The 72,089-nt window shown below is 35.8% G+C and overlaps 1 pseudogene; it reads left to right on the forward strand.

Moving 5' to 3' along the window:
* Positions 1-25,279: 25,279 nt before the first annotated feature.
* On the forward strand, positions 25,280-45,332 carry LOC149203250 (stearoyl-[acyl-carrier-protein] 9-desaturase, chloroplastic-like; annotated as a pseudogene).
* Positions 45,333-72,089: the final 26,757 nt, after the last annotated feature.

Here is a 72,089-nt window from a genome sequence, read left to right on the forward strand (position 1 = left end):
ACTTCCCAGGAGGTCACCCATCCCAGATCTCCTCTGGCTCAAGCGCGCTTAACTGTGGAGTTTTTCTCCACAGTCAAGCCCACTTAGCTTGCTACCCCATTTGCAAAACCTTAGCAAGTATTGTGCCTCATGAACCATTCAAGTAGAGATCCCTTCACTCTTTTTGAATTTAAGTATGGGGGTTTATGCAGTGCATTATATTAGATATCATTTTTGGGATTCAACTGCGTTAAGTAAGTCATTCATGTATGACCATTTCCATGAGAGGTAGTCGTAACTGACTAATTTCTCATGATTTTTGAATAGTTCACTTAGCACTCATTACATCGGGTGATGCTCACAGGGGTGAAGAAGTGGGATTGAAACTAGTGAAATGAATCACATAGCATCAATCATCACTTCCGGGGCTTGCACCCGGTAACCAGGACTTCCCAGGAGGTCACCCATCCCAGATCTCCTCTGGCTCAATCTAAATTCACAGGATTCCATATATCTAGATGATGATCCTCTAGAATTGTTTTTTTGCTCCACATGTCACTAGCATAAATGATGATGTTCCCACTTTTTATGTAAGTCTGAGCATACATGATATGATTCTTCATAATGCTATGTTAGACTCTGGAGCTTCCGACAACCTGATGCTAAAATTAGTCATGTACCATTTGGGACTCTAGATTACCAGACCTTACAAAGGCATGTTCCCATTTGATTCCAGAAAAGTAAAATGTTTAGGCCTCATAAACGACCTATTTGTAACCCTGGAACATATGCTTGCTAAGAGTGTAATGATGGACATAGTGGTAGGAGACATTCCAGCTAACTTTTGCATGCTATTGTCTCTACCGTGGGTAGCAAGATTAGGAGGAACATTGTAGATGGACATGACTTATGCATCAATCCCCTTGTTTGGTGAGTTGAAAATATTACATCAGGAAATCCAAATGGCCTACATGGTAAGCAATAAAACTCGGCTTATTAATCATCGCATTTATGCAGTAGACATAGAAGTAGGATTACAAATTTCTTTAATAATGTCTGTATTAATGGAGAATTGTCAAAACATGTTGAGGTTGGTGTTAAGAAAAAACAAGATAAAGAATTGTCAGATGAAGTTTGAAATTTATATTTTGATGGATCCACTTCTGAGAAGGGATTTGGGGAAAGAATTTGGATTTTTCCTCCAAAATGTACTAGTCAGTTTCATTCATACAAACTGTATTTGGACTGTACAAACAACGTGGTAGAGTATGAAGCTCTAATTATCGGGCTGAACATGTTGAGAGATCATAAAGTGAAGAGAATTCGTATCTTTGGAGATTCAGAGCTAATTGTGAACCAAGTCAAAGGTAGTTATCAAACTAGGAATCTGAGGACGAGGGCCTACTAGAATGAGGTATGGGATTTATTTTTAAATATTTTATCTAAGCATGAAATTTCTCTCATTCCCAGATAAGACAATGGAATTGAAAACTCTATAGCAATAACAACCAGTGCATTTGGAATTCCTATTTATCCTAATGAAAAATAAGAAAGAAATGTTAAGAATAGGCAATCTATTCTAAATAACAGTATGCACTAGTAGTTGTTTGAAGACGAACAAAAAATTAAAAGGTTTCTTGAAAGAATAGAAGAATTTCTCAACAATCCAATTGACAAAGATGAAGGTGAGAACATAGAAAAATATGTTGAAACATCATGCTTTTTGAACAACTGTTGTTGGGTAGGATATAATTCAGTTAAGTAATAACATAATCCCTAGAGGCTTAGTTCCTTTAAAGAGTTTGTTTGATTCAAATGATGTGGAAATAAAACTCATAATCTTGCTAGAAGATGGCGAGATGGAAGATTATAATTTCAGAACTAAAGATAATCCAAAAATGGTCAAAGTTTCTAACACTTTGAAAACGGAGAAAATTTTGAAGTATGCATAATTGTTAAAGGAATTTGGAGATGCATTCGCCTGGAGATATGAATACTTGAAGGTCTATGACAAAACTATCATCCAAAATACTATACCACTCAAAGAGAATGAGAAGCCCTTTAATCATAATTTGAGGAGAATTAACCCAAAGCTACTTCCACTGATTGAAAAAGAGGTGAAGAGACTGTTAGATGCAAAAATCATCATCCCACTTAGATTTTCAAATTGGGTAGAAAACTTGGTAGCAGTCAGAAAAAGGAGCGGGGAAATTCACCTATGCATGGATTTTAGAAATTTAAATAAAGCCTCATTTAAGGATAATTATCCTTTACCGAAAATGGATCACATTCTACAAAAGGTGGTTTGCTCAGAAATGATTTCCATGTTGCATGTGTTTTCTAGGTATAATCAAATCCTAGTTAATCCAAAAGATCATGACAAGACTACTTTCACCACACCCTGGGGCTCATTTATGTATTAAAAAATTCCTTTCAGACTCATGAATTTCAATGCCACCTTGCAAAGAGTGATGGATATCATTTTCAATAATGAAAGAGATAAGTTTGTTGTAATTTATCTAGATGATATAACTATCTTTTCAAAATCTGAATCTACTGACTTAAAGCATTTGAGGAGAGTCTTCACTAAGTGCAGAAAATTCAAAGTATCTTTGAATACAAAAAAATCCCATTTTTCTATGAAAGAAGGGAAGTTGTTGGGACACAATATCAAAGGAGGGCATTCAAATATATCCCAACAAAGTGACAGTAATACAAAATATTGAACAACCAAGAAACAAGAAATAAGTGCAATCATTTCTAGGTAAAGTAAATTTTTGTGACGTTTTATCCCAAATTTTGCAGAAATTTTGAAAGTAATGTCAAACATGGTTAAGAAAGGAAGTGAGAATAAGTGGACTGAATAAGTAACGAATTCTTTTAATGATATAAAAAAAAATTTAGGTCAATCACCTTTACTTGGAAATCAAGCCTACCAAATTGATTAAAGGAAAAGGTTTGGCTAGCCTAATGACTGAAACAAATCTTGATACTTTTGGTATAAATTCAATTTTTTAATTATCAAATCTTCCAGATGAAGAATCAATGGTTAGAGCATAAGATTGTTTCAAAAAATGTTCATGGTATGTTGATGTTGTTTACATTTTGTCGAATATACAAGTTCCATCAGGAATAGAAAATACTCAGGCTAGAATTTTTAGACTGAAATATGTCAAGTATTGTCTTTTAAATGGTTATTTATATTGGAAACACCATCAAATTATCTTATAGCACTTCCTATTAGAAGATGAAGCCAAGAAAATGAGTAAAGACTTTCATGAAGGAGCCTATAGGGGACATCATTACTAGAAGGGCACAACAGATAAAATCTTGAGAGATGGATTTTACCGGCTTACTTTATTTTATGATGTTAGAAAATAAGTAGTAGCATGTCATAAATGTCATTTGTTTGAGGGTAAGTCAAAATTAATGTCTCTTCCTTTGAAACCTATCTTTGTGGAGGCACCTTTTCAGCAATGTGGCCTTGACTTCATAGGTGACATTCATCTGACATCATCAGCACAACACAAATGGATCTCAACAGAGACAAATTACTTCACAAAATGGATTGAAGCACTCCCAACCAGGCAACCTATTGATCTCATGGTTATTCAATTCATAGAATACATTATTTCTAGGTTTGTTTGTCCAAAGCGTTATTAGTAGTAATGCACAATGTTTCAAATCCAAGAAACTAATAAAATTCTGTGAAGACTACCATATCAAGCTTAGCCATTCCACAAACTATTACCCTCAAGGTAATGGGATCGTAGAGTCCTCAAATAAAAGTTTAATCAAAATTGTTAAAAAGATGTTAGAAGACAATAAGAAGGCTTAGCATACAAAACTAAATTTTTCCTTATGGGCAGATAGAGTTAGTACTAAGAGATAAATCAACACTACTCCTTTCCGGTTATTATATGGTGTCGATGCAACATTTCCTATTTCAATTGGAATTCTTGTTATGAAATATTTACAGGAATTAGGAGAAGAACCAAATCATCTACAGAGGAGGATAAATCAATTAATAGAGGTACAAGAAAATAGAGAGAACGTCTATGGAAAATCTCAAGAAGCTTAAGATTAGATCAAAAAATCTTTTGACAAAAGGATAAAAGAATATGACTTTAAATGGCAAGATTTAGTTTTGAAATGGGATGCTTGAATTGAGGATAAGGGTAAGCATGGGAAGTTTGACAACATTTCGAAAGGAAAATATAGAATTGCATATTTCCGTGGTAGCAACAGTTTCATCCTAGAAGATCTGTAAGGAGTATTACTGCCTGGAGGTCCAATCAATGGACATTTCCTGAAACATTACATCTCCTAAACAAATAATGGTTTTCAAATTTCATTGGACATATCCATATATTTTTGAAAAAACTTGCAAGTATGGATGAGCATTTTGAGGGACTTGAAGCCTGAACAAAAGGCTTTGAGGTTTTGATAATGTTTATCAAAGAATAAAGTTGTTTTATAAGCAATTATGTTTCTAAAGTTGAAAGTCTATAAAAGAGCATCTTTTGAAATGTGAGTTCTTTATTTTTGAGTCAGTAAAGTTTTGTTTTGAACTAACCTTTTTGTAATAAGTAGGCTACTGGTGTATGGGGTTCTTGCTTCCATTGGTGATCGAAAACATCCCCATGGAGCCAATTGTTATCACATTTTGATTTATAAATGTTTTTAAGAAATTGTTGACAATTTTTGTGTCAGCATTTTTTCGTTTGTAATAAATATGGAAATCATTGTCAGTGAGATCATCAACCTATTGATGGTTTCACCTTTTTTCTTTAGAACAATGTATTGACAATAGGATTATCAAAATTTTGGGTTTGGTTGATAGGCTGACTATCAGCGCCAAAATAATTCTCAAAATTTGATTTTTCAAATTGCGTCAAGACCACATCAACAACAAAAATGATGGCTTTTAGAAATGTGTCATGTCCATATCGAAGGGGTAAGTACTTGTTAAATCAATGTTTTCAGAGGCCATAGGATATGGTTAATTCAATAATCATCCCAAGTTTAAAGAAAAGATTCCCGACTACAATTATTAACCCAGACTTGTAATGATTTACCTCACATTGTAATTATTTCACCCCATTGTCAAGTCATTTCACCGTTAGTAATTTCTATTATTAGCTTTGAATTTGGTTACGCCCAGCAAGATTTTCATATGAGATTTCCTCAAAAATCTAGGGTCAAATCCCAATAAGTTTCCTCCATTTAAGAACATAACAAAATGGGAAAAAGCAGTAAGACTAACTGAACTGAGCCTAATATGTCTGACCTTTTAATGGTCTAACCCAACATCAAGTAGCAATTTCAGTAGGAAGAGTGGGAAAAATTCTTCCACCGATACACAGATTATCACGATGTCGTAGCTGGTGTGTTTTCTCAGGGCTTTGATAGCAACCAGGCGGAAATTTGCGTACACTTTTTTCGAGTTACGGATGACCTAATTGCAGAGGCTACGATCCTACCTGCAGATGGAGAGCGGGTTTTCAGAAGCCATGTATTAGCTGGGATCGATGTCCAATTTTTCTTGAAAACAGAGTCCAAAGACAAAAATTGGAAGCTAGGCATGGAAAGATCATGGATGGAGGATAAATGGACTTGTTTGCAAGCGAAAGAGTTGTTCTATCAATAAGGGACCTATTTCTATCATCAAAGGAGATATTATGAAGATACCTTTTCTCAGCCTAGATATTAGCATATTTTCTAGAAAATATTTTTATTTTAAAAAAACTTTATGAATTTCAATATATATTTCAAAGACATGAACTAAGAAGACTTTACTATTTTTTTATTACTGTAATTAAGTTTGAAGCTATAATATTGTGAATAGTTGTTGTAAAGTCTATAAAGACAATTTCTAAAGAATGAAATGAGGTTGGCTTTTACTTGATAATATAGCATTTTGGTGTATTATTTGAGCAGATCTTAAATATATACAGTGTTTGATGACCATTTGTAGAAAATTCTTGTGTTGTATTTCCATGTCTGTTTTATCTCTATTTTAAAAACCTTCTTCATGTCTGGAAAATTTAGTATCTGAATTTGGGATTCATTATGCTCTCGTTTGGTTATTTCTCAGGCATTAGTACTTGTTGTTAAATTAGATAAAATATTGTGTTCTTCAGTTCCCTTCTTCCAAATTTCTCAAACTGTCAAAGGAGTTATTGCTACTATGCTTTCTTCGTCTTGCTTATTAAATCTAGAGCATCATCTGATAAGTCTACGCTCCATGCCCAATGGTTTATTTTATATACATTCCAACCAAATTTCATCATTCCATAGACAAATTTGGCCATAGAACTTAAAGTAAAACCTACTACTACATTGACTTAGAGTGGTTGTGTTTTAGGGAGAGATTCCTCTCCAGGTTGAAGGGCTAGCGTTCAACCTCAAAGAGGTTAGAGGTTATCTACAAGGTTTTCCCACAACTATATTTCCTCTAAGAGATAACATTTTGGCGTTGTTTCCAGGGAATGAAAGGCGTATTTTTCCCCAAAAGATTTTGTTGAAGTTCAGATTTTTGAGGGAAAACTGAGATTTTCGTATCAGTTTGGCTGTAAGATGTTTTCTCTAGAGACTCCACATTATAGTCTGAAGTGTTCTTATTAATGAAGTTCTAGCTCATATAGGCATTTATACTGAGAGGAACCCTGATCCAAATCCACCGCAGGTTTTTTCAAGCCCAAAAAAGTTGTTTAGGAAAAATGCTCCTAAGGAATCAGGTACGATCAATTTAGAAAGGTCTTATTCTCTACCTGCAAAGATTGAAGTTTTTGAATATTTGGTGTTAGATATTAAATTTGAAAGTAATTTACTCATATCTAAGTCCGAAAGTAGTCTATCAGATATTTTTCTTGATCCAATAGATCTAAAGACCTTTACCCCTGGGCCCTCTATCCCAAAATTAGAGCTATTACTACAAGATTTCAAGATTTGGTCTCATTTTCAGAAATTAGAACATAAAATCTAGGAACTCCAGGAAGTTGCAGCTAGATCTCCAAATTTTCCTTATTTCATCCCATCTTTATTTGCCTCAACTACTCATCTATCCTTTGTGGGTGTCCAAAAGCCTATTCCATCAACTGTTATCACAATAATCCTAATACCTCTCACATTCATTGTCCTAACTCCTGTTGTTAGTGTATTTTCATATACTACCCCCATGGTTGCCTAATATACACCTTTGGATCTTGGAGGTCAGATACATTACCTCTGTTTAAATTATGGACATTTTTTGATTTAGTTTGATGGTACTGGGTATTATACAGCTTACCAACATGTAGACAATCTTAATGACTTTATAGATCTAGAGGAGGTTGACCATGAGGACATCGAATGGATACATTTTACACAAAGTCTATCAGGAGAGGTAAAGAAATGGTTCAGATATTTACCTGCAACAAGTATCAATAATGTCCAGCAGTTTTAGCAATTGTTTCTTGCCATATGGGAGGTGAAGAAAAATCCACTACATATTTTAGTCGAGTATGACGCTCTTAAAAGGATTCTAGGGTAATTTATCCAAGGATTCACAGCTAGATTTAAAAAGATTTACAATTCAATTCCAGCTAAGATAAAACCTCCCTCAGGATTAGCCTTGTTACATTATCCTGATGGTTTTGATGTTGAAATAGCCTATAAACTCTGGGAAAGAAATCTTGTCACTTTGGAAGCAATGTAGAGTAATGCAATCAGAGTAAAAGCCAATTTGTTGGCTAAGAAGGTGAAAATGAAAACTGAGAAAAGAGTGGTGTTCAATGAAGACTTGCATTCTTCACCTAATATCAAATTTGATGTGATGTTGAAAATGATGGAAAATATGCTTGATAGGATAACTCCTTCTAGGGCCTAGAATCAACCTTAGGTGAAAAATATGAACTTCAAGAGGCCTCAAGGGTCTCAGAACCATCCAAGAGAGTAGAAGGTTGTTGATGATCAACAAGCTGTTGTTCGACCTCCTTCTCCGGAGGGATTTGTTGATGAGGAGGTCACTGAAGAAGAAGAGCATCAAATTGGATGTTTTGATGATAAAGATACACAAGTGTTTTCTACTAAGGAGGAGCATGACCTTTCTGCTAGATGCTCAGGCGAGAAGGACAACATTAACATTTGTGATTCAATAGTTTATCAAGAGGGCTATAATAATGTAGTAACTGATTTTTAAAGGCAGTACAATCTCATGAGCGAGAATGTTCCCATAAAGACTCCACCACAAAAGACAACAATTGAGTAGCAAGCTAATTCAAGGAAAGAAATATTGAAAAAACCAGAGGAGCCTGAGAATGATAGCTCGAAAAAGGTAGAAAAAGCCAAAAAGGAGATTGAAGAATTGGAAAAAACACAGTCATTTTTCAATCTGGAAAATGAAATCAGTAAGTTAAAAGTTTCCATTCCTTTTGCTACACTTTTAAGAAATGAAAAGTACAAAAAATATTCTTCACAATCGTTAAGAGTTTGGAGAGTGATCATATTAATATAAGTTCACGGGATTCCCTAAATCTAGATGATGATGCTCCTAAATTTGTTTATGACCCACATGTCACTAGCATAAATGATGATGTTCCCACTTTTTATGTAAGTTTGAACATACATGATATGATTCTTCATAACGCTATGGCAGAATCTGGAGCTTCCCACAACCTGATGCTAAAATTAGTCATGGACCATTTAGGACTCCAAATTGCTAGACCTTACAAAGACGTGTTCTCATTTGATTCCAGAAAAGTAAAATTTTTAGCCTCATAAAGGACCTAGTTGTAACATTGGAAAAGATGCTTTCTAAGAGTGTAATGATGGACATAGTAGTAGAAGACATTCTAGCTAGGTTCAACATGCTATTGTCTCAGTCTTGGGCAATAATATTAGTAGGAACATTGTAGATAGACATGACTGATGCGTCAATCCCCTTGTTTGGTGAGTTGAAAAGATTGCATCGGGAAGTCCAAATGGCCTACATGGTAAGCAGTAAAACTCAACCAGATAATCATCCCATTTATGCAGTAGACATAGAGGTAGGATCACAAATTTTCTTTAATGATATTTGTATTAATAGAGAATCGTCATAACAGGTTGAGGTTGGTGTTCAACAAAAATAGGCTAAAGAATTGTCAGATGAAATTTGCAATTTATATTTTGATCGCTCCACTTGTGAGACAGGGTCTGGGGTAGGAATTTAGATTATTTCACCAGACTCTACTAGTCAGTTTCATTCATACAAACTATATTTCAACTGTACAAACAACGTCGTAGAGTATGAAGCTCTGATTATTGGGCTGAACCTATTGAGAGATCAGAAAGAGAAGAGGATTTGTATCTTTGGAGATTCAGAGCTAATTGTGAACCAAGTAAAAGGTACTTATCAAACCAAGCATCTGAGAATGAAGGCCTACTACAATGAGGTACGGGATTTATTTTCAATTTTTTTCTTTGAGGATGAAATTTCTCTCGTTCCTAGAGAAGATAATGGAATTGTAAACTATGTAGCAACAACAACTAGTGAATTCATAATTCTTATTTAACCTAATGAAAATTATGAAATCAATGTTAAACATAGGCCGTTTATTCTAGATAACACTAGGCACTCGCAAGTGTTTGAAGACGATTAGCAAATTAAAAGGTTTCTTGAAAGAACAAATGATTTTCTTAGCACATTAATTAACAAAGATGAACGTGAGAACACAAAAAAAGATGTTGAAACAACAAGCTTTTTGAACACTGTTGTTGGGCAGGATATAATTCAGTTAAGTAATAACATAATCCCTAGAGGCTTAGTTCCTTTAGAGCATTTTTTTGATTCAAATGATTTGGCAATAAAACCCAGAATCCTTCCAGCTAATGGGGAGATGGAAGATTCTAATTTGGGAACTAAAGATAATCTAAAAATGGTCAAAGTTTCTAACGCTTTGAAAACAGAGCAGAAGTTGAAGTATGCAGAATTGTTAAAGGAATTTGTAGATTTATTCACCTAGAGATATGAAGATTTGAAGATCTATGACAAAAGTTTCATCCAACATAATATACCACTCAAAGAGAATGAGAATCCCTTTAAACAAAAGTTGAGGAGAGTCAACCCAAAGCTATTGCCATTGATTGAAAAATAGGTGAAGAGATTGTTGGATGCAAAAATCATCATCCCACTGATATTTTCAAATTGGGTATAAAAATTGGTACCAGTCAAAAAAAGGAGCGTGGAAATTCGCTTGTGCATGGATTTCAGAAATTTAAATAAAGCCTCATTAAAGGATAATTATCATTTACTCAAAATGGATCACATTCTGGAAAAGGTGGTTGGCTCAGAAAGGATTTCCTTGCTTGATGGGGCTTTTAGGTATAATCAGATCCTGTTTAATCCAAAAGATCAGGACACGACTACTTTTACCACAACTTGGAGCACATTTATGTATTCAAAAATGCCTTTCAGAATCATGAATGTCGGTGCCACCTTCTAGAGAGCGATGGATATCAATTTTGATGATGAAAGAGATAAGTTTGTTGTAATTTATCTAGAGGATATAACTATATTTTCAAAAATTGAATCTGCGCACTTAAAGCATTTGAGGACAACCTTCACTAAGTTAAGGAGATTCAGAGTTTCTTTGAATTCGAAAAAATCCCATTTTGTTATGAAAGAAGGCAAGTTGTTGGGATACATAGTATCAAAGAAGGGAATTCAAATAGATCCCATCAAAGTGTTGGAAATACAAAATATTGAACAACCATGAGACAAGAAAGAAGTGCAGTCATTTCTAGGTAAAGTAAATTTTTTGCAACGTTTTATCCCAAATTTTGCAGAAATTTTGAAAGTAATGTCAAACATGCTTAAGAAAGGAAGTGAGATTAAGTGGACTGAACAAGAAAAGAATTATTTTAATGATATCAAAAATCTTTAGGTCAAGCACCTTTACTCATTAGTCCAGATTTCTCAAAGGACTTTATGCTTTTTTCTTTTGCCTCCGAGCACACCATTTCTAGTGTTTTACTTTAGAAGAATGAGGAAGGTGAAGAAGAACCCATTTCCTTTTTAGTAGGGCATTGAGATATGTTGAAGTAAAATACAACATACTAGACAAACAAGCATATGCATTAATCAAGGCACTTAAATATTTTAGAGTCTTTATATTGCATTTTCACGTAACTGCATATGTGCTAGATGTTGCAATAAAGAGTATTTTAGTTCATCTGGATAGTGATGGCAAGAGAGGGACATGGATTCTAAGATGTTAGCGTTTGACTTGGAAATCAAGCCTAGCAAGTTAATTAAAGGACAAGGTTTGGCTAGACTAACGGTTGAAATAAATCTTGAGACATTTGGCATAAATTCAACTTTTGAATTATCAGATCTGCGAGGTGAAGAATTAGTGGTTAGAGAAGAGATTGTTTCAAAAAATGTTTGTGGTATGTTGACGTTGTTTAAATTTTGTAGAATCTACAATTTCCACCAGTAATAGATAAGACTTGGGGCAAATTTTTGAGACTCAAATATGTTAAGTATTATCTTTTAAATGGTTATTTGTATTGGAAAGACCCTCTGGGTATCTTATTGTACTGCCTATTAGAAGATGAAGCCAAGAAAATGAGTAAAGACTTTCATGAAGGAGCCTGTGGGGGATATCATTACTGGAAGGCCACAACATATAAAATATTGAGAGATGGATTTTACTGGCCTACTTTATTTTCTGATGTTAGAAAAAAAGTAGAAGACTGTCATAAATGTCAGTTGTTTGAGGGTAAGTCAAAATTAATGTCTCTGCCTTTGAAACCTCTCTCTATGGAGGCACCTTTTCACTAATGGGGCATTGACTTCATAGGTGAAATTATTTCGGCATCATCAACACAACACAGATCGATCTTAACAGGGAAAAATTACCTCACAAAATGGGTTGAAGCACTCCCAAGCAGGCAAGCTATTGATCTCATGGTTATTCAATTCTTAGAAAACATTCTTTCTAGGTTTTGTTGTCTAAAGAGAATTATTACTAATAATGCACAAATGTTTCAAATCCAAGAAACTAATTAAATTTTGTGAAGACTACCATATCAAGCTTAGCCATTCGACAACCTATTACCCTAAAGGTAATGGGCTTCCAAAGTCCTCAAATAAAAGGTTTAATCAGAATTATTACAAAGTTGTTAGAAGACAACAAGAAGGCTTGGCATACAAAACTCAAGTTTTCCTTATGGGAATATAGAGTTAGTACTAAGAGATCAATCAACACTACTCTTTTCTAGTTAGTATATGGTGTCGACATAAATTTCTTGTTTCAATTGGAATTCTTGTTATGAAATATTTACAGGAATTAGGAGAATAACCAAATCATCTACAAAGGAGGATAAATCAATTAATAGAGGTACAAGAAAATAGAGAGAAAATCTATGAAAAGTATTAGGAAGTTCAAGATTAGATCAAGAATTTTTTTGACAAGAAGACAAAAGAAGATGACTTTAAATGGCAAGATTTAGTTTTGAAATGGGATGCTCGAATTGAGGACAAGGGTAAGAATGGGAAGTTTGAAAACATTTGGAAAGGACCACAAAAAATTGAAGGTTTCTGTGGTAACAATAGTTTCATCCTAGAATATTTGCAAGGAGTATTACTGCCTAGAGGTCCAGTTAATGGGCGTTTTGTGAAACATTACATCTCCTAAACAAAGAATTATTTTCAGACTTCATTGTACATATCCATATATTTTGAAAAAACTTGCAAGTGTGGATGAACCTTTTGAGGAACTTTAAGCCCGAAGAGAAGGCCCTGAGGTTCTGATAATGTTTATCAAAGAATAAAGTTTTTTTATAAGCAATTATGTTTTTAAAATTTAGAGTCTATAAAAAGAGCATCTTTTGAAAGATGTGTTCTTTATTTCTAAGTCAGTAAAGTTTTGTTTTGAACCAACCTTTTTGTAATAAGTAGGCTGCTGGTGTATCAGATTCTTTCTTCCATCAGTGATCGATAACATCCCCATGGAGCCAACTGTTATCACATTTTGATATATGAAATGTTTAAAAAAAATTGCTAACAATTTTTGTGTCAACATTTCTCGTTTGTAATAAACATGGAAATTGTTGTTAGTGAGATTATCAATTTATTGATGGTTTCACAGTTTTTCTTCAGAATAATGAGTTGACAATGAGGTAATCATCATTTGAGTTTGGTTGAGAAGCCAACTATCAGTGCTAAAACAAGTTTCAAAATTTGATTTTTCAAATTGTGTTGACCACATCAACAATAGAAATGATGGTTTTTGGAAACGTGTCATGTCTAGCTCAAAGGGGGAAGTACTTGTTAAATCAATGTTTTCCGCTACCATAAATTAAATAATCATCCCAATTTTAAGGCAAAGGTTCCCAACTACAATTATTAACCCACTTGTAATGATTTACCTTGCATTGTAACTATTTCAGCCCATTGTTAAGTCATTTCACAGTTAGTAATTTTTATTATTAGCTTTGAAATTGGTTATGCCCAGAAAGATTTGCATCTGATTTTCCCCCAGAAATCTAGGATCAAATCCCGGTAAGTTTCCTTAGTTTAATCACACAAAAGAATGGGAAAAAGTTGTAAGGCTAAAATAACATAGCCTAAGATGTCCGACCTTTTGGTTATCTATCTCGACATCCAACAACAATTTCAGCAATCAGGGTGAACAAAATTATTATGTCGATGCACAGATTATCACGATGCCATAGCTTGTGCATTTTCTCAGGGTTTCGATGGAATCCAAGTGGAAATTGGCAGACTCTTTTTTCCAGTTATGGAGGAGCTAATAGTAGAGGCTATGACCCTACCTGCATATGGATACGGGTTTTCAAAAGCCATGTATTAGATGGGATCGATGTCCCATTTTTCTTGAATACAGAGTTCAAAGACAAAAATTGGAAGACAGGGGTGGAAGGATCATGGCTAGAGGATAAATATCACGATCTGCTTCACATTACTCAACAATACTTCACATGTGAGGGCAGTTTCAACCAGGTAAACCTTTACCACTTTCATTTCCGAGCACATTTAGCTGGTCAGGTTAGGATGAACACTTGTTTCTATGTAATGAAGAGTTTAAAACACATGGCTGCTCGTTTTAGAGACAAAACCGAACCTTCTCCTCATTTTGTCTACAATAAAGCTCTAATCAAATTGTTGATTGAAAACCAACTAGCTAAAGTATGGATAACTTGGAGTCATTTCTTTTTATGGGGAGGTTTTCCACCTCAACCCCCTAAATTTCAAAGAGGAAGGAAGAAAGGTACTAAATAGGGGAGGAAAACTCATGTAGAAGCTCCCATTGAGTCAACCCCTAGCCACAAAGCCACAGACAACCCTTCATCATCCTAAAATCCCTAAATTTTATCAAAGGAAAAGTGTTAGACTCAAGAAACTAGACCCTGCATCCCTTGAAAATTTACCCTCTGCTATCAATTCTCCTCAGGTTGTAAGTCTGCTCGTTGAAGCATCCCCTACAGACACGAATCTACCAGAAAATATTAAAGGAAAATAAATTGAAGTTTGAGAGTCAAATTGAACAAACTCCATTGTTTGAAACTTTTAAAGGAGGCAAAAGACCCCATATAAGGCCAAAAAACAAATTAAGGTTTAAAATAAATCTAAGAAGAAATCCAGAATTGGTCAAGAAGGTAATTAATGTAGACAATATTCCATTAGAGGACCTTAAAATCAACAAGAAAAATACTATAGTTTCTAAAAAGAACAAAGATAAAGCAACCAATGGGGAAAGGTCCTATGGAAACCAGGCAAAGAAAAAGACAGAGAATGGAGAAAGTAGATGTGCTTTTGAAATTTTGATTATGCGTTGAGAAATAATTTTTTTTGGAGCTGACATCTCTGTTGTCAGCGAATTTTGAAAGCTTGTGCTGGCACCTATGTTGCCAACAAAATTTTGTAGAAAAGAGCACTGAAATTGTTGTTAGTAGTGCATTCTGAAAACAAACAAAGAAGGAAATGTTGACAGTCAGTCTATGAGTGAAATTCTTAACTTAGGCAACTAAAAAATTTGGTAGCGGAAGTATCAACGATTACACCAGGAAACCCGAGGAAGAAGGAGGTCTAATGGAAGAGCATTTTTCAAGAGTGACTAGATACATTTTGCAACAAGGGACCTACTTGCAAGTGAAAATGTTGTTCTATTAGTAAGGGACCTGTTTCTATCATCAAGGGAGATATTATGAAGATACTTTTTCTCAACCTAGATATTAGCATATTTTCCAATAAATAGTTTTATTTTAGAAAAACTTTATCTACTTAAATATATATTTCAGATACATGAACTTAGAAGAATTTACTATTTTATGATTATCATTGTAATTAAGTCTGAAGCTACAATCTTGTGAGTAGTTTTTATAAAGTCTATAAAGACAATTTCTAAATAATGAAATGAAGCTGGCTTTTACTTGGAAAGATAGCATTCTGGTGTATTATTTGGGCATATCTTAAATATATATATAGTGTTTGATGAAAATTTGCATAAAATTCTTGTGTTGTAGTTCCTTGTCTGTTTTAAAAACCTTTTTCATGTCTAGAAGACTTCGTATCTGAAATTGGGATTCTTTATGCTCTGGTTTCCTTATTTCTCAAGCATTAGTACTTGTTTTTCAATTAGATAAAATATTTTTTTCTATAGTTCTCTTCTTCCAAATTTATCAAATTGTCAAATGAGTTATTGCTACCCTTAGTTTTGTGTCCTAATCATTAAATCTATATCACCATCTGATAAGCCTATACTCCATGCCCAATGGTTTATTTTCGATAGAACCCAACCAAATTTCATCATTAAGTAGATAAATATGGTCATAGAACTTAAAGTAAAACCTACTACTACATTAACCTAGAGTACTTGTGTTTTAGGGAGAGATCCCTCTCCAGGTTGAAGGGCCAACTTTCAACCTCAAACAGGTTAGAGGTTATCTTAGATGTTTTCCCACAAGCAGGTTTCCTCCAAGAGATAACACTCTCAATGGTTCTTTATGCATCATATGGATCACACTTACTATGCCCTGTTGTGATTCACATTAGTCTCTTTGTGGACTATCGTGTCTCACATCTCTTGATGATATTGTAAGGGTTTAATACTTTGGTAAAGTCAATTGTCTATATGACAATAAGCCCATGAGATAGTAACCCTATTGACAGTGAGGCAATAACCCTATTTACAGTGAATTAATGACCTTATTGACAGTAAAGCAGTAACACTTGGTATGGTAGTGGAGCTGTATGTAATTGACATTTTATATGGCATGATTGTCATAATGATATGAAAATAATGGTATAACAATGATCTTCATATAAGTCAATGATACATATTATTATGCCTTTGATATGTGTTGTTGAGAGATCTATATGTATACGACAAGTGACCTTTGGTATATGGTAGTGACACTCTATGACTTATCTCCATGACGATGAATGATGCATATTAGTAATCTTGATATGACAAAGTCCATGACATGATAGTATGGTTGCAGCAGTGATATTGATGACACATATAACATGATGGATGATAGATGTGACATTGTCGCTATAGTTTATGTGATATTGTATATGACAGTGATATGATAAAAACTCTCTTGGGCTTATTTCGTTTAGTTCAAAAATTAAGTTTTGAACTGACTTGGGTTGGCCCTAGAAGGCTTGATGTGATTTTTGTATCTCTTTCTCATTGTACTTTGTATCTCAGCTGAAAAAATCATGAATATCTAATAGAAGAAGATTTTGTTTGGGCTTTCCCCCTTGTGGGGTTTTCCCCTGGTCTTTGACCTAATTCTCGGTGTCTCTATTATGTATGATTTTCTTGTGTTGTTATTTACTGTTTTTTTTTTATTGTTGATGTTATTGTTCTCTCTACATAATTGCTAATGATGTTATGATGTTATGGGGTGAATGTTACATGTAAATGATGAAAAAGTTTGAAAATGCAATTATCTTCGGTAGAGAACAATCTAGCCCTAAAAATTAACACGGTATCAGAGATGGGTTGAAGAAAATTCATTGACATCACTCGTGTGAAGACACCTATAATGAAGTTCATGATCAAAGTAGAGTGAAAGGGATGAAGATGGCAAAGATTTAAAAGGATGCTAGGTTTTGAAGGAAACCTTAAGAAACCCTTGTTTTTACGATAGAGGTTAGTGTTTGTGAGAAAGCCTTGAAGTGGCATTGGATATGGTCATGAGATGATCGGTGATAAGCCCATGATAGATTCAAAGAAACCCTAGGAGAAGGGTATGCTGCACATTTAATGGTCATCATATACATTGATGGTTGGACTTGATTGATGATGAAAGAGATAAAGGATACAAGTGGTACTTATGAAGATTTATTTGTTCTAAAGACGATATGGACATATAGTTGATGGCCCATGGTACAAGATTAAGACGACAATTGATAACTTTCTCCAATCTTCTTTAAATATATAATATATTAAATAAATATAGTAATTATTATAAAATTAGAAAGTCTAAATTAAAATTAATTAAAATTATTTTTAACCAAATAATTCAAATTTTTGATTAATATTAATATCAATATTATTAATAAGTAATAGTAATATTAACATTAATTCCTAATCATTCATTCTAAAATAAAATTAAAATCAATTCTAATTATTTATTCTAAAGTTAAATCAATTCTAAATTAAAATTTGTTCTAAATTAAAATTTATTAAAATAATTTTTAGTTTAATCTTAATCAAAATCTTAATTAATATTAACCAATAATTTTTAATTTCTTTTAATAAAATTCGAAATTAAAATTAAATAAAATTAATTATAATTAAAAATATTAATTGTATAAGTTAATTAGACCTAATTGAAACTATTTTTATTTGGATTAATAGTAATATCAAAATTATTAATGATTAGTATTAATATTCCTTAATCATTTATTACAAAGTGGAATTAAAATTAAATGAATTCTAATAATTTATTCTAGAATAAAATTAATTCTATATCTATTAAAATGATTATTTGAATCTTAATCAAAAATTTAAATTATATTAATATTAATATTAAAATTACTAATAAAGCTTAACTTTTAAAACTTTAATAACATTCCAAATTAAAATTCTAAATTAAAATTAATTAAAAAAAAAAAAGAATAAAAAAAAATTAATTAGAATTAATTGAAATTGTTATTATTTTTATTTCATCCCTAATATGTAATTCAATTGAAGTTCCAATAAAATTAAGTGTATTAATTGTAATAATTATGAAGTATTCTTAATAATTATTATCATCAATTATAAATAAAGGTATGGTCGGCTACCAACATTCCCATTCCATCTAGCTCATTCATCTATTTACTTATTCCTAGAAGATCTGTCTTACACACTAATTGATCTATTGTGATGATGAGCAAGGGATCTATCGTGATGATGAGCAAGGGTGGATGGCTCGAAACCTCTATTCTAACAATTATGGATGTGATGATTCCGGGAAAAAAACAAGTACAAATCACAGAAAAAAATAATATTATAAAATTTATAAAAAAATATTTAATTTGTACTTATAAATGTATATGAAGAAATTCTTTACTTTATTAAAAATAATTTTATAAAATTCATTTAATAACTTATTTTCTTTTAATTTACTCTTCTAAAAATAATTAAAAACTTGTTCTCTCAAAACCACTAACCCACTAAGTAACCATATCTATAATTATGCTAAATCAATTTTATTAATTCAACAATACCATCACCTACCATAAATTCTCTTTTTCTCTTTTCCATATCTACACTAAGTAACCATTTCTATATTTATGCTAAATCGGTTTTGTTAATTCAACAATACCAACACCTACAATAAATTCTCTTTGTCCCTTTTCGCTCTCTACATTGACTTATCATTAAGGTTAGTTGGAGGTAGTGGTTGGTTGGATACTAATGTTTTCACTTAAAATATTCCCTCTCTACATTGACTTATCAATAAGGTTAGTTGGAGGTAGTGGCTGGCTGGATATTAATGTTTTCACTTAAAAGATTTCTTTAGGGGAGGCTCTCAATTGCAAAGTTAATTTTCGTCACAAACATATGGATTTGGGAATGAGGTTGATTCAAGATATTGATTGGTTAGTTGAAGCAAAATGACATTCAAAATGAGAAAAATCTTGGTTTTTAATATTTCCAACTTAAAAAAAGTTAAACAAACATAGGAAATACAAAAAATTAACATATATCATGAAAGGCTCAGTTGCATTGGTTAGTTGAAGGAAAATGACATTCAAAATGAGAAAAATCTTGGCTTTTAACATTTCCAGCTTAAAAAACGTCAAACAAACATAGGAAATACAAAAAATTAATATCTATCAAGAAAGGCTCAGTTGCATCTCGTAAGAGATGGCCAAACTCCAAATTTACATGTGGGCTGAGGATGACCAAATGAAGTCTATTCAAGATAGTAGTGATTGATTAATTAAATTTTAATTTTTTCAAAGTTTTTATTGAAACGTACCCGATGACCAAATTCCAAACTTACATGTGGGCTAAGGATGACCAAATGAAGTCTATTCAAGATAGTAGTGATTGATTAATTACATTTTAATTTTTTTTTTTCAAAGTTATTATTGAAAATTGAAGTGTCTCAGCTGCAAAGTTAATTTTCGTCTCAATCATATGGATTTGAGAACGAGGTTGATCAAGAGTGTGATTGGTTAGTTGAAGGAAAATGACATTGGAAATGGAAAAAATGAAAAAACTCTTGATTTTTAATATTTTGAATTTAAAAAAATATATTAGAAAATGCAAAAATTAACATCTCTTTTTTTTGTAAGCTGAGGCGATACTCTATTTTTCCATTACTGAAAATAAAAGACATTACAGATATAGGCAGGTCTCAACCCGCCCTTAAGGGAAACTGGGTTTCTTGACCATCTGAAGTTTTTAAAAGCCATCCAAAAAAAGTATATTACCAGTCTATCTATCCACGCTAAATACCCGTCTATTCTTACTATAGTTAAACTGTTTTTTCTCTGAGTCATTAACATCTAATATTCCAAAAAAAAAATAGAAATATATAAAAACCTCCTTGCAGCAGCTCCATCTTCTACTGATTCATTGTATCTAGCTTTGGCTCTCTCTCTACCTTGACTCCCATTCCGCCCGCTTGAAGCATCTGCAGAATCTCGTCCATCTTTCTGTCTTGCATAAGAAGAGTGACCTGGATATTCTTCAATTCCTTTTTTAGGGTGGGGATTCCTTGGGCCAATTCAGCCATTTCCATGGCCACCTACTCCATTGCTTTGGCCAATAACCGCTTCATTCCCCAATAAACATGTAACGATTGTTTATACAAGGACATTCTTCCTCTCGTATGCCGCGGGTCAGGGAGGAACCGCTCCCAATCTTCCATTTCGGGAACTGAAATCTCCTGCATGGCTTCTTCCTCTAAGTGGTCAATTATCCTTCTGATATTCGGATTTGTATCGTGGTAATACGCTTCTTCTGCTACCTGTAGTTTTTTCCTCATGTCTTTCTTACCTCTTTTTCTGCCTCTTACCTCACTAGCTGTTCCCTCCTCGTGTTCCGATCTTTCGCCCCTACTCCCTCGACCGCCTCGTCCTCCAGTCCCCCCTCTGCCTCTCTGGTTAACGCGCCCTCGCGTTCCTCTGCTCCTTCCTCGTCTGCCAACCTCCTCTTCTTCGTCATCTTCCTGACCCTCTTCCTCGTCTTCCCGGTCTCCCGTTTCAGTCTTGTGCCCCTTCCACTTACCTTCTTTTCCATCCTTTGCTCGTCGTGGCTCCTCATCTAAAATGTAATTCCGGATGTCAAACTCTTCCTCCGACTCATCCGGGATGGTAAGATAGATCTTCTGCAAGGCTTCCTCTACTGAGCTCTTTCCTTTCTCTTCTGGATTTGTCGCCTTGCTTCTCGTCCACCTTCCTGCTCCCCTGTCTTGGTTCTCTGCCATGTTACTTGCCTTCGTCTGTTGCAATTTCCTGATTCTCCCCCTCACTTTGCTTTGGTTCACTCCTGGTTTCTCCCTTTGCTTCGTTCTATTGCATGCAGACCCTATATTATCCCTGCTCGGCCACCTTTTCTTCTTGAAACTTCTTTGCTGCCTGTCCTCTTCATTAATACCCGTTCCATTTTCTCTATCATGATGGGAAACGATCGCTGTCTCTCTGACGATTCCACCTCTCCTCCTCGGTACCTTACCCACTTTTATCCTTGGGATGATCATCCTTCCCGTGGGTTGATTGATCCCACCCTTCATGACTTTAACTTCATATACTTGATCCCGCAGACACTCTGATCGATCATTGATTACCCTGTCCTTTCCCCTCCTTTCCATAATCGGGAGGCGTCTAATTATCCCTTTCCTGTGCGGTCGCTTCATTATGATCCTGACTTAGTAGATTATTTAACTCGTTCCAATTTGGATCATCCTTTAATGATGTCCAGCTGCCATCCACTATCCTGTTCGAACCTTCACTTCCCCAATTGGCCAATAGATCAGCTGCGCGATTTCCAATTCTCAATACATGATTTGTTATTGTATATTCTATCCTACTCAGCAGTCCCTCGATATCCTGTATTATCCCTGTTGTCCTCCAACTCTTCGTTACATGATCCCATCTCTTACCATCCCTTAATTTCCTTAACATATCTATCGTAATTTGGGAATCTCCTTCAATTTCAAGATTCATATATCCATTTCTAACTGCTATTTGGAGTCCATGGTGTACTGCCCACAATTCCGCTTGTTCGTCATTTCCCCTCCCCATTCAACATACACCCACCATGTATTGCCTCTGCTATCTCTGAAAATGCCTCCCAGACCTGATTGTCTGGGGTTACCCTTTGAGGCCCCATCGAAGTTTAATTTAATTCGTCGATCCCCGGGAAGTCTGAAATGGTTGGGGCTCTACATGCCATTTATGATTCTCCTCTCTGTATTGGGGTAGATCATCTTAAATTCCATATTCAGTTTTGAGACTATTCTCTGTTCCTCCGGGTTCAACTTCCAATCTTCTTCCTCCCAAACTTCGGACAAAACCGTTTCTTTAATTGACCTGCATATTTCATCTCAAATTCTCGATTCTTGACAGCTTTTATCCCTAAAGATTCTTCGATTTCGCTCTTTCCAAATCGCCCATATTACGAAACCTACCACCAGGTTCCATATTCTCCTTACGACTTTGCTTTGGAAATTCCCCTTTCCCCATTGAAGCAGAGTATTCCTGATGTTATCTGGATCCGTTTTTGTCATACCAAAGAGCACCCTAATTTCTTCCCACAGACTCTGAGTATATAAGCATTTGTTCAATAAGTGCTCCTCAGTTTCTATTTCCTTGCTACAGAGATTACATCTTGATGGTCCATTCATTCCTCTTTTCTGAATATTGTCCCATGTCAAGATCCTCCCTCTGCACATCAGCCATACGAAAAATGTTACTTTTGGCCACCATTTTCCTTCCCAAATCTTTTTCCATTCCATTGGTTCTTCCTCTCTTTCCTCTTTCATTGCCCAGTAGTATGCTTCTTTTACTGTGAGCATGCCCTTCATCGCTTTACCCCATCTAAGGATATCCTTACCTTCTCTGATCTTGATTTTCCTCGATTCTATTTCTCTGGTATACACTTGCCCAACCTCATGACTTATATTGTCATCCCATTCCTCCGGTCTTTTCCAGACTCTCCATATGTCGTTTAATTCTTCTCTTTTCCAATAGTCCCTCACATATTCCATTCCTGCTCTTTGCGCTTTTTCTTGGACTTCATGAAGAGTTTGGATCCTATCCAGATTGTCACGCTGTTGCCAACCTTCCTCCCAAAATCTTGCTGAGCTTCCTTCACGGATTTCCCAGAAGGCATGGTTCCTAACTATATCCCTATTTCTACTTGCGAAATTCCGGATTTGTGATCCTCTTGGAGTTTCCTCTATTCTTAAACGCCCTTCAGTTGTATCAGGCATGCCATATTTTTGGTTCCATATTTTTTCCACACATCGGTTCCCCCCTGGACCCATCTCCACCATAGTTTCGCCCCTAAAACCTTTTTTACAATTTCAGGATCTCTTACTCCGAGGCCTCCTTCCTCTTTCCTCTTAATTACATTCTTCCATGAAACCAGAGTCCATTTCTTCTGTTGCTTGGGACCCCCCCATAGAAATTTTCCCAGTATTTCTCTCATTTTGGAAAAAACTCCTTTGGGAGCAGCCATAATGGACAGGTGGTATATGGGGATAGATAATAAGACCGATTTTAATAGGACAATTCTGCTTGCAATATTCAGCAATCTGAACGACCAACTAGCTAATCTTTTCCTGATTTTTTCCAACAAACTCTGCCAATTCTTTATCCGGTTAGGGTTTATATCCAGTTGGATACCCAAATACTTAGTGGGTAACTCGCCCTGTCTAAAACCTAGAACTCTGGTTAAATGGGCTTTGATAGACTCAGGCGAATTAAATATGAAAGTACAAGATTTATCTTTATTAATCTCCATACCTGATGCGCTCATGAAGACTTCTAAGACCTTCTTGAAATTTCTCACCTCCTTAAGCGACGCTTCTCCAAATAACATCAAATCATCAACAAACTGTTGATGTGTGATGATCATATTATTCCCCCACAACCTGATTCCTTTGATTCTCCTTTCGCTTACTTCCTTTTTGAGTTTTCTACTTAATCCTTCCATAGCCAAGATGAATAAGAACGGAGAAATTGGGTCCCCCTGCCTAATTCCCCTGGTGGCATTAAACGTATCTGTAGGAATACCATTGACCAAAATTGAGAAATTCGGAGTAGAGATCATGCTGACTATCCATGCTATCCACCTGCTCTCAAAACCAAAAGCTCCCAAAACCGCTCTGAGATAGTCCCAGTTCAATCGATCATAGGCCTTGGACAAATCCAACTTCATTAGCATCCCTTTCTGTTTTTTCACCTTTAGGGAGTGTATCACCTCCTGAGATACCACTATACCATCCAAGATTTGCCGACCCTCCACAAAGCCAGTCTGTTCAGGCGCAATTAAGTTGGGTAGGAGAGGTTTCAACCTTTTCGCAATCAGAGTGGATATAATCTTATAGATGACATTACACAAGGCTATGGGTCTAAAGCCCTGTGGCTCCTCCGAGGTATTACTTTTAGGAATCAGGGTCAGAAAGGTCGAGTTTATTCCAGGCCATATTCGCTGTCTCATTCGTGATTCTTCCACGGCCTCCAGTATCTCCTTTCCCATAAAATGCCAACTAGCCTGGAAGAATTCCACTGTATACCCATCCGGACCTGGAGCCTTGTTCCTACTCATATTCATCACTACTTCTCTTAATTCTTCCATGGTTACTGCCCGCATTAATGCCTTGTTTTGTTCCTCAGTTACTAGTCTTGGTATCTCCCTGCAAATATTATTTATAGCTTCTCCTCTATCCCTTTGATTTTCTGTTAGGATCCCTTTAAAGTAATCAACTAGAGTCTTTTCTATATCCTCCTGTTCTATTACTCTTTCTCCTTCAGCATTTTTAATTGAAAAAATTCTATTCCTCTGTCTGTTTTGGATCATAGCTTGATGGAAGAATTTTGTATTCCTTTCTCCTTCCCTTAACCATTTTATCCTTGATTTTTGTCTCCATAGAATCTCCTCTTGTTTCCTTCTCTCTTCCAGCTGGCTTATTATTCTTCCTTCCTCCCTACTCTTCTCTTCGTCCCTTCCTTCCAAGATTAACATCTTATCATGAAAAGCTCAACTACATGTATCGATGGCCAAATTTACATGTGGATTGAGGATGACCAAATGAAATCTATTCAAGATAATAGTAATGGACTATAGTAGTGATGACCAAATGAAGTCTACTCAAAATAATAGTGATTGATTATAGAAGTAATTGACTAGTTAAATTTTAATGTATTCAAAGTTGCCGACATCTCCCCCTCCTACAACAGTGACTTGTTGATCGTTGTATGTCGGCCAACCAACAAAAAGAAAAAGAATACATTGTTTTCGCGCTGTATTTAATGCTGTATTCAATAATTTTTAAATTATATAATAGAGTGTTGTGGGTTTATATATATATTTTGATATGTTTTTTAATTTTAATTTTTTATATGGATTTGAATATTAAATCTTTACATTGATATTTCATTTATATAGTAATCACCAATTTAGTCGCCCCAGAGACTTTGGTGTGAAATTCATATTATTATAGAAAAGTCTATAAATGTTGTTGTTTAGTAATGATGTAAAGAAAGAAAAGGTGGTAGCCATTTTTTCAAGGTCTATATAACACACCCCTTCCAAGAAAGTTGGAAGTAGAAATTCATTTTCCTTCAACAAAAAAGATGGCATCTGCTATTTATGTTGCAGTTTGGATGGGAGCACCCAAATATGGATATACGTGCACTACTGCTGGACTCTTCCATGGCAGATTGCACAAGATTTCTATGGCCAGTATGGGCAGATCACACAAGGTTTCCCTTACCACAGCGCTGCCTGCAAGGGACAAGTAAGTACATACTAATTTCTTTAAAATCCCAAGTTTGATTTCTCTGTGATCACCATTTTAATAATTTTGGAGGTCATTTAATTTTGCACTTAATTCCTTACTTGTGTATGAAGTGATTGCTTGTGATTATTTGCCATTTGTTTCACTTTCTGAAAGTTGAAAACATTAAAATTCTGATTTGAATTTATGATTAAAAATTTTATTATATAAAATTAGTTTACTTTTATTAATATGTATCTTAATTATTAAATTTGTGAATTTTGAAGGAAAATAAAACAATTATGCTATAGTTATAAGCTTAGAAAAAATTGTTGCTTTCAAGCATGTGTTCCATGTCCTTGACAACTAACTTGGACTGATTATTGTTTTGTTTTGTTAGTAATTAGAGACAGCTTGGAGACCCTAGGATATAATTACATGAATGTCATATCTTCCAAACAACCTATAGTGCTCAAGTTTAGAAAAGGCGAAAAGAGCAAAGAACAAATTTTTTAGGATTTGGTTATTTTAGATCTATCAAGCACATAGAGAATCAAATTTCTTACAGTGCATTTCATTATTCTATGTCATGGATTAATTCCTTAATATTAAATAATAAAAAAGTTACACCTTAAGAAATTTGGTACCACTTGGTGGTTGATACATCCTAGTTTATGATGGATTTATGCCAATTTAGTTTTTAGATGTTGTCATTTACATATATATACATAACAATTATTTTTTTTCATGGAGATAGGTATATGTATATGACTAGGTTTTTCTTTTGGGTCATGTAATGTTACATGATAACAACTCCATCATATTATTATTATGGTAAAATCAAGAATTGCTTTTTTATTTTTAGTTCTAACTCAAAAACATAACTTCAAACTCATATATATATATATATATATATATATATATATATATATATCTATATATAATCTTAGAGAAAATTTGCATTTTTCAAATTATAATTTTTTGTTATTTTATATATATATATATATATATAATCAACAAATATTTTATTATTGTTAATATATTTTTCTACATGGTATGGTATGTGTCAACTTCATATTGAATATGGAAGAAATTATAGATTTTTCTTTTTATACAATTTTTATATGGAATTTTATAAAAATTATTTAAATGTTATTTATAAAGAAAATATTCCAATATACAAACTTAAATAAAATAATTTTATATCAATTTTATATAGAGAAATAAGATGATTGAAAAAAAATCACTTAATAAAAATTATTTCTTATTCATTACATAAATATATTTTCTATTACTTATATATATAAAATTTTACATTCATTGTAATTCTAGATTTATCATATCTGAAATATCTCAACTTAAGAAAATAAATTTAAGATGAAAAAGGAGATTTAATATCTCTCTACCCGAAATAAAATCACAATTAAGATGAAACTTGATTGAAACATAATATAGAAAAGGTATTTAATATAGAATTGAATATATACTTAGTAAAGTTCTCTATGAAGATAGATTAAACTTTTTAATTAAACACAAGTTTTTAATTAGAAAAAAAAAACAGTTGGCAAATATTTAATTTTCTAAAAATATAATAAATTAGAAATTAAAATAAATTTACACAAAAATTGTTAAAATTAACTTTTACATAAGTAAATTAATACATCAAACTGCCTGCCTTTTCTTTAATATTTTCTCTGCATACTTCACATCAAATTATATGAATATTTATTTATTACTTTGTTTATTTCAGATGGAAGCTTTAACAATCATTCATTGTTTGTTAACGTATTTAAAAAGGTGGATGGCATCGATGAACACTAGTTGCCAAAGCTTATTTTGGCATAAGAGTTAAAGCTTAGGAAGAAAACTTAGAGGAAATACAATGACAAGTGGATGGGAAAATGGGGAATCAATTGACAAGACTATCATAACTTTAAAGTGGAATTTAAAATTTGGGTAATTGAAAAATTCAACTTCCATGTGGGAAAAACAGGTTGACCTTAAAAAGAAATAATATATGCCAATAATTTAAACCCAACATGGTTGCATAATGAAAAGACTTATTTGAGTATTGCAATCAAGGAAAAGGATAAGATTTTAATAGCACAACTATTATCTTATCACCTTAGATGTGAAACACGGAGATGGGTAGTTCCCAAAGAAGAGTGGGAAGAAAGAACTTGTGCCTTTTGTGAAGAGAGACTAGTTGAAACCGAATGACACTTCATTATGGAGTGTCATGCTTATAAGGACATTCGTAGTCAGTGAGAAAGCCATGAAAGTGGACAGTCTATGTGAACTATTATGGAGTGTCATGCCTATAAGGACATTCGTAGTCAGTGAGAAAAAGTGGATAGTCTATGTGAGCTATTTGCAGAAAAAAAGTTTCACAAGACCAAAAACTTTTTGAGTGATCATGATTCACACCAAGAGGATCATGATTCACGCGAAAAGGGATCTTATAGAAAGACAATTGATTATATGATGTTTTGTTGGTTAAATATTTGAATTCCTTAATTCACGGGAGGGGAGGAGAGTTGTTATAGAGAGAAACTTGATTGTATAATGTCTTGTTAGTTCGATATCTGAGTTCCTTAAACCATTTTGGTCTCATAAAGGTCATTCAATTTTTTCAATTCAATTCTATTCTAAATTGACAGTTTTCATGGCGCCCAGCTTCCTGCGCGTCAATTTGGCCGTATTGCATTTGGTCTCATAAAGGTCATTCAATTTTTTCAATTCAATTCAATTCTATTCTAAATTGACAGTTTTCATGGCACCCAGCTTCCTGCGCGTCAATTTGGCCATATTTCACAAGGTATCCATGACGCTAAGGTTGGCTTTAATCTTTAAAATGTGGGATAGAAATGTTTCACTGTTCCGAATTTTCTGCATTTTCTACTTCTATAGTGGGATTTGAAACCTTGATTTTCGTGGTTCTTTTATTTGTTTAATTTCTTGGGGCAGCTTTAAATTCAGCTTATTGTTTATTTTTTTTATAAAAACTGGAGAAAACTTAAAACCTAAATCAATCGAGTAATATAAAAAACGGAGGAAACTTTTGAAAAAATATTTTGAAAGTTCATTTCTTATTGTGCAGAGCAGCTGCACAGTTTACTTTTAATAGTTCATTTCTTATTGTGCAGAGCACCTGCATTTAGTTCCCTAATTATGCACTTGGTTCTCATGCATTTCTGATGTCATCAGTTTCATCTTTCAGGGAAGAAAATATTAAAATCCATTTCCAACCACATGAAGGTCGTGAACAGGTGGCTCATTCCATGGCACCTGAGAAGGTTGAGATCTTTAAATCATTGGACGAGTGGGCAGAAAAAAATATATTGATCCATTTAAAGCCTGTTGAGAAGTCTTGGCAGCCACAAGACCTTTCGCCTGATCCTTTTTCAGGGCTTCATTGACCAACTTATAGAGTTGCGGGAGCGGTCCCATGAATTACCGATTGACTATTTAGTTTGTCTAGTGGGAGGCATGATTACTGAAGAAGCATTGCCTACTTATCAAGCTCAGATTAACTCATTTGATGGTGTAAGAGATGAAACTGGTGCCAGTCTCACTTCATGGGCAACATGGACACGTATGTGGACAGCGGAGGAGAATAGACATGGTGATCTTCTTCATAAATATCTTTACCTGTGTGGCCGAGTGGACATGAGAGAAATTGAAAAAACCATACAGTACCTTATTGGGTTTGGAATGGTACAATGTCTTAAAGTTGAAACCATTTTGTCAGTGTTTTATTATGTTTATTCTGGGTGGCAACCAGATGTAGGATTTCACTTGCTGATTTTCCAAGTAAAATAGAAACTAATTTAGACCCATCTTAACTCCAGATCTATCATATGTCAAGAGGGATCAAATCTCTCAAGGTGCAAACCTCTTTTCTGATTGCAAAACTTGAAGAAAGATTTGCACCTCTAGAAATTTGATTTCTAGACTTAAGATGGATCTAAGTTAGTTTAATTATTAATTTTATCTTTTTAGTTTAATTTTTATTTTATATAATTTCATTGAGTCAAAATGTTTTAATTAATATTTTTTTATTTTTATTTTTATGTAATATGACAAGTGAAAATGTTTAGATAACATAATATAACTGGACATTACAACACAACTCGAGAGTGTCTCTTTGGGCAAAAGTGTAATTAAAAAAAAAAAGAATCAAAATATTTTGATTGTGAAATGAGAATGGATTTTGGGCATGTGTTATTAATGAGCCATGATATGATATGATTAATAATATCCATGGTAAAGTGGGGTCACTATCCATGGTTAAAACCCTTGTTAATTTTAAGTATTATTTTGATTGTGAAATGAGGGATGGTTTTTGGGCATGTTGTATTGATGAGTCACATTGGCCCATGGTCTGGTATGGTTAATAATATCCATGGTAAAATGGTGGTGAATATACATAGTTAAAAATCTTGTTATATTGTAAGTATTAAGTTTTCTTCTCCTTATTAATGAAATTTAAATATAGCTACAAAATTATCTTACTTTACATGGTGAAATGGATCTTGATTTATAGCTACTATTTATATCTTATATATTTTCATGTGATAGAGGTGTATATATATGTCAAAAGTAATTATAATATTTTTCTTTTAAATTTAATTAAAAAATGTCATAAAATTAAACTAAAATAAAATATTTATAAAATAGTTTGAGTGTGAAATGAGAGATGGTTTTTGGGCATGTTGTATTTATGAGCCATGGTATTGTAATAAAGCATATTTATAAGTTAACATTATCTATGGAAAAGTGGACATGAATACGATTAAACATGTTATATTGTAAGTTTATGTGTTTATTAATTAAATTTAAATATGGCTACATAATCATTATAAAATGGATCTTAACTTATTGTTGCTACTTATTTATTTTAATATATGATGTATCTTATGATTTTTTTTAATCTAGAAAGTTATTCTTTTTTTTTTGTAAACTTGGTGGTGCTTTTTCTATTTATATTAGCTATTCAAAATCAGAACTTCCATTTGCTCGAGCTGACTTACTTGCCCGAAGGAAACCAGATAACCATCTATCTACATTAAACCCTGTCCAAAATTTGAAAAGGTCTTTCTCTATCCATCTAGAAACATTGTCTTTACTATCTATACTATTGTTCAAATTAAACAAGTAAAAGTTGTTCATTAAAATTTTAATGCTTCAATCATCATCCAGGGATATTACTGGGGTTGGCACTTTGGCACTAGTGCCAAGCATTTCGCTCATCTTCATGTCTTGTAGTGTTTTCTCAATTCTTCCCAAAACCAAGTTGTTTCTATAAGTTTGTATCTGGACTGTTGTAATTTCCCCGAGGAGTTTTGCCCTGATAGGATCCTTTTCCTTGGTGTCCTCCTTTACCTCTACTTCTTTGCTAGCTACTTGTTCTCAGTTAACTTTCATGGCCCGTGCCACCATGTTCTTCATGACCCAATACTGTTGTATTGTCTGTCTGAAGAGGGAGTGTCGTCCTCGAGAATTTCCTGGATCTAGAACCATACTCTCCCACTCCTCCATGGGAATGTCTTAGTTCCTTATATTGTTGTTTATTTCTCACTGCCATCCAGTAATTTGGGCTCTAATGTCTGGCGGATTCCCTACCATGTAGGTGTCAATGAGGGTTTTCATATGTTCAGGACCTGATTTTCTCCCTTTTTTCCTTTGCTCTTTGTTCGAGCCGCTTGCTCCCTCTACCATATTTTTTTCCCTCTTGCCCTTCCTGGTTGCCATGCTGTCTGCGTGCCTGCTACTCGCTGCTTCATTTTGTTCACTTTCTTCCTCACTGTGTTGGGCATGGTTGTTATAGAAATTTTTGTGCCTTGCAGCACCAAGCATGAAATGTCCATAAACCAAGGGCTCCTAAGTCCCTAAAAGTGTTGTTCCAACCCCTGAAGGAACAAGGTCAACAAATTACAACTTCTCCCAGAAGTTGTCCACTGGAAATTGCTCAGAATAAGTCAAAACAGGATCATTTCAGCTGCTCCACTAGCCAACTGTGTTGCATAGCAGCTAAATACACTAGCTGGGTGCGTTGCAACGCACCTAAATGAACTACCAGGGTGCGTTGAGTGGGAAATGACGAATGGCAGTGCCATTTCGCGAGGTGGAAAGACAATGGAAGCTTCCAGAATCTTCTCCTATGACAGTTGCCTCACTGAATTCGACCAAGGATGAGTAAGAGGCTTTCAGTCTCCAAGTGGAAGCAAGAACTGACAGAGAGAAGACACTAATCAAATCATAAACTGACTCATCCTCCTTGCATACATCTATATATGGATCCCTCATCCCAGAGATCCAGAGGCTGGAATTTTGTGCATTGCAAGGAATTGCTGTTGGTTTTGAGATAGAGATCAGAGTATCGGGTGATTTATGCTTTGTTGGAGGTGAAGAAGGGGCTTCTTTGCTGGGAGGTTGATGTTGGATCATGAATCATCGGTTGTAGCTCCTCCTGGATCTTCTTGTTATATCAATAAAACTATTTGAGTTTTTCCTACATGCTTGTGTATCATTGATGCTTGTTACATTTGTATGTTTAGCTTAAATCTGATCCTAAGCTTTTTATGAATATAGATCCTTGTATTTGTGTAGTTTTCTTCTTCTGTGATCTTACAGGAACTTGGTGAAGCTGGGAAAGTAAGGGAGCAGGTAGCTGGAAGCTGTCAAAGAAGAGAGGGATTGTATCAAAGGATTAGCGCAAGACACAGGTCGGTTCTTTCTATCCCCCTCTATCTTTAATTCATAAAGGAAATACAAAAGTAGTTTTCTCTGTTTGTTTCTAAGGCAGCTATCACACCTTAGTGGGATAGAGCAGTTCTAAATAGACACTTTTCCCGGTAACAAAATGGCGAATCCACTGGGGAAGATTGTCTAATTAGTTTGTTTGTGTATCTTTTTGTTGTTTGTTTCATAAACTTATAAGTAGCATTCGAACTGCATTTGCCATAACAAATGCAAAGTAGACATCTGCTACTTCAATCCATTCACTGGATCTATTTATGATTTGAATAGCTTATTCACAAATGATCTGATTTCCCTTTGTGATAGCTCTTAGACCCTCCTTAGATCTACCCCCTGATTGTGCATTACTGATTACTTTTACTCGGCCAAAAACCAAAGACTAAACTACAAACCGTGACCCAGAACCCGGATAGAATTCTCGTTTCTGCCCCATCGCAGGTACTATGAAGAGTTCCTGCATTTCAGTGCAGTTCCCGAGAGGGCAACCTGCACTGCAATCCAGTTTCTTTGTGTTACAGGTGCGCTGATCAGACTAGCCTTGTGCAGCCGAGGTTCTTGTGCTTCATTCTTTCCAGTTTTGTCTCTAATTTTTACAGCCTGTGATCAGTGTATGTGTCTGTTTAAAAACCCCTTTTCCTTGCTGTAATTCTGCCTCCTTTGTACAAAAGAACTGTAGATGTTTTTGTGTGTTTGTTGCGTCATTTACAGTTTTCCATTGCAAAAGTAGAATAGTCGTACTGTCGTCCTTTGATTTAGATCTGTCGCAAGTGTCGATTTCGATCATAGGAGAAAGTTTGATTGCTGTTGATAGTTGACTATACTTTTACTTTTGCCTTTGGTCTGAATTTGTGATTTTCTAGTGTCAAAAACAAGTATTTATTTCAAAATCGTAAAGCGTCGTAATCGTCTTTATCTTTTGATTTCGAAAAGAAGCTTGTTTGTGTTTGTCGCTTGAAAGAAAATTCAAATTTGTACATCAACTTTCTTTTTAGCATCAATATTAAGAAAGTCGAAAACAAATACATGCACATGTGCATTTGCATATTGACAGTCTATTTGGCTTGATTTAGGAAAGTGCATTTACAGTGTGCTCTTTTCTCTTTGTGAAAAGATTGTGTCTTTCTTTTCCCCTAGTAGCTAGGATTTTCATTGCTGAAAAGAGATAAAAGTTTGTTTATCATCTTTAGATTGCATTTTAGGAATTACAGCTACATCTCGTGGTGAACCCAAAAGGCAAAATTCATAAGAAAGATCAACTTAAAATAAATTCAATGAATCTAACAACGCTTTGGAACTTAACGCACAACATTTAGAGGTCTAGGCTAGAGACGTATTCCGGCGTCGTAAAGTCTGGTAACTGTTGTCCTCACCGATGGTTGGGTGATTCCTCCACTTTGGGACGATAAGTGCCAGTACGGACTTGTGCTCCCACATACCGTCGAGTATATATTTGGAGACCCCTATAGGCTTAAATCCTTTATCCATAGGAAGCAGTGTCTACCGCCCTATCGATCGCAATGCACTGAACATAGCATTCGGGAAGATTGACTGCCGTATCGTAAAAAGTATTCTGCAGTTTTGCAATTGGTTTGGTACTCCCTCTACCTAGATCTCCAGAGCAGTCCCTTTCGTTCCTTTTCAGACTCTTTAACGGAAAAGGTCCATCTGAGCACTTGTCACTTCAGGCTCATTAAAAATCGAAGAAGACTAGAGTCATCTTTTGTTTTTTCTCGACTCTTAAAAACTGAAAAAACAAGTTGTGTCAAAGCATCTTAAAATTTATTTTAAACGGAATATTCATTACCCCTTTCCTACGTTGATCTTGGGTTGAGAAAATGGAGTCTACTAACCAAGGAATTCCCCTTGGTGGAAATCCTAGTCCCTTCTCCTCTTGGGGAGATGTTGGTGCACCCCATATGGCCACATTGTCGCTTCCAGGACTGATAATTGGTTTTCCTGTATGGCTCTTCTCAACCTCTGTCGTTCAGAACGCCACTATTCCTGAACAATCGAATCAGCAATTAGACGAGTCCAGAGTTGCCCACCAACCTTCTACTTCATCTAATTCTTCCTCTCTTCCTTCCTCTTCACTTGATGGGGCTGGTAAAGCCAAAAATCAAGTTCTTAAGGAGAAGAAGGAAAAGAAGAAGAAAGAGAAGAAGAAGAAAGAGCCAAAGGCGAATGGGGGAAAACAAGTGTCGTCTAATGAAAATCGACACACTGCACCGACCAAGCCTAAATCGCCATGTGTCATTTGCAAAGGAGACCACTTTCACAGAGATTTTCCTTACATCCCTCGGATATTAAGGGACTGGTCTCCTAGATTGCACAACCTGGTGTCGTCAACCTCTGATGATCATGTTGAAAGCGCACTGTTGACTAGTGAAAGTGAAGTCCCAGGACAAAAAGGAAAATATAGATTTCCTTGTAAACTGTGTGAAGGCAATCATGCCGTTCACCGTTGTCCCTTCTTAGACGAAGCCAAAAGAGTTTTAGATGATCATCCGGTTTCACCGTTACGACTTCCTCCTGGATATAAAAAACTCTTGCGAGTCCGTCACTAGTTGAAAATATGGCTGGCCCGCTCAGGTGGTCTGCTGAAGTACCTATCATTGAAGATAAACCATCTGGATCCATACTAGATGAAATTCAAAAGGCCGAGGCGGCAGTTGACCCTGTCTTGCCTCCAGAGGTTTCATCTTCAGATGATACAATCACTGAGGAGAACAAGGATGACACCGTCCAAATCCTCTTCATAAGCATAGACTCCAACGAACATGGGGGCAATTTACCCGTTCCTTTACCGCAGGAAGGAAGTTCGTCAGAGTCGTACCGGGACGTCTATTCGGTCCCACCTCCAAGAAACCTAGTTGTCTCCTTCGACTGGAATCAACTAGGTAGACCTCGTTTACCAGCTAGCATACCATTCCGAATTATCGTTCAAATATATAGAATGGTTATGGCTGGTACCATCATAGATGAGGGGGCTTCTGTGAGTATCCTTTCCTCAACTACTTGGAAAGCGCTTAGTTCGCCATCGCTTTTGCCTGAGATGAGAAATCTGACAGGCTTTGATAAAGGAACCAGTCGACCTTTATGGATCCTTCCCAGTGTGCCCATAACATTGAGAGGGAAAACCGTTCACCTAAATGTAATGGTAGTTCAAGGACCCCTAGATTACAATCTACTCCTTGGACGAGACTATATTTATTGCATGGGAGCGATTGTCTCCTCACTCTTTAGAGGAATGTGTTTTCCGCACGAAGGAAGAGTGGTCAAGCTCGTGGACCAGCTTTCATTCCCCGGATCATACAGAGCAAATAGTCATATACCATCCCTAAATGGTCTTTTCACGCAAGAAATGTCTCAATCTCCAGTCCGTCCTCCCGATGAGCGCGAGTAATTTGGAGGGATATGACTGAAACCCAGGGGGCATTCGTCCTGGTCTGCTTCGGCAGGAAAACTTCGGGTATAGGGTAGGTTTCCGCGGGAGAATATGACTAGTTTGTACCCCATCCGTGATTGGAAGAGGGGTTATTCTAGAACAAGATTCTCTTGTCAAAGTTATGTGAGTTGGCGGGCATCGTCACTCACCTTTGTTTGTTTCGATAGACATCGCCGAAGAAGTGTTTTGTTTGCGCCGCGAATAGAACAATCTTTGGGTAACCTGTAAGAGGTAGGCCTCTCTCGTCAAAACAAGTGTTTTGCCGGAGAGAAGTAGAGTTAACCTTGAGACTCTGTTTTATACCAGGGGGCATGCAAACCTTTTGGAGTGCAAGCAAATAGCGATTATTTATCTGTTTTTTGGATTAGTCGTTTCCTAACTTGCATAAAGAAAGGATGTGGGGCAAAACTCTAAAAGTTGTCATTTTTATATGAGGCATTCTTATCATATGACTGGATTAATCGAGCAGTGTTTACCGCGATGTTCAAGCTCGTTAAAAAATAAACCCAGACCAAGCAAATGTTTCCACTCGCGTTTAAGCTCGTTAAAAAATGAACTATTCCCTGGTAAATAACCACCGTGAATGTAGTACTTTAGCCATTAAAGCCTTGGTCGTGTTTGCACCGTCACCTCCACTTTTCCATTGGCCGATCATTCACCTCCATTTGATTGTTTACCCATTTTGAGGAACAGCTGCGAAGAGTGATTTCACTAGCCATCCTTGTGACACTGTCGTGATTGGAAAATTCCAAACCTTACCTGGAATCAGCTGCTACCCATTTTATCACTCGTTCCTGAAAAGACGAGTCTTCTTTAAGCTCTTTTCAACTGACTCATAAAATATGAAAAGATTTCCGAGTCCTTGGCCTTCCAGCTCGTTAAAGGGACAGGAAGTGCTATCCCTCCTCTAGATTTTAATCTTTTTGGACCTGAGGGATTATTACACAAAAAGATCGAGCGCTTGTTTTGTTCGGCTCGTTAAAACTATCGAAAATTCATCCCTTCTGTATTGTTTTATACTTTTTCGGACTTAAGGGATTAGATGATGAAAAAGGAATTTTGGAGTTACCTTTTCGTACATTTTCAGACTCTCTAAAAATGAAAAGGACCGAGTTATCTTTGTCGTTAAACTCGTTAAAAAGATTAATAGCGAAAAACTTGTCTTTAGACGAGAACGAGTTTCACTATCGCTAGGCTCGTCAAAACATAGCGATGGGTTTTCCCGAAGGGAAAATTATAGAACAAGCATATGTTATCCTCCTCAAGCTTGACAAAAATAAAGGGGTACTGGTCAGCAATGACTGGGGAAAAATTGGGAAGAAAACTCAAAGAATCTGTATTGGTAGCAAGTCGCTCTTGAACATGACACCTCCACTCCGTGTCCGAGTCGGGTTGGGTTGTTTCATTCACCGGTCACATCGCCATGGTCTCGACATACCATCCACATTTGGGGTTAATGCTACCAATCCATCACATAAGTGTCACCGACATGTTCAAGAGAAGTCATCCAGAGAATTCAATTGTGTCCCACCCACTACCATACATTATACTCCATACTTTCATGACCGCCACCCTAAACCGTATATCATCAGATTGTTTTCACCTCCATCAAAATCATTTGCTCCGTTCCGTGTCATTGATGTGGGATTCATTAAGGCCCTCCTTTGATGGATCGCTTCTTGTCGACATCAGCTCATTATCCAAGAAGTTGATCTAGGAACACCCCATTCAGTACTTTGAAGCTTGCATGCCTTAATGGCAAGTTTCTCACTTCCGGCGACAGGTTTACATCAATGACCTTCAACCGAAAGATTTTGCATGGTGTTCGACGCCAGGTCCTTTATTCACACCACGTGAATTGTACTGTAGTACCTTGAGGGTCATTATCATTATCGGTGATTCCTCTTCTGCTTGTTAACGATTTATATCATTGACTAGTAATCAAGCGATGTCTTTCCATGTTCGACTTCAGAACATTTCTCACATGGATCGACTTGTACTTCGAGTGAAGATCGGACGAGATTGAAGACCCTGGATCCAGTTTCATCCATCCGGGCTGCGATATATATTCAGGAAAATAAAGACATTAAAATGTACAGCATTGCAGCATAGATAATCATCCTACCAAAAGGATGATGGCTCTATCAGAATCATCATTCTACACTCAGACGATTGTCTGTCCTATGTACATTAAAATGAATTTATAAAGCTGAGCATGGGAATGCCCACCTCAGCTAGATCATGAAAAACAGTATGAAGATAATGTATTGTCTTGTATCTTATTACAGGTCTCCTCCCAGCATTGAAAGAACTTCGGATCCTCATAATAAAGCATTTCACCCGATTAACGGCCTCATACTTTAGGGGGCAACTGTTATAGACATTTTTGTGCCTTGCAGCACCAAGCATGAAATGTCCATAAACTAAGGGCTCCTAAGTCCCTAAAAGTGTTGTTCCAACCCCTAAAGGAACAAGGTCAACAAATTACAGCTTCTCCCAGAAGTTCTCCACCGGAAATTGCTCAGAATAAGTCAAAACATGATCATTTCAGCTGCTCCACTAGCCAGCTACGTTGCATAGCACCTAAATACACTAGCTGGGTGCGTTGTAACGCACCTAAATGCACTACCAGGGTGCGTTGAGCGGGAAATGACAAATGGTAGTGCCATTCCGCGAGGTGGAAAGAAAATGGAAGCTTCCAGAATCTTCTCCTATGACACTTGCCTCACTGAATTCAACCAAGGATGAGTAAGAGGCTTTCAGTCTCCAAGTGGAAGCAAGAACTGACAGAGAGAAGACACTAATCAAATCATAAGCTGACTCATCCTCCTTGCATACATCTATATATGGATCCCTCATCCCAGAGATCCAGAGGCTGGAATTTTGTGCATTGCAAGGAATTGTTGTTGGTTTTGAGATAGAGATCAGAGTATTGGGTGATTTATGCTTTGTTGGAGGTGAAGAAGGGGCTTCTTTGCTGGGAGGTTGATGCTGGATCAAGAATCATCGGTTGTAACTCCTCCTGGATCTTCTTGTTATATCAATAAAACTATTTGAGTTTCTCCTACATGCTTGTGTATCATTGATGCTTGTTACATTTGTATGTTTAGCTTAAATCTGATCCTAAGCTTTTTATGAATATAGATCCATGTCTTTGTGTAGTTTTCTTCTTCTGTGATCTTACAGGAACTTGGTGAAGCTGGGCAAGTAAGGGAGCAGGTAGCTGGAAGCTGTCAAAGAAGAGAGGGATTGTATCAAAGGATTAGCGCAAGACACAGGTCGGTTCTTTCTATCCCCCTCTATCTTTAATTCATAAAGGAAATACAAAAGTAGTTTTCTCTGTTTGTTTCTAAGGCAGCTGTCACACCTTAGTGGGATAGAGCAGTTCTAAATAGACACTTTTCCCAGTAACAATTGTGTGAGGTGAGACCCATTACATAGCCATTACGATTATCAGTTAGATAATAATAAAACAAAATAATTTCACTTTTACCTGTGTCCCTTTTGTTATCCCTTTCAGTGCCAGAACTTATGCTCTTCGAGATTCCTTTTAGAATTTCGCCAATCCTCTCATAGCTATGGGTTCTTTCCATTCTTACTACTCTTGAAGTTTTTTCCTCACGGAAAAAAATATCGCGCAAATAGCCCGTCTGAGGCGTCCGCTTAGGCTCGCCTCTAGGGTAGGTTGGTTTTTTGTTTCTCGCATCGCAGGGAGTCTTGGTCATGGATAGGTTTTCCCTTAGAATGATGACCCTATGTTTTTCCACCCCTAGATGTCTTTTGTTTCCCTATTTCCCTCTTTTCTCGGTTCTACTTGCTCTCCGAGGCTTTTTCTTTTTTTCTTCTGGCTTTCTCTCAGAGTTCCCAATAGGGATCATTATAGTCTCGCTCTTCCTTGTTTTGTTTCGAGAATTTGTCGTGGTGGAAACCTTTCCCTTCCTAGAATCTATTCCCTCCCTTCCTAACTTACTCCCCAGGATTTTCATTGCCCATTCTACAGTTTTCGACCAACCAGGATCCCAGCTGTTCCTGGGTGCCTCCCTACCAGACTCATACCTTCTCCTGAACAAATTTCCTAGATTAATGCAGAAATTCATCCTATGCCTTATGAAGCTAGGGGTCAGAGGATAAACATACCAACTTACAGGATTAGCTTCGCTTCCGTTTGTAGGATGCAACATCATTCTTCGGCCACCTTTCTGTTGAGCAATGGAAAATGTATGCATTTGGCATTTATTTCTTTATATTTTCCTTTGAATCATAACTCCTTTACATTTTAAAATGGTAATATGTTAAGGAATTATGGTAGAATTAAGGGGATTTTTGATTGATACAAAATAACTGATTATTGTCTTTTTCTATACGGAAAATGAAGGAAATGGAAAACCACTATTCGGGAGGAAAAGACAAAGCAAAACCAACTGTTGTCCCTTCCCTAGGAAGCCATATCCAGACAAGGAGATCAAGAATGGAGCACATAATCCAAGAGAAGAAAGGGAAAGCGCGACATCATCACAAGAAGACCAAATGATAAACTGGAAATGAAAGATAGAGTGAATCCCTCAGGATCCTTTGATCCTGAGGGATTGCTGCTTCAGAACTTATCTGTACTCTTGATATATCTGCCTGGCCATTATAAAAATGGACAGTGCTTGTAGCCCAGCGGAGCTTGTATTATCATTTTGCAGAACTTATTGTTGTGCTGTTACTTTGATCATCGACTGTTGTTGGTTAAAATAGAGTACAATTGCTTGTAAACTTTTTATACACGATTAATACATAAATCAGTTTCCATTCCATTCCTTCCTACTGAATTAGCCCGGTGGTGCTTCACTAGCGGCTAAGGGTCTGACCCTGGTGGATCCACTTGCTATCTGTACCATTATTTTACAGTTCCAGTCGTGTGATGGTTTGATTTACTTTTCATTTCCTTGAATCGCATTGCTTTATAGTTTCCTGTCTTTAGAAGTTCTAATACTTTATGGAACAATTTTATTGCATAAGCTGTGAATGAATCATGTTTCTATTCCCTTCTTTTCATAACGAGATTATTATCCTTTGCCACTTATATCATTATTCATTTTAGTTATAAAGCCTCACAGTTCATTATAGATTATTGTTCATTTGGCTTTGTTGTTCATTTCCACTAAGATAACATTGTTGTTCATTTCCATTTAGCATTCCTGTTCATTTCTATTAAGTTAGCATTGTTGTTCATTCATACTAGATAGGTGTTATTTCTTTCCTGCAAGTATTTGGTTTTGCTTTTAAGTATTTTGCAAAGAGAGTTTTTACTACATTTCTGTTAGCAGCATTAGTGATCTATCATTTCTAGTTAATTTCTTTAGTGCGGAGTGTAAGATCAACAACTGTAAAGGAAATTGGCTATCACTGTCTAAGTTCTTGGATTGTGGATCTTGTTTATATTTTATTTCATTAATATCAGTTGACAGAGGAAAGAGTTATCACTACTGCATCCTTGACTGATAAATTGTCATAGTTTTCTGAATGAATGATTTAAGTTCCAGAGCATTAAGTTTCTTTTGATTGCAATTAGATTTTATTTCAAGCATCTGTTTACTCTTGTATTTGGCACTGTACTGCAAATTAGAAAACATTACTCTTGAAATAAATTGCTCGCCTCAGACTGAGTACACTCTTGAAATAAAAAATCTTACCTGGATTGATAATTAATGTAGGATAAATAGGAGTTTAAAAAACACCTTTTATTACTCAACATTTTGGTGTCGCTGCTGGGGAGAGTGTAGCCATTTGTTTTTTTGAAGAGTAGTGTGCATTTGATAAAGTGCCTGCTAGGAGAGAATTGGGTATTAAAAACAGAAGGTAAGAACCTGTGTACAGAGCATGTAACAACCCTAGTCCCCCGTCCACTCTCTTGTAGATTTGTTGATTACTTTGGGTAGAAATAAGTATTTGAGTTGTGTGCATGACTAAGCAGAAAAATCATGAAAGGAATCCAAAACCACTACCCAAACCTGATAACGCCAAGGGACCGGTGACCCTTGGCCAATCGACCTTTATAGACGATATCATCAAGAAAACAGAATCTTAGCCATTAGTAGGTCCTAGACAAGTTTCTTCTAGACAACCTACTAGCTCCCTTCGAGCCACAGAATCACCATCTGTAGCCTTTGCTAAGGTACATAGCCAAATAGAATAAACTGAGCAAGATTTTCAAGAAATTGAGAATTCTCACCCAATTTCTTTACAAGAAGGGAACTCTAGTAATCTATGTGAAGGAGGAGGAGAAACAGGGGAAATAGGAGAACCAAGATCCCCTCTTGGAGTAGTTCAAACACTAAGCAGCCTAGATAAGGGAAGTGCTGTCAAGATCATCCAAAATAAAGTTGAAGAACCTGAAAAGCCAAAATCTCCCCAGATAATCGTTCAGCAAGGAACATTCATTATCCCAGACCAAGGAAGTGTTGTTAAGGTCATTCCTACTCCTTCTAGTCAGCCTAGGAATAACTCCCTAGAAATCCTAGAAGGATACTGGCACATATTTGATCAAATGGCTGAGAACCAACAAACACCTCAAACATCCACACTGCAATATCCCATTGAAGATACTGGAGTTAATGCACCTATGAAGGCCATTCCTCTCCAGCATATTCCTACATTCCATGGCCTAACATCGGCAGTTCCAGATGCATTTTTGTTTGAATTCAATGTATTATGCCAGGGGTATGACTATACCACCGATCCCCAAAAGCTAAAACTATTTCCCTCCACATTAAAAGGAGCAGCTTTACGATGGTTTATGGGGTTAGGTGGAGGTGTTATAAATGACTGGGATCAGATGAAAGGTGCTTTTCTAAAGAAATATTAGGATTATTGTAGGTCTAGAGAATTAAAGGATGAAATATTTCAAATGATAGCCAGACCTAATGAAACATTGGAGGAATATGTAGAATGCTTTCAATACAATCTCCAGAGATCTCCTTATGCATCTTTACCCTTACCTGACAATGTGTTAAAAACTACATTAATTAAAGGGATGAAGTAAGAATGGGTTGAAACATTAAACATTATCGGAAAAGGTGACATATATCAGGAAATTTTTGCTGACATTATTGATTTATGCATCAGGAGTTCGAGAGGCAGTACAAGGCTAAAACCAGTAGAACGTGACATAATCACAAGGGACAACAAGATCTCTGATGGAGGTGTAACCCGCGGAGAAATTGGGAATCTACTAGAAGACTTCAAAACCGATATTCTAGGGACTCTAACAACATAGCTTGAAATTATGCAAGCTAAAAAAAATCAAGTAGAAGCAAAGCAAAATTTGGCAATATTCTGCCCAGATACAGAAAGAAACACAGACATAAAGAGTGCCCACTAGATGCAGTCCAAGTCTGTGCCATTTGTACAAAAGACCACTCCACATAAAACTGCCCCTCACTCCCAGGTCTGAAAGCAATCTACAAGGAGGCGGAAGAAGAATTAGAACAAGTGTACCTACTCAATCAGCGCCATCAATGACAGCCATGAAAAACAAGTATGCCCAGTGATCCATCCTCTTCTTTTCAGTCTCCTCAGTATAATGCTCAACAGTATAATGGAATGTGGCAAAATCACCCACCTTTCCCCAGCTAGTCACAGCAACCATTTCCTACATCACCATGGTCAAATCAAACAAATCAAACCAATTGGACAAACTTCCCTTACTGTCCACCATTTTGGCAAAATAATGCATATCTGACACAATGGTCACCCTCCACCTTGCAGAGTCAAACCTGGCAGTCGAATTGGCAAAGACCTATGAATCAGCCAACCGGAATGATTCCTCTCCCTCAACCTACACTGCCAGCACCATATACATTGCAACAAAATACTCAGACCAACTTAAGACCGCAACTCTCAGCCCAACCCAACCCAAACCCTAATAATAGACCAATTCAATCTATTCAAATAATTGAAGCACTAGAACTAGAAACCAAGTTAAGGGAGTGCAATGACCTTCAATAAAGGTCTGGGAGCATAATAGAAATTGAGGGAGATAAAAATTCTCAAGTTGAAAATCTCTTACCTTTAGAACAACCACTACAAGAAGAGGATGTGGTTAGAAAACAAACTCACGACCAAGCAACCACTTCTTCTCCCCCATTCCCAGAATGACTAATCATACTGCGCCCAATAGAACATCCTGACTTTGATCTTCTGGGAGAGCTAATAAATTTGTGTATAAAGGTCCCACTCCTCCAGGTTATCCAAGATATCCTGATCCACACAAAAACCATCAAAGAATTATGTATAAAAAAGCCAAAGAGGAGAAAAACAACTAACCCAACCGTCCAAGTAGTTGGCACCCTATCTGACTTACTATCAGGAAGAGAGGCATCCGTAAAATATGAGGACCCAGGGAATCCTATAGTTACGGTGCAAATCAATGGAAACTCCTTTCCAAATGCCTTAGTTGATTTAGGAGTTGCAATTAATATTTTAACAACCACAACTTGTCAAAAACTTGGCATTACATCATTAGATCCAACCACAACCTTATTGGAGTTGGCTGACCGATCGGTAGTCAGAACAGAAGGCACACTACATGATGTAATGGTCTCTGTAGACTCCTGGGAATACCCTGCAGACTTTCTGATAATTAATCCCAAAAACCGGCTAGATGGACACCCTTTAATCTTAGGTAGACCTTGGCTAGCAACTGTTGATGCTTACATTGGCTGTCGACAAGGCAATATGACTATAACTAGAGGGAGTAATGTCAAGAATTTAGCTTTATACCCTCCAGCCCAGCCAAGCCTAACAATAATGAAAACTAACAAACAACATGTATCATATCTCACAGAAAACATTAGATCGCCTTTAACCATAGAAGATGCCCTCAAATTTAAAGACAAAATTGAGGACGACAAATAGAAGATGCCTTTAACCTGTATCTTATTGGGTTTGGAATGGTAAGTGATGATACAGTGTCTTAACATTGCAAGCATTTTGTCAAAGTATTTTATTATGTTTGCTATTGGTAGCAATAACATGTGGGATTCCACTCTAGATGGCTAGAATTCTTTTACATTACATATTGCACGCTGGAAGCTTTCTGCAAGGTATTTAGTTTTTGAATGAGAATTTCCTAACTTAAGCTTTTTTTACTGTTCAGTATCCAGGTACAGAAAATAGTCCCTATCTTGGATTCATATACATTGCCTTCCAAGAAAGAGCAACATTCATATCACATGGAAACACTGCAAGATTTGCTAAAGGATATGGTGACTTAAAATTAGCCCAAATATGTGGAACTATTGTTGTAGATGAGAAGCACCATGAGACTGCATACGCAAAGATTGTTGAAAAGTTTTTTGGGATTGATCCTGACACCACAATGCTAGCTTTTGAGGATATGATGTGGAGAAAGGTTGTAATGCCTGCACATTTGATGTATGATGGGCAGAATGGTAATCTGTTTGACCACTTTTCTTCCGTTGCTCGGAGATTAGGTGTGTACACAGTAAGATACTATGCTGACATCTTGGAATTCTTGGTTAAGAGATGGAATTTCAAGAGAATAGGTGGTCTTTCTAGTAAGGGAAGGCAAGCTCAATATTATGTATGCACGTTGGCACCTCGTCTCAAAAATCTAGATGAACGAGCTCAATGAAGGGAAAAACAAGGACGAACTTGTTCTTTTAGTTGGATATTCAACAAAGAAATCCTGTTGTAGAAACTTTCTTGTGCTTCAGCTTAGGAAAACTATATTAGTACTTTGTTTAGTATAAAGTTCTAAGCATGTATAAACTTATAACCCCTGCCCAGGAAGTTAGGGACCTTAATGGAGTTGTTGGATTGTGAAATTCAATATGCACATTTTAGTGTGCATAGGTGCAGAGAAAAGACTAGGAAATTTATGTTTTTGTCCACATATTTCTATAATTGTGCTAGCTTAAAATGTAAAATGTGTTATTTGTAGTTAAATTTAAATACCAACTTCATTTTTTTAGTTTGTTTGAATCGTTGTTTTGTTCGGTCTCATGGAATATAAGATTTTATTTTTTGTATAATATTTGATCGGAGTAGTTGTTAGGGTTGTATAATAATTCTTGTGAAGGTATATTCAACAAAAATGTATCACTTACTTCTTACCTTTTGGATTTAATTTGTTTTAATCAGTTATATAATATAGATTAAACAATTGAGAACTTTGAAATAATTAATAGTATGGATTTTTATACTCGGAATTTAAATGAGTCCATTGAAGCTTTTGAAATGTTTAATAGTATGATCTTTTTATACCAAGAATTTAAATGAGTCATCCTATCAAGTGTACTCATAGGACTCTGATAGTGAATGTGTTCTTGTAATTGGATCACCTCCAAAAAATTGCATGATCATTTAGTTTGTAACATATTCCTTGCCTTGTTATTTTCAACATTGTACGATTTTTCTTTTGAGCTACTCTATTTTGCTAAGGTATACAAATAATGGTGAGTTTTCTTTTGATGTTATTTATATCACATTAATTTTGAAAATATCTTTAACAAAATTCTCCTCCACAATCTCTCCTTAAGCATTTGATTTTACAACCTCTTTTACTTTTCCACACAGGCTTTAAACCTTTAAAATGTATCAAGGGCTTAATCCTTAGTCTTAAAAAAACAAAACTTACACTTTTTTTAGTAATCATCAATAAAAGTAATGAAATATGATGAATTACCCAAATTATTTTCTTGCATAGGACCACAAATATCTGAGTGAACTAATTGAAGTGGATAATGAGCCCTCTATGCATTTCCTTTTGAAAATTTCTTTCTTGCATGTGTTCGTTTAGCACATCCTTCACAAACCTCCTGTTGAAATTAGGATTGTCATTACACCAAAACACGCAAGTGTTAGCAAACACACACATCATCAAATTTAATGGATCCTTGGGAGGTTGTTAGGTAGATGTCACGAAATAGACGAGGAGCACTGATTTTCATTCATACAACAATCTCCCCACCTCCCAGCATGACTCGATTGAGTTTCAAACTCGATACCTTTGGCTCTAATACCACTTGTTGGAATCATGATTGTCATTACACCAAAACTCATAGGTGTTAGTAAACGGATGCATCACAAAGGTTAACGAATCCTCGAGAGGTTGTTAGGCACATGTCGTGAAACACATAGTGAACGTTGACTTTCATTCACCCAACAGCTCCTTGTGTTCTTAAACCTTAGGCAAACCATAAACCATTGTTTTTGATGTTGGAAGTTTCAAACTATCAAAATTTAAATGTCCATACCTAAGTTGCTACAACCAACTTTTTTCATCATATTCCATGTTGGGAATACTACAATTATGTTCTCCAAACTTCAATGAGAACATGCTATTCTTTGACATAGACATAATAATAACCGTCTTATTGCTTTGTTTCCTATCAACAACATAGATCCATATTAACGCTGGATCCATATGTTATAAAGTTAGATTCAAATAAAATATTTATAAAATATTTTGGGTGTGAAATGAGAGATGGCTTTTGGGCATGTTGAAATGATGAGCCATGGTATTGGCCCATGGTATTGTAATAAATCCTATTTATAAGTTAATAATATATATGGAAAAGTGGACGTGAATACGGTTAAACATATTGTTATCTTGTAAGTATATGTGTTTATTAATTAAATTTAAATATGGTTACATAATCATTATAAAATGGAACTTAACTTATTGTTGCTACTTATATATTTTAATGTACTGTGTATCTTATGATTTTTTTTTAATCTAAAAATTTATTGGTAATTTTATTAATAAAAACAAAATTATAATGCAACAAATTTGAATTTTGCTATTTTGATTACTTTTAACTTTTTACTGACACTACAACATCTCCCTTGGGCTCTATATTAATTTTAACTGCCATGTAAATGTTTACCAATTTACGTATAAATTCAACATATTAAGCCAACATGTAAAACTTTTTACAAACTAGCACAATATTTCTAAAAAACTGATAATTACTTTTGATGGAGATCTTCTTTTACTTTTATTTCAATATATCATTCAGTAATTATACTTCAAAAATTCAACCTTAAAGAACAATAGAACAATAGAGATCACAATGCACAAAGAAGAGACAAGATTTACCTTGGAAAAACCTAACAACCTTTTCAATAGTGAAATTTTTTGTTCAACATGATACACATGGTCTTCCCCCTCCAAGTCAATTCACCCAATATAGAAATTCGCTCTGCCTTATCTGACCTAGAAATTTCAGGCTCCTTATAGTGGCCAGTTACCCCATAATTTTGGCCCCTACAATTGCCCAGGATTTCGGCCCAGTTACCCCATAATTTTGGCCCCTACAATTGCCCAGGATTTCGGCCCCTTGCAACAGAATTCCTAAAAATTCAAGAGAGATTTGTTATGTCCACACATTCAAGTTGATGAGAGAGAGAGAAAGAGATCCAATTCATATTCTTCTTCATCCTATTCGTCCTTCTTGTCCTTTGCTTGCTTGTCCATAAATTGTCTTTTGAGAGAGATGTGAATTTCCCAAGTAGAGGAGGCCGAACTACCTTTACATAGTGATTTATCTTGGCCAAATGGGTGTGTATTCTACTAGAGCCGATTTGACTTGGAGGGAAGACAAATTGACAACCTTCGGAGCCAAAAATTACAATTCAAAAATTCAATTTTTCTTCTTTTAAAAGTTGCAATGGGACTTTGACTAAAAATAAATTCTTTTTTGACTCTAGCATTTAAAATATGCTTTACAATAATAAATAAAAGTACATCAAGTGACCAAATATACATTATGAAGACTGGCCATAGTTACAAATTCAACACTCCCTCTTAACTAGGGAGGTATTCAAAATCACTGTGATAGGTGTTCTCAAGTTGAAAATTTTCTCTAAAGAAAAGGTTATATCAAATCAACATCATCAACATCATCATCTATTATCAACATCTACTAGTCGTCATATCCGGGGTGGTACCAAAACCCATGGAAATGTCATCATCATATAAATACTCACTCTTTCAGAGTGAGCAGTCCCCATGGCTTCTTCTTAGGCCAAAACGTTGAGACCTCAACTAGCTAGCACTCACTCACCTTTTCTAGTGAGAACTTTGGGCCAAGACCTCACTCAACCCATCTTGATTGGCGATTGGGCCAAGGGGTAGTGCCATCAACACTTTGCCAACCAGAGCGCCATTCTTAAGAATGATGTTGACCACCCACCTTTGGGATAAAGAGTCATGTAGCTTAAGAAGGTTATGAATATCTTATTCTCATGGTAAGAAGGGTTCCTATATAGTAAGAGGGAGAAGAATGCAAGTAAGATTATATTCATGTATTGAATTGCAATTTTTAAACTTGTTGGTTTAGGTGTTGCAATCTTTATCTTTCTTATATATTTCCTTACCAATGGGTTGTTATTTATTGAATTTTGGATGAAGAAAGGAAGATATGAGTGAGAAAATAAAGCATCCATGAAAGTGGTGCAATTAGAATGTTTATTTGCAATAGAATAATTTATACTATTTTATTTCGTAAATTTTATCAAGGTTAAAACTAAGGTTATGCCAAAAGGCTTGTCAATAGTTTAAAACGTATAAAACCAAATTTACTAAGTGTAAATTTGATAGAATAAGAAGTGTGGAACTAGTCATGTGTATGTATTATCAATTGTTTTAAGTGTGCTAAAGTTATCCTCTATTTGCATGTTTTCAATGAGTGTAATACATTCCCTATCTTACTATCAAGTGATAAAAGAGTAGTGCAAAGTATTGATATATTAGTCTAACAACAATCCTCACACCATTTTAGTTTTTTTGACATAACATGATGGATTTTGAGAGGAGTGAACTCTAAGAGTTGGTTGCATGAAAATCCATTCTACCATTATGACAAGGGGGCTTTACTGGGGGACCATTACCGTACCACATGCATTCATATTGAAGGATATATATTGAGGAAAAAATGACATAATATATTGGGGGATATATGGGGGTAAAGGGCTTTTATATTGGAAGGTATTAAAAATGGAGCTCAAAGTTAATGAAAAGAATATAAAGGGGTATAAAAAATGTTAATGAAAAAATGGATATGTACGATAACTAGTGAAAGTAGGGATTTTTTAAATTGGAAAGGTGTATTGGGTTCATATTGGTAGGGGGTTAAATAATGTGATTTTTAGAGGTGTTTTCCAAGATGTAGTCAATTTAAGGGTATTGTTTAATATGTCATGAACACATGTGATATGTCAAAGGTTCATTGGGTGAAGCCCTCGTCCATTATGATTAGATATAAAATATTGGCAGTAGGATAATGCGATAGCATAACTTCACATTCGTATGGTATTTTATGAACTCACTTTTTTTCCTTGTTTATTATATTCCAAATCTATAATTGAATATGGGATATCATATATTTTTCTAAAGAGAATCAATATAGTTTATTATTTTTAACATGGAAAATTATGTTAATGTCTTCTCTAAACTCAAAGGATCATCTTAATTTGAACCTAAGGAGTAGTTCAATGAAAACTTAAACATGTGAAATAGGCATTAAGAGTGTACTTTAACATTCTTATGATTAATTGCATTTGAACCTAAAGCCTTATGCCCTAAAATATCAAAACGCCATATGCATATTATTAATAAATTAAAGAGAGAAGACTATACTTCAAACTTCTTTTTATTTTGTGACTTGTTTATAAAAGATGCCCAAATAATCTCAAAAATTTATATATGGCATAGTGATATACATTGTTGTACAATTCCATAGGTGACATAAATCATTGCTGACAAGGTTCTAATCTTCGCCTTTCCATAACATGATGAAGCGTTTAAGGTTTTGGTCACTAGAGTGGTCCCTATGAGAGAACTAGAGAATTAAACATGTCTTCTCCCTTTGATTCATATGTTGAGGATAATTTTGCTTTGGTCTCTTGTGATAGACCATGCTATAAGAATGGATGGGTTCCATCACCTTCCATATCATATTTATAATACTTTCAAGGCCTCAGTATCGAGGGGTGGTCCCCACTAGTTAATCAAATCATCAAAGGTATTTTAAAGGTGGTCCTTCTGGTATTTTAAAGGTGAATCTTATGTATCTCCTTTGGTAGACATAAGATTCAACTTTGATAAGGTGGTATTTTAAACGTGTTCCTTTTGTTATTTTAAAGGTGAATCTTATCTATCTCCTTTAGTCAACATAACCAAGTCTTTTTGGCTTTTGAGGAGAAGATCCATCCAATCTTATAGTTTCCCTTGAACATTCACTTTTGGTTGACCTCACCATGTCCTTTTGGCTTCAAAAATGAATGTATTAATCTCCACTTGGTCAAGATCCTTTATGACCTAGCCAAATCCTTTTGATTACTTCATCATTCCTTTTAATGAGGGAGACATCTTCACATCATACTAACCTCAAATTTGTTCACATCTATTCATTTATGAATATGCAATGGAGCTCAATTTCTCCTTTCGTCATCATGTCTCAATTGAAATGACATAATCATTGTTGTATGCAAATAATAACTTTATTTCCTAAGATATATCCAATATCCATCATAGGTACCAATGTACCATCCTTCATCTTTTACTTCCTTTTGAGATAAGTCTTTCAAGTGGTTATATTGGTTTTTCCTTTTCTTGCAATAATGATAATTTCATTAACTCTTCCATAAGCAAGTTCTGGTGCTGCCTTTGTCACATACGTAAGTATTTTGTACTACTACTACTCCCTCTGGCTTGAGAGACACTTTTAGTCATAATTTTGTTTATCCATTTTGATTCTTAGTATCAATAACGTTCTTGCAAACCTTATTCACGATATCAAGTAAGAAACAAATATAAGGACAAACGATGGAAATAAATTTAGTCAAAATAGAAAGATAAAAATTACTTATTTTTTAGTTTGTAATTATTGGCTCCCTCGTGATCCCAGCTCTCTTCCAAAACTCCACTTGCAATATTTATTCTTAACATCGATTATACAATTTTATTTCTTGTAATATTTATAAGAGCTATGGTTTCTTCATCCCCTATATCTTCTACTTGCATTAAGTATTCCAATTTTGCATTAGGTTTTATCCTTCAAACCCTAGGATTTACAATAAGTCTCCCTTCGCCTTTGTAAGAAAAATCCCTCTTCCTGCTATATATCTTAGTACTTTCTAATGTTTTCATAAGTCATTATAACATTATTATTTATAAAGGTCTTCCTTTTAGAGGAAGGATTTACCATATAATTATAAATAAAGTACCAAACCTATGCATAAAAAAATATTTAAAAGAACAAGAAACTTGAATAGAGAAAAAGATACGTATATCTTGATTGAAAGAATCCTTTGACTTCCTTTGAGGTGGTTGGTTATCCACATCCTTGACCATCATTTGTTGCTTTTGAGTCATAAATTCCAAGTCATCTATATGCTTATCAAAGAAATGCATCATATATTAGCATTATATCTATTGCATTATGGTTTCATCTGAAAAACCCTAGGATTCAAGATTTTAATACAAGTTGTAGTTTCCAAGTTTTCTAGGGTTTTCAAACCTTAATACTTCCAATCTCTTGTGTCATATAACCATAATGACATCAAGAAAAATTCCACTCTTTAGAGTTTAGGAGCCTAGCTCCCTCTTACTTGAATTATATTTTAATATTGATGTTCCGCATCTTAGAATTATGTCCATCCTTATTCCATCAGTAAATGAAGGATATTCCTTCCAACAAAGACACAATAATTACATGTTGAGTCATATTTTCAAATATCCAACGAGGTTTTCTTGTAAAAAAAAATCTTGTAGTGTGAAGATTTCATGATGGGGATAATTATCTCTTGGAAATACTTGAAATCCTTAAAACCTTAATTTTCTTCTAAAATGAACTTGGCTCGAAACTCAGTCCTGCAACTCAACTTTTAACCTACCTCAATATTGGTAGGTATTGACTTTAAAAATCCAATCTTCTTAACATTGAAAATTCTTCAAATGTGGCGTTAGATTAAGCCTTTGTTTGCTTTATAAAATTTGGTCTAGTTTCCAAAACAAAGTTCTCCTTGGATTTGGTTTTTGATCTTCAACTCTTTCCAAAAGTAAAGTTCATCTCTTTCAATGTTTACTCTTTCACCTAGGCTTTGATACCATGTTGATTTTTCTTATAATAGAAATGAATTTCCTAATATGAAAATTACTTCCAATGATTTGTAATCTCAGGTTGTCTTTATTTGACTTATATCATTAAGTAATTATACATAGAAAATATCAACTATAATTCAATAATAACCATAGGATCACAAAGAGATATAAAAACACAATAGGAGACACAAGATTCCTTTGTGAAAACCCAACCTTGGGAAAAAACCATCCAACTTTTCTTCAAAGGAGAATTCAATTTTCAACAAAGTTTATAATATAAATTGTCTATAAATATGTGCCAAATTCCAAGCACAAATACTAATCAAATGTGGTCAAAGGAGTGATAATATTTGACTTCTATTTATCTTAATCAAATCAAGTTAACAAGCTGCATTTCAGTACGCCTAGAAAGATCTGCGCGAAATCTTGGCCTCCTTCGAAAATTCGGCTTTCTGCATCTACTTTAGAAACTCGGCTTTTTGCATCTTCTTCAGAAACTCAACTTTCTATGTCTACTTCAAAAACTCGAATTTCTACCCAGAGATGCATCTTCTTCATAAACATAGAGTTTTGTGTTTTATCTCATTCACTTAAATGAGAAGAAGGTATCATGTCTTGTTAGATTCGAATTGATCCATTTGAGGAAGTCAAATTGAGTATTTATATTGGTCAAGTGGGTGCCCTTTTGACCAAGGTTTAACTCTCTTAGTGGGGCCAACTTAGGCTTCTTAGAGCCTACATAAAAAATTTGAAGGTTCCTTAGCATGCGGGAATACCTCTCGATTCAACAAAAATCAACATAGGGGTGGTTCCCTTTGAAGGACTTAGGAACTAGAGGATATCACAAGAGTATATGACATGTCTCTTTATTTCAATGGTGGTTTCATTGGAGGAAACTATAGGCAGAGATGGTATAGTGTCGCAATCATAGTACTTAGTGGTGGTGTCCAATGTAAGATCAAGGCATCAAGGGTCTTCATTGTCTTATTCATTATTATTTATTTTAGAGACTCTAATATCTAGGGATTGTCCCCACTAAAGGTAAGGTATGTAACAACTCCTTTTTGATTCCTTCTCTCTTAATTACCACAACCCCTATGAGTGTTCCTGAATGGAACCCTTGGAATTTTAAATGGGAAGATAGAAAAAGAGGCCATGGATTTGAAGGATTACCCCCCAATCAATAGGGATTATAATGGCACTTAACCATTAAATTATACAAAAAAAATACTACAACAAAGGAGACTAAACAAGTATTATCTCTTCAATCTCAAGGGATGGTCCCAACTAGTTTATTAAAGCATCCAAAAGGTAATTTTCCTTAACTTGATTTTCAATGGTGGTCCCCATTAAAGGAATGGGGAACTTGAGGAGATTGCTAAAAATATGATTTCGTTTTTTTATTTTAAGGGTGGTCCCATAGGAGGATATTCTAGGAAGAAATGGTATAGTGCCATGGCCTTGGTACTGGGAGGTGGTCCCTAAGGTAATATTGAGACATCAAGGGCCTTCTATATTACATTAATTGTGACGGACTTTAAAGGATTTTATCTTTGGTTGTGGTCCTCACTAATGGAACAAAGCACCATGAGGTATGTGACACCTTCATTTTGAATGATTATCTGTTGGTCACCTTAACCCCTATGAGTGTCCCCCAATAGTACTTGGGGAATAAGTGATGGGAAGAAAGAGAAAAAATCCTATGGACCTAAAGGATTTTGACCCAACCAACAAAGCCACAAGATAATTGCAACAATCAAAGAGACATACAAGTGAACAAACAAATACAATAATGCAAGTAGAAAGAAATTTTTGGAATCATATACATGTGTTGGGCTTATTAATTACCCTGGTTATTAAAATATTTCATACATTTTTCAACCTAGTGTCCAAATGTTTGTAATATGTTTTGTACTATATGTGCAAGATACAAATTACTAACTTGAATTAGTTTGTCTAAGAAACAAAATTTGTATCATTAGTATACAAATTGAAATGAAATTATGAGAAGAAAATGCAACATACTTCATAAGAAAATAAATCACACTTGAGAAAGTAAAAAAAATGGAAATAAAATGCATCTCACATTAAGTAATGCTTCGTGAACTTCACATTTCTCTCTTCTTTCTTATATCCTGAGGAATTTAGCCGCTTTCCCTTGAAGTTGGTCTTATCTCTCTTCTTCCAATATGTTCAAAACTCAACCCTATGCTTGGACTTCTCATAGCAATACTTATCCTTTTGCATAGTGTCCTCCAAGGTTCTCAACTCATCAAACTTAATTCTATCTCAATAAGCTTGTGGTAACCCACTGAGTTACCTTTGAATATTAACCTTCTCAACTGTAATGTACAACACATATCTCAATAGTTCTAAGAATTTGTTGGTGTAATCATATGTGGTAAGTTTCCTTAGCTTATGTGTGTGGAGCTCTATAAATTTTATGTCATTGTACCTCTAATATAGGTACTTCTGTCAGAAATATTTCTCAAACTTTCCCCATGATAGTTCTCTCTCTCTAATTCCCTTGACATATCTGAAACCCTCACACCATATATCGGCTTTTCTCTTCAAGCTTAAAACGGCTATTCTGACCTTCATGTTTCTAGAGTAGTCATGGACTCTGAAATATTTCTTCATTCCTAACAGAGTTTTTCTTCTTCAACCTTCATAGCTTCTCCATCAAAGGTAGCGGGCTTTTCTTTCTTAAAATCATCCAACATTAATTTTTCTCACTCTTCCTTTGCTAGTGATATCTTCTAATTGTGAAACTAGACAACTACTCATGGTTATCTACCCTTATTTCCATAGTGATGAGTGGAGCTCCTCTTCTCACTATTTCTTCACTTTCTTATTGATTTCTTTTCTTTAACATGCTTCCTTTTTCCCTAATAGTCTCCAATCCATGTTTCCATACTTCATATGAACTATACTTTGACTTGTGCCTACATAGGTAGTTGGAACCAAATCATCTTTCCTTTTCCATTGCGGATCTAACAGGATATGTAAAATCGGCACATTTACTTATGCTTTTTTTTCTTCATCTTTGACAATCCTTTCATTTTCTACCTTAAAACTTCTCAATTCATCGTTTAGGCTCCCGAGGGTGTCCATCTAGTGAGGGGAATTTTCTTCGGTCCTCTTCCCAATTATGTTCTATCACACACACATAGCTACTAATTATGTTCTTCCCCATTTTTTTGCTCATTCATTTATTTCCATGCTATAAATTTGTGTATTCTTATGTTCTATCACACACACATAGTTGCTAATTAAATCTGGCATGAATATAGTAATTTATTTCCTCAGTATATCAGCGTTAAGTATGTTAATTTGAAGTTGTTCACAATAAAAACACCCATGTTAGACAGACAAAATGGAAAGTCATGTAAGCATCCTATCAAGTTTAGCAACCACATTAGTTGTAAATCCAAGAGAATTAACATGTGCAATAGTTAAATTGTTGTATTAATTTAGTTTGTGATCCACTTCAAGTCTAGCGTTGAATCTAAGTTTTGATATTACTTCTGAACTCTCCCTCCCACCCCCTTATCCCATCTCAGACTGTGAGAGGTGTTACTTGTTTTCTTTAACCTAAATCCCAAGGTATGTTATAGGGATCGGGTTAGAAAATATGTTTTTTGTAAAGTCTTCAAATCTCAGAGAAAATTCCTGCATTGTGTTTAGTTTGTTGTGATATTAATGGTGATATAAATTTTACCTCAATCTAACTCCTGGATTGAAAGGTATGCCCCTTAGAATTCTATCCAATCATATTATGCCATGTCAACATTTACCTTCCACATATCATCCACGGCCCTTAGATGGACCATGTGGCACTACCATGACAATGTAGGTGTGGGGGCCACCAAATCCTCACCCATGGTGTTATGTGACACTTCATCATTATATCTGACCTGCATTTCATCCATCCCTTCAACCTTGTGATGCTACTCTACACCCATGGATCGATGGATCTCTGGATCCATATGTACTTGAGGGAAATCCAGTGCAAGGCCCACCATATACCACATAGTGTCCATGTGGTGGCCCTTGGCACCACCACGTAGAATTAAAGTGGGGTCCAATGATTTGCCATCTTTCTTGTTATATCCATCCCATGAGAATCTAGCTGTCTCAATCATGAAGCAGTCCTTACCACCTTGGAACCCTCGATTTACAGATCCAAAACTATGTGAAAAGGTAATCTAGCCTTCAGGCTCATATGGTCATGTGTGTATGGGGTTGTCCTTGCCAAACTCTAGATCCCTACATCCGCAATGGGAAAGGTGCTTGAAAGGAGATATATGGCTTGAATGAGGCCTGGCCCACTGATGAAATAACCAATACTTTCTAGCTCTGAACCACAGATCACTGAATATGGGTGACATCTGATAGAAATATCTGACCTAGATGAGGTCCAACTTGCACACAAAGGAACATTTCCTTACCAGACCCTGACCCTAGATCACCAGATTTTGTAGGCACACTAAGGGGAAAGGAAATTAAGAGAAAATAGAAGAATTTCTTAAGGGAAGGGAAATAGTCCGAACATCAAATTCCTAAGAAGTGAAAAATGAGGCTAATCCTTGACCTCTAGTAGATAACATCAATATACAAACCAATCATACATGTTTGCAACTCACTCTTAAGAAATTTAACATGCAATCATTAATATAATGAATTATAATTAAATAACTAGAGTCATGATCCAAATGATACCAAAAAGGAAACTTGTAGAGATTTAAAGTTTGTAAGAACTTTCACAAGGTAAGAACCTACTAACACAATCATGAGTAAGGTATTAATTTTCCTAGTTTTGATAATTAATATAACTAAGAACTTATAAGAGTGTGTTGATGTATGTAGCTTGGGAGGTACTCCAAGCCCTAGGGTCCAGGGTTTTGAGGGCAAAGCACCACAAGGTCATCTTGTGGGCTTGGAACCCAAGTGTGGGGTTTTGCACCCATCATGATTTGGGTCAAAATATTGATGAAAAAATGACATGTGATGGATGAAGATGATTGTGCTCAACGAGATGATTCCAGCGCATCGAGAATCATCTGATTCTGAGTTGTCGTTAGAGAGAAATGAATTTTTGAATTTGAAAAGGTAATTATTGGTTTTCAAGTCATGTAGGCTTGGTGTAAAAAATCCCAATAGATGTGTCTCTTCAAGACTCATTGGAGCCCCTCATTGAGGTTATAAATAGAGGGTGAAATATCATTGCTTGAGCATCCATTATGTGGGAAATACATCTCCAAAGGATCTCTGAAATTCTAAGGGAAGTCACAATGATATTAAGGAGGCCAAGGAGACTTGGGACAACATCGTAAATTTGCTACAGAAACAACATGGGAGAAGGTCGAGTTGTTGTAGGTGCAATGGATGTGTTTTAGGGTTAAAACAAGGTTTTGTCAAGTGCGTTTTAGGGTTAGATTATAGGGTTGTGTGGGTTGAGGAGCTAAGGAAAAATCAATTGATGGTTAAGGGCTATTTGGATAGAGTTTGGAGGAGGCCGAAGGCCTACATAAACTATTGTTCTAGGCTATAGGCCATAGCCAAAAACTTGGTTGTTTCCAAGGGTAGTGTTGAAGTGTCAAGCCTGGATTGGGGTAGTGTAGGTGTGGATGAGTCTCTCCTTGGAAGACCACATCCCTAATAGGCTTGTGTTTTTCGCTGTGTGTGGGTGGAGGGAAATGTTGTGTGCCCTAACCAATGGCACAATGACAGCAAGTGAAAAAAGAGGACAACAACATTTTGGAGAGGTATATTGGGTCAAGTATTGACCATATTTGGATTAGTTGACCTTGCATCTTGTGGGAGCCAATTCAAAGATGAGATTGGGTGATCGTGTGTCTTCATCAGTGCATATTCCGCAGTGGTTAGATTGGGTGCCATAGACCTAATTGGAGGGCAGTGTGCTGGCTACCCAAAGTAGCCCTAGAGCAGTAAAAAAAGATGTTTTTGGTGTGTGATTGGGTGAAGTATTGCAGCCTTATGAGTAACTCTTTCATGGATGAAAGAGGATACTAGAAGGCACATCGGAGCTCAAGTATTGGCTAGCCTAGAGAGAAGTTGATGAGCCCGTTTACATGCAGTAGAAGTGACTTGCAGCATTTTTAGGTGGCAACCCTCTTGGAGTCTCGATGTGTAGTGGCCTTGATGGATTAAGGAACTACTAGTGAGAAGTATGAGAACAAAGGACCATCTGGACAAGATATGACATCGAAGTTGCAAAGAATCTTGTCATTGTATCTTGTATATGATATATTGTTGTAATATTCATATTTGGTTTAGTATAACAAAGATTGGGATTGTACATATTGTACAATTTTGTTAAAACCCGTGTATATTTGTGTATATATGATTTACTTCTTTATATTTCTATTGTGCAAATTAGTTCATGGTTTAGATTCTTGGTTTCTTAGAATCAATGATTTGAATACTCTAACCTAGATCCAAGGTCATGGAAATTCATCAAATAGTTGGTTAGTCGTAAGCTTCAAACAATCTGTCTTAAACATATAAGATATCCTAAAATTTATGAAAATGGAAGTAATCGCATAGTTCAAGCATTCATTATCACCAAAAATACATAATATAACTTGTCAACCATGAACATGATAGTGATTTTATGCATTCTATCATGACTAATACAAAACCACACCTATTCCATTCGCATAGAAAATAATTTCATAATCCATAATACAAACATGCATAATCCATTATGCATTTGAATAAATGGAAATGGTTTGCAACTGAAAGAGGGACTTAAACTCTCCACCCAACCATAGGAAATATACACTACCCTCTTTCCAGTAGTCGACCATCCCTGATCTGTATCCAAGTTCTGATGGGATTCTTGCATAGGCGAATTTCACTCCAAGGCTTCATCAAACACTTAGTAGATGAATTTCACTATCCAAGTGGTTTAACAATTGTGTTTTCATAGCAAGCACTACATGGGTCTATAATCCATTGTCCAGGTCATTTAACAACTCTACAACTAGCACCACAGTGGTTCATATTGCCTTGTCCAAGTGGTTTATCATCTATACCACAAACAACACAGTGACCCACTTACTCTCTCAATTTAATCACAGAGCTTCACCTAAGGCCCGGATGGGAATAATGATCAGTTCTCATAGATTGGATCCACTTTTCTGGTGGTTTAGCAGTTTCCTTTTCATAGCAAGCACTATGAGGGTCTGTAATACAATCTCGAGGTGATTTAAAAACTATTTAGCAAGCACCACAATGGCTTAGATTTCCCTTTCCAAGTGGTTTATCATCTATACATCAAGCACCACTCTGATTTGAAATCCATTGGGCCTCCCACTAACCATTTAGTTTTAGAATCATTGTCCAATAGTCTCCACACAACAATATAGGGGTTGACACCCAAAAACATAGAGAATAAGCAAAGGGACAGTCTAGTCCAGTTTAGTCTTTCCAACAGCTCCTAGCTCTTTTCTTTTCTACAATGAATTTTTCTTTATCTACTATGTACTATGTGTGATCTTCTCTAAATATTTTGTTCCTATCTCTCGTCTTATATTCTCTTTTCCCTCCCACATGGATCCCTCTCCTTTTTCCTTCCAATATAGTCACTCCCTGTCTCAATTCACGAGGAGAGGACAAGGATGGTTGTTGTCCTCCACCCTTGTTTCCCACTCCAAGACTTCATAGTGTGTCAGCATGGGTAGCCCATGTTCAAGGTGATATTTAATGGGTATAAATGAGGTAGGTACAACATACTCACAACACAGCATAAGTAATCCAAACAACCCATGCAACACCCCCCCCCCCCCCTCTCATGCAAACCATCAATTCTTTTTCACCTAAAGTAAAAAAATTCACATAGTGATATTTACATATACAAGGTGTACCAAAATGGGTTGTTTCAAGAAAAATATGTCCATAATCAAATTGAATTCACTCTGCAACATACAGATTATTTTTTGCAACTTTTATTTGAATGGTTTAATCAATGATATATATATTTAGTTTTTTCCATGAAAAATAATATTGTGGGCTCTTGTGTGACCTATATTCACACTTGGAATATCATGGATTGTGTTTCCTCGTTTCTTTACGCTAGTTGTGGTCCAAATTCTTGGCTTGATTCTAGAATTAATTGTGCACCTATATACTATTTGACAGTGTTGGAAATCTGTCAACCAAGGGGGTGTTCCGAATGTGAAGTCCCAATTAGACCTCACATCATTTTGGATAGTAGCCCCATCTGGGATATCAACTCAACTGTGATATATCCTTATAGGTTTTCCTTGGCTACAAAGTTTAGCACAAGAGAGTTATGCACCGGTGATCTCAGATCAACAAGTGAATATTCTTGGTGAGTGTTCAGTTGTATGTGCATCAAGATTCTCTACGGTGGAGGGAAAGGAAAGTGGGCATCTAGGAGAGAGGTAATAGTACCACCCTAGTATAGAGACACACACACAAAAAATATTCGTCTAACATCCACTGGAATAGTCCACATTGATGCGATGATTCTTACAACCATTATAAACAAGAAATATTTTTCTAACATCCAACGGAATAGTCCTCAAGGATGCGACAGTTTTAGCAACTGTTACAACACATTATCAATTAGATAAGCACTAAAATAATCGAAATAGTTCAACTACTTTAGTACAGGTGAAAGAAACATGAATTAAAATTTTCACAGAACAATCTTACAGGTATTCACAATCCATGCATGAAAACATGTCATCCATGAGGCTTCAAGTATTAAGTAAAATTCATAAGACACGTGTATGCGGCGAACACCACTAGCCCCAATAGTGGAGCATTGGAGCCACTCCTTTCTCCCAAAATGAACTAGCTTGTCTCTCAAATGCCTTGTTGGAGGAGCCAACGTGAAAATTCCTTTCCTCATACAATTAGGATGTATATATAATAAATGGGGTGATGCTTCAACTCCCTTGTGACTCTTTGACTACCCTCATGATTGTTTGAATTTTTATGACTTTTCAACTTTACATGACCCTTCATCTTTTGTACATGTCTTTTGGACTTCCACTTTACAATACATTTTTGAATAAAAAATTACATAATCCACAAGAATGATGTGGCATATGACGACTTGTGACATGACATGGCATGATACTTCTAACAAGGACTTCTTGATGACATGGCAATGTTCAGGCATTCTTTTTTCTCCTTTCTCTTCAACAAAATATGTGCAATTATTCATTTTCATGAGAGATGTGATTTGTTCTTCTTATCCACCCTTCAAAGGGTTTTGAATCAAATGGAGTCTTCATGTGGTCCTAATATTTAATCTTCTATTTTAATCTAGTGCTCCTTTGGCTTCTCGCCTGATGATAATTTTATCTCTTCAAATCCATATTTGTCTTTTAGCATGTCCTCTTTCTCCATCTCCTTCTTCATAATATTTCCATAACATGATAGAGTTCCTGCATCTACAATCCACTGATGGAAAGATGAGATTAGTTTGATAAAACCCTAGTCTAGTATGTTGCATGATGATCCACTTACTGAGACGGAACCAAGTGGCATGCTGAGGGAGAGGCTCAGTGACTGCGCAATTGTGTAGCTCAAGAAGTCAAGGGTCAGGTTTGAGCCTTGAGTCTGCATATGTGCAAGTCAGGCTTGGACTAAGAAAAAATATTGCGTAGTTGGGGAGCTCAAGAAGCCAGGCTAAGGGCTTGAACACTATTTTTTCCCAATGCGCATTTCAGGAAGATATAGGATCCTAAGTGATTGCACAATTCAAGAGCTTCGAGTTGAGGCTTGAGCCTTGAGACTACGCAATGTGCATTTTTGAGGCTCAGTGAGTCAGGGTATAGGATTTTACTATTTATGTCAAATACGAAATTCTGGGAGAAAGAGAAGACTTGGTGATTGTTCAGTTATGCAGTTCAAGAGTTCAAGGTTTGGGCTTGAGCTCGGAGACTACACACTATGCAACTAGGGCCATGTTGGAGGGTTGAATTGCGCAATTTTGGAGGCCAAGGCTTGAGCTTGGGCACTTAAATTATGGAGTGTTTAGACTTGGAAGGCATGAAATACACATTGCGTAGTGTCAAGAGGTAAAGGGCTAGGATTGGACAATGTGTGGTTAAGGAAGGGCGGATGAGGCTAAGTTGCTGGGAATTTTCTGAAATTTAGCTAAGTGTGGGATCAATGAAATTGACGTGAATAGTGATAGGACTTTACTGTGATCACACACTTAGAGTGCGTAAAGACACAACATAGATCATCTGAAACACATTAACAACATACTTCCTTCAGTGCGACAACCTTTGCGATAAATTGTGACAAGTGCGACACTAAGGATATGCTTTGCGACGACCGTGATGACACCTGTGAAAAATTGCTTAAAACTTTGTAAATGAGTACGATGGAGGTTTACATGGTAAGATATAATAATTTACACAAGGAGAACCTCTTGAAACCACCAAAAGAAGCTTATGTACATTGTGCGACACTTAACATGCCAGAAGATGACAAGTGCTAAAGTGAGAATGACACTTGCGATATACTAACAACAGTGAAAGAAACACATGCCAAAGTGAAGATAACATGAAAATGACACTAATTAGAGTGGAAGAAATAAAAAGCGACAATTGAAAACATAAAAATGACACTCACAAAAACAAAGGTGCGCAAAAGTGAAAGTTTGCAAAACTCGCCGAAATAGAAGTACAAATGCAACTAGAAGTGAGAAATTGTCGATGTCAGTGTGCATTGACTATCGACATGGATTGAAAATCACATAGTCACAGTCTTGATGGACCGTGCTATGCTTTTTCAAGCTTGCGTAAAAGAATGGGATCATCGACTTGTTGTAGACTCAGCATGTGTGAGAAAGTACCCTTGACACTTTCAATCCAAGAAGGGAGATCAAGAGCATAAACTAACCAAGAAGTGACTACGGAATGAACGATCACAAGATCCAAAGTAGGTTCCAAAATTTGCTTGCAGGAAAAAATTTGGATGGTGTTTGTCACAGTGACAACTCTTGGCGACACACTGGTAGAACTCCAACTTCTCTACTTTGGTTAATTATTTTGTGTAGTGTCTATTTGTTTAGGAAGTATTGATTCATCATTTAGATTAACATGTCTTCCCCACTTACCCCGTGCATAAACATAGTCCCTTTCATTCCTTTACTCGGTTAAGCACAAACATAAGTTCAACAATCACATAATGTTTAAAATTAGGATATGGTAATTGAGTTCATGAGCTTTAGATTTTCAGAGTATATTTTTTCATATTTGGTGTTGCTCCACTACCAGCAGGCCAAGACAGTACCTCGGTGGATTCAATTCAAGAACACAAAGGTTAATCGCTTCCAGTGAACCTGGACAGTACCCAAGTGGATTTGATTGCTTCACCTCTCTGCGTAGGAAGCCTTTCTCTTATTTCACCTTTATTTATTTATTTATATAGGACTGTGCATCAACACTTATTTATTTCATGGGTGAAAGAGGGATCCCAACTTATTGACAGCATGAGAGGTTTTCCATTTAGAGAAACATATATAAGACCTCTGATATTGGTTTGCTCATTTATATTTTCCCGTTGTCCTTCTCTACTTGATTGGATCAACCTGAAAACACTGAAACATAAAAGCCTGAGAGTAGGCATGAGGTTTCCATAATAGACATGGAGATCATAGTTATACAAATGGGTTTCTTAACGCAAGGATCATATTTTCCACTGGAACATCATCAAGCAAAGGATGTAACTAAGACAAGGAAGAAGGACAGAGAGTTAGCCAAATGTTGCAGTGTCACAAAGTCCTTTTCTACTTTCCACATTCCTTTTTGAGCCAATAGAGCATCTTCATGAAAGGTCTCACAAAATGAAAGGAAAGGAAACACACAACAAGGAAACAAAACTAGAAGACAACACAAAGAGTGGCTAAATCAAAACATGATGTGAAATAAAAACTAGAAAACAAAAGACAAAACACAACAAATGAATGTAGGATGAATGTGTGGGTAAACTAACATGCAATTAGACATACTCCTAACCTAACCAGTTAGAAGGTCGGGTCAAGTATAATGGAATTTCCAATGTAGCCACCATAATTATTCCTGACCTGCAATCACAATGACGAAATTGATTAAAACAAATAGAAAACAATGTGCAATGGAAAATATAATGCATTATATAACTTGAACAAAAAACTGAAGGTCTATCCTTTCAACAGAAAGATAGGCCATAGCCATAGCTTCTAACTAGTTTATATTCTTACCTTTTCAATGAGAATCATCTTTCAACAAACCTCAGAAGCTTTCTATGAGTGTGTCTCCATCTACATAGAAATCCTTAGCAAGAACGAGCAAATATTGAAACTTGTTGTTTGGGACGGAGCTTTCCAGGTAATATTGTTCCAACCATTCAGTGATTGGATCTAAAATTCATGATAATCCTCTTGAAAACCGCAAAATATTTAAAAAGATGATTTTTCAATCAAAGGCATGAGGTTACGATGAGAATCTCGTGAGTATAAATAGATCTGATCATATTCAACAGACATGTCAATACAATGAGGACCTAACATAACCATCAACAATGTCGAAGTGCCTCAACTACTTGGCAAGTATTTGAATGGTGGGATGTTGAACCATGAAGATCAAAGGATGTAAAACAACTATCATTGAATATACTGGTGGGAAAATGATAAAACACATAATAGTTAATATCATGATCATATGGACCATTTTGGGCATGATATTCTCGGTTAGAAAATAACAAATATAAATTAGTTTGAACATCTTCACAAATGCTCTGAATAATGGAATCATATTGTTCGCATGATGAAGGTAAAAAATTGTTTCTTTTTGGCTAGTAACACATTGTACTAAGATCATAATCATCAAAAGAAGTGAAAAGGAATGCCCATACAACTGTCGTGGCGGAAAAAGTCGTTTGTGCAGACACAACTGACCTCCCTAGGAGTCTAAACTCTCTAGTGACAAACAAGACAAAATGGAGTGATCTTTCTCTAAATATACCTTTTAAAACATGAAAACTACAAGTGTTTAGGCTTACCTTATTCCAAAACGCTGTTGTTGTAGTCCGTCCTTGCCGATCCGGATGAGCTCCTCCTTCACATCAATTCCTGCAACCACAAACAATCAAACAATTACCAAGCACTTGCATTTCATATAATAAAACATATATTCAACATGCAGACCAAGGAACACATGAAATAACTCATTAACACAAGCTATTGAGAAAAATGAACCAGTTTGTATTAATAACGAAACAAAGAAACTCTTACAACCTGGCCTTGGTGTTGTGCAAGTTCCTCCCAGGGTCCATCAAGGGTTTTCCTCTACTTTGACAAAGCTCACCCACTTCCAAGTAGAATCAAGCAAAGACAATATCTCCTCACAAGGTTCTAAATGGGAGTCCTAATTCCTGCAGCATTTACCCAAAGAAAATGTATAGCTTTAACCTCTCCTCCCTCTGGCTCAATGTCTTTATTTATAGTGCTGTAAAGAGGTTATTCAGGTCCACCATCAATGGGATAATCCCCCTCTTTGGGTGGGATAGCTCCCTTATTGATGGGATAAGTTCCCCCTTAATATAGATACATGAACCAACTGGAGGCGCATCCAATTCATCAAACCGACCTCTAGAAAGTTCTAGAAGTAACCACAAGTAACTTTTTTAAGATGAAACTCGCGCATTTTGCCTTTTACAGAAGGACGCACCTGTCCCTTAACATACAGAGCATCCAAGGATGCACCTTTTGTGAACATGGTCAGCGTCCCCGCAGGTAAGGCTAGAGAGAACCTGCGACCCCAGAGATAAACATATTTTTGACAAGACTTTCTCTCTTCTTTGAGTTTGAGATGGATAGCAGAGGCATAAGACTTGCCTAAGAGGGTAGCATGACTGTTGATTTGAGCCATACTAACTGTAAGTGGTCATGGTGACATTTTTTAGTGTAACAGATTGCCCCCTAAAGTGCGAAGCCTGGAATAGATTTAGGGTTTTGTAATTCTAGGAAGGGTGAAGCGCTTTATCATTTCAAGGATTGTCTTGTGGATGGCCTGGTTGGAACCTGCAATTTTCAACACAAAATACATGTATAAGATTATATCATCACTGAGGTAGGCATTCCCATACTCAGATTCAAAACTTTAACTAATGGACTAACTACTCTGATACAGGAATGATCTTGCAGTACATCATTTTATAGACTTTTGTAGACACAGTATGGACGCAGCCATCTGTTTATGATTAGTCTACATAGATAATGAATACAAAACTCCTCGCAGCCTGGATGGTAGAAACTAGATCCAGGGTCTTCACTTCTACTTCCCGAATTGGTACGATTCTAGCCATGTGATTAAATGATTTGATGTCGAACATGTTAGAAACCACTTGATTACCAGTCGATGATGTAAACTGTTAACAAGCGTGAGAGAGACCACCAGTAATGTCAATGGTTCTCAAAGTACCAAGCACAACCCGTGAAATGTGAATAGATGTTTTGATGTCGAACACTTCACGGAATCCTTTGATCGAAAGTCAATGATGTAAACTAACGTCAAAGGCGAGAAACCTGCCATTGATGCATGCAGACTTCAAGGTACTGTCGATTCCTAAGTCATCTTTCTAGATAATGTGCTGATGTCGATAGAAAGCGACCCGTTGCAGGCAAGCCCGCAACACGAAATCATTGTTCAAGTTGAAGAAATGTTGCTGTAAGGACTGACTCAGGAATGGTCAAATGGATGACAAGTATTTTGCAGATGAAAGTTTTGCTTGCATACCTCTTGAACACATAACGACACGACAGATGGCTTGGTGACGAATAACTCAAAGTTAATCCCCGGAACCCGGTTAAAGACTTTCAAAGTGGTTTGATCAACTGTGAGGTAAAAGATTTCCCAACCCAGGTGAATGAAAAGTGTCGTGTTCAAGAGTGGTAATAAAGTTTCTTTTGAGACAAAAGGTAACAAACAGGTTCATTCTTCTCTCTTTTCCCCCACCATTTCTGGCAAGTACCTCTTTATTTTTAACAAGCTTGAGGAGGATAACATATGCTTAATTATAAGCTCATCCTTCGGACGAGTCCAACCTAGTTTAAATTCGAACCCTAGGAAGGAGTGGTTCGTTCCTGTTTGTAATTGAACAGGTCCTTTACTGTAAAAGTTTAACGAGCCCAGTATAGGAGAAACTCGGCGTTTTTCATTTTTAGAGAGTCTGAAAAAACAAAAGGAGACTCCATGTTGAACTTTTTCGTATATTTGTGTCCCTCAAGCCCGAAAAAGTATAAAATAATACCTGGGGGAACCGCTTGATCTTGCGACCAAGGAGTACTTTCATAATAGTGTCGTTGACCTGAAAAGTAAAAAGCGATCAAGGACACGTCGTTTTATTTCCTTATCGAGTTTGAAACGACAAAAACCCGACAATCTTTTCCTGATTTTGCGGTCAGAAAAGAGCTAAAAGGGGACCGTCTTTTAATTCCCTTTTAACGAGTGTAAAAGAAACGCTTGGCAATCTTTTCATGTTTTAAGAGTCTGAAAAGGGCTTAAAAGAGAACTCCAAGGTTTCACTTTTTCGTAAGTTTTAACGAGTTCGAAAAAGGGATAAAAATGTACTCATGGTTTTCACTTTTTCGTAAGTTTTAATGAGTTCGAAAAAATGATAAAAATGTACTCATATGGCCGACTTTCAATTTAATTTACGAGCAAGAAAAGACGGAAAGAACTCGGCATTTTCATTTGTTTTACGAGAATGAAAGATAGCAAAATAATCTCGGTATTTTCATGAGTTTAACGAGTCTTGAAAATAACTGAAATTGACTCGAGATAGGTTTCATTTTTACAAAAGCTTGAAACAGAGAAAAACTATGCTTCAGAGTAGTTTCATTTTTTCACAAGCTCGAAACAGAGAGAAAACTATGCTTGATGCCCCCTAAGCGTAACTGCTAGAGCGCATGCCCCCCAAGCTTCATTGCATTCAATGAGGTGGATGGAATGAAGCTTTACTTTCAAGATCTCGGAAAGACTTGTGGGAGATGTTTCATTTTTTAGTGAGGTTGACACAGGAAAAGAACTATCCTCAAAACCCTTGTTTCATTTTTTAAACGAGCTTGACACAAGATAAGGAACTATGCTCATAACTACTTTCTACAATCTACCTAACAAAAACTCTACTCTAAAAACCTTGATTCATTTATTAATGAGCTTGACACAAGACAAGGAACTATGCTCTAAAATCCTTGATTCATTTTTTAATGAGCTTGACACAAGACAAGGAACTATGCTCATGACTACTATCTACAATCTACCTATTTAACCTACCCTTGTTTCATTTGTTAACGAGCTTGACACAAGACAAGGAACTATGCTCAAAAAGTTCGCATGCCCCCAGCATAATGATGCAAAACGAGGTACATGCCCCCCAGGCTTCATTGCATTCAACCGGCTGGATGAAATGAAGGTTTACTTTCAATATTTAACTTGAAAAGGGAGTTGTTTCATTTTTAAGGAGGTTGACACAAGAAAAGAACTATCCTCATACCTGATTCATTTTTTAACGAGGTTGACTCAGTAACAGGAACTATCCTCAAACCTGATTCATTTTTTAATGAGGTTGACTCAGTAACAGGAACTGTCCTCAAACCTGATTCATTTTTTAACGAGGTTGACTCAGTAACAGGAACTATCCTCAAACCTGATTCACTTTTTAACGAGGTTGACTCAGTAACAGGAACTATCCTCAAAAAGTTCGCATGCCCCCAGCATAATGATGCAAAGCGAGGTACATGCCCCCCAGGCTTCATTGCATTCAACCGGCTGGATGAAATGAAGGTTTACTTTCAATATTTAACTTGAAAAGGGAGTTGTTTCATTTTTAAGGAGGTTGACACAAGAAAAGAACTATGCTCGGATTCGGTTTCATGTTTACGCAAGCTTGAAACGAAAAACTATGCTTGTTATAAGTTCACACAACAAACACATGTGACATTTTTTAGTGTAACAACAACAAACACATGAGACTAGTCAGAATACAGTGAATGAAGAAAAATTTGATTCGCACAGTAATTCACGCGTTCATATGCACTCAAGAGGATTTTAGGTGTGATAAAGAATAAGATTCACGATATGATGTTCACAAGAAAAAAAGTAGTTGCTCATCATGAAATAAATTTTATAGATATGATTCCTTCAACCAAAGATGATCTTTGAGGTGATCAACTTCACATTTCCATGACTTCATGAGAGATACACATTCCAAATCTAAATTGGATGCATGAGATTTACATGAAGATCAATGAACTAAAGAAGATTCTTGAATCTGATCAGAACTAAAATATTGAATGTTTGAAAAATTACATCTGAAATACCAAACATATTTCAAAAACAAATTGTCATTGAGTGAAACCATGTAAACAGAAGGATTGTGCAAGAGAAACCAATTCTGACATAGTTCAAGGGGCTTACTAGAATCGTGAGATCATGACATAACCATCAACGAAATTTGAAGTGCCTCGCCTCCCTGAAAACTCCTAAAACTTTTAAGGTTTGTAAAATCACATTTTTAAGATTGAAAGAGATCATGCATGGTGTGAGGATAGCTGCCACCATTGGTTTCAATAATACCACTTCTCACAAAATGGCATTCATCTTTGTCACTGCTTTGACTGGATTTCTCAACTTCAACAACCATATTACTCAAGTTGAAAGATTCTTCTGATCACAAATCTGAAGATGTATGAATCAAAGAAATTTCATGAGCAAGCTGATTTGAAGAGATTTCCTCATGCAAGAGAAGAGATGATGAGGGATGGAAATAGTACTCAGTTATTTGACTATTTTCAATTTCATGATGGATAATATCACCACATTGTGTCAATTAAGAGTTTACCCATCGAATGAAGAACTTGAAGAGCATGGAGTATCCTCTTCGCTAATGTAATCTACTAAAACAAGAGACAAGAATCTACTTCTACTCGTTACAGTGGAAGCACATAAGGATCGAAGAAAACAATAATCAACAAGAGGAAGAACATCAATGGCACATAAGACAATAAATATCTGGGGAAAGCCACAACTCAAAACCCCACTATCTGTATTGCATTAATAAAAAATCCAAGATGACAATACAATGCTTGTTCTCACAAGAACAATCCCAACACTTAGTAAAATAAATAACCAGCTCACAAGAAAACTCTTGGCCAACACTTAGCCAATTCTCAAGCTCTCCAAGCCCCTATTTTCTTGTGGAATTCCTATGGATGATTAGCCCATCTTAAAGGAAAACCAATGCATCCAAAACTGCGAAATCCCTTCCAGGTTTAGTTCTTGATTGCATGCACCATCCGTACAACTTAGAAAATTATACAACTGATAGTACATTGTCCCTACACTCTAGTCTCAACTGGGTCTTTCTCATAATCAACATGCATGAGTTTCTGATGAGGGAATCTTCAGTTAACTGGAGTAGCACTAGTTAATGCATTAGTGCACTAATTGACTATTAACACACTATTAGTTCCTCAAACAATACAGAACTAATTTAACTAAACTTAACTCAGTAAACTGATTTATCTAATTACAACTCAGAAATAACTCATCCTGGACCCCTATAATATAGGGAGAACATATACATGACTTCAGAAAGACTTCCAAATCGAAATTCCTAAGTTATCTAAGTCAACTCACTCTAGTTAACTATTAGAAGTTTCTATGAGAATAGAATTCGATTTTAATTTAGAGTTTAATTCAAGGAAAAATTAAACTGGAATTTCTAGATTCTATTTTTATCATGTCTTATTGCTATTTTCAACACTTTCTCTCAACAATAAAAGAATTCAACTTGATCCTGATCCTGAACCTTTGGAATGTTATTCATGCAACACTTGTCTCTAGTGTTATTTCTCCAACAACTCCAGAAACAAAAAACGTCCAACCTAAATCGGAATGATGCCTCTGTTATCAAAGTGTTTTGATGTTATTTCCTCTTTCATCTAAAAACTTTGCGCTTCTATTAACTCTGCATTTCTGCATTGTTTCCAACCCTTCTCTATGCTCTTCAGTATCTGACTGCTCTAGCCTATGTCACTCTAATCTCTGACTGCATTAATACCATTGATTCCTCCCACTACTATGTACTTTGGGCTCCCGTAGCAAGGTACGATCCATGAGATAAAACCTCTCAATGGACCCTACCCAATTTTAGCCCTCTTGAGACTAGCACTTCACATCGCCCCACCTCACACCTAGAGGTATGGATGCATGTGCTCCCTCTGCCCACTTCGCTCGAAATTTCCCCCCTACTGGAGGTCTCTGCATGAGTGGATGTCTCCACTTG

This window comes from Pinus tabuliformis, chromosome 2_1 (genome assembly GCF_031772625.1).
Source record: "Pinus tabuliformis cultivar Carrire ecotype Pingquan chromosome 2_1, CPIR1, whole genome shotgun sequence".
NCBI lineage: Eukaryota > Viridiplantae > Streptophyta > Pinopsida > Pinales > Pinaceae > Pinus > Pinus tabuliformis.